The sequence below is a fragment of the Rhineura floridana genome, chromosome 4 (genome assembly GCF_030035675.1).
Source record: "Rhineura floridana isolate rRhiFlo1 chromosome 4, rRhiFlo1.hap2, whole genome shotgun sequence".
Taxonomy (NCBI): domain Eukaryota; kingdom Metazoa; phylum Chordata; class Lepidosauria; order Squamata; family Rhineuridae; genus Rhineura; species Rhineura floridana.
This window is the reverse complement of record NC_084483.1, coordinates 135358598-135430686: the sequence shown is the minus strand read 5'-3', so window position 1 is coordinate 135430686 and position 72089 is coordinate 135358598. Positions and strand designations below refer to the sequence as shown.

The 72089-nt window shown below is 42.6% G+C and overlaps 1 protein-coding gene across 1 annotated transcript; it reads right to left on the bottom strand.

Moving 5' to 3' along the window:
* Positions 1-30866: 30866 nt before the first annotated feature.
* Positions 30867-70659, bottom strand: KCNK1 (potassium two pore domain channel subfamily K member 1). Its single transcript, XM_061624513.1, has 3 exons — positions 69784-70659; positions 34499-34894; positions 30867-33072 (listed from the first exon to the last, which is right to left on the bottom strand). The coding sequence occupies exons 1-3, from the start codon at positions 70136-70138 to the stop codon at positions 32813-32815; spliced, it is 1011 nt and encodes a 336-aa protein (XP_061480497.1). The 5' UTR covers positions 70139-70659; the 3' UTR covers positions 30867-32812.
* Positions 70660-72089: the final 1430 nt, after the last annotated feature.

The window sequence follows — 72089 nt, the reverse complement described above, 5'->3', positions numbered from 1 at the left end:
TGTCTGCCCTCTGGTGTCAGTATGAACCCCAAGTACTTGACTTTCTGGGAGACCCATTGTAATTTCTTTGGGTCTACCTTATGTCCTCTGGAATGGAGATAGCTTAGAAGTGCCTTACCATCCTTCCGCAGTCCGCCATCATTCACATTGGTCAGCAGGACATCGTCTACATAAAGAATGATAGTAGAGCCTCCAGGAGTGGTGAAGTCTACCAGATCCTCTCTTAAACATTGGCTAAAGATTTGTGGACTATTTCTGAACCCTTGTGGGATTCTATCCCAGACCATACTACAGTGGTCCCATTCAAATCCGAACAAAAATTTAGATTCCGGGTGCAAAGGGATGCTTAAAAAAGCATTTTTTAAGTCTATTACTGTGAACCATTGAGCATCCCAAGGAATTTGGCTGACAATAGCGGCCGGATCTGGTACTACAGTGTGGAGGGGAACAGCATACTTATTGACCGCTCGAAGGTCCTGGCAAAATCTCCATTTAACAGGATCCCCTGGGTTTTTTGGAGGTTTCTTGATGGGCAAAATGGGAGAATTACATGGAGTACGTTGGGGGTGTATAATTCCTTCTCTGATGAACCCTTCAATGATGGGACGGATCCCTTCCCGTGCAACAACAAACTATCAATAAAAATACATTTCAAATGAACAACAATCATACTCCTGTGTTATTTCTTTAAAGCTTTTTCTCTCCCCCCACCCCTTTGTATGAACAGGTTTTCCTATTCCACTTTTTGTCATGCATGATTAGGTCTGGTAGTAAAATTAAAGCATGCCAGGGAACATTGTCTGCTCAAAATAAATGGGGTGGGGCTGTTAGAGGAGTTCTGTTGGTTTAGTTGGTGCCAAATGACCAGTGTAAAAACTAACCCTGAAAGGTAGAACCCTGCTAAAAAGGTAAAGGTGTCCCCGCACTTGTAGTGCGAGTTGTTTCCGACTCTTAGGGTGACGTCTTGCGATGTTTACTAGGCAGACCATATATATGGGGTGGGATTGCCAGTTCCATCCCCGGCCTTTGTTTTACCCCCAGCAAATGCCGGGTACTCATCTTACCGACCACGGATGGATGGAAGGCTGAGTGGACCCCTTTTACCGGAGATTCGACTTCCACCTTTCGTTGGAATCGAACTCCGGCCGTGAGCAGAGCTTCAGCTGCTTTACCGCTGCTTGCCACTCTGCGCCACAGAGGATCTGTAATACATGGTATGCCTTCATATTATTAACTGGTGAGTGCATTATCTTGCTAGTAGTTTATATCCTTAATAAATATATATATTGAACTATTTACCCCATAGAGCACATTTCAATATGCCAGATGTGCTGAAGCTATTATAGTACAGTAATCACATACTGTGTGCTTGTAGACTTCTGCCATAAAATTTCCCTAGTTTGTCAACCAGCTTAGAGGCTAATATGTGGCCTCTATTTTAAACACACACAGCTGCAAAAGCTGTCTTAAAGACCTCTGCCATATTTAAGCCCCAAAGCCTTCTATTTGTTGTTTTTGTTATCCTGATCAGGTGCAGTTTAAAACTTGTCCCCTGTACTTTTGTGTAATTCCTCTGACAGGGGTTTTATGGGTCTTTGTATACTGTGTTAACGACTGAATACAAATTAGGCCAAGTTTATGTTTACACTGCTGAATAAATACACAGGACTGAAAAGCATGACAGCTGTGTATCTGGTCTGTAATACCAATCAAATCGAAATGAGGGAGGAATATAACGAAGGGACCTTGTAACACTGTGTGCTTCAAGTGCAGCACATTGGAAGTACATATTGACATTTGTCCCCTATTCCTTGATTATGTTGAAGATCACCAAGAATATAGCCTCTTTTTGCCAGACCCCACTCTTTTTTGGCTCTTTTTCTTCTTGCAAGAAAGGGCTATATAAGATACAAGCCTTTTTCAGACATTGTAATAAGGGCAATGGGGATAAGTGTGCTAGCTCTGCCCTCCCTATTGCTATTTTTGTCACCTTCCTGCTATTGGAAGGGCCAAGTTCAAGGTTCTTTTTTTAATAAACAACTTGGGCCTAAAGTACCATAAGGACTGCCTGATTTCTTGTGTTCCACCTTGATTGCTGAAGTCTTCTGATGTGGCACTTCTGGTGATCCCACATGCCTCTGAGGGTTGGCTGGACTTTACCAGGGATCACGCCTTTAGTGTAGTGGGCCCTGCCCTGTGTAGAACTCCTTGCCAATAGAGGCTCACCTGGAGACATCTCTTCTCACTTTTCGACATCATCTGAAAATTGTATTGTTCCAACAGGCCTTTAAAACCTTTTTGCCAATCAGCTTTTATTGAGGTGTCTGATGTTCTTACTATTGTGTTTTAAAGTTTTATAGTGTCTTGCAATATTTTAAATAGCTATTTGAATAAATAAAATAAGGTAAAATTCTGCAGAGGAGAGCCTTTTGTATCTATGGAAGCTTGCTACACATTTTAAACCTTGGTAAACCTCATACAGCTTCGGTTCACCTTCAGCTTTTAGTGGAGCAAATTACACACACTTGGAGTTTTCCACGGTTCTGTAACGGCCCTGTTGTGTGGGTACCTGCCATATCTGGGTCAGAACACAAACACACAACTTGGTAGACTATACACCAGCCTTCCCAAATGTGGCTCCAGATATTTTGGACTATAACTTCTATCATCTCTGACGGTCTGACCATTGTCTGTACTGGCTAGGGCTGATGGGAGATCTGGTCCAAAACACCCAGAGGATATGAGGTTGGGGGAGGCTGCTGTTCACAATGGCTTAGAGTTCCCATGAGCTGAATTCTGTTCACATGACAGAACAGAATTCCCTATAGAAAGTGGAGGCTTTTTCTTTGCTAATTGCTCCTTCCCCCTGCAGCCCACTGGGCCCCTGAAAAGCTGCTCTGGAGGTTTGAGGAACTTTCTGGAACAGTATGGGAGGTGGTACAGGGGCTGCTGAGGAAAGGCAGAATCAGCAACATTGCCTTTGGTGGGAACCTGAGATCCTTCCATGAACAGAAGGAGCCCTTCCATTTGTGAAAGGGCAACTCTAGATCTAACCCAGTGTGTAGGCATGAGGGCTAATGAACGTTTTGCAAAAGAGGGAAGAGGGCTGAAGTGGAATTTTCCACTTTACTGTCATGATGGGAGTGTGTACTAGCACGTAGAGATAAGAGTGGTGTGTGGGAAGAGTTATGAACTGTTTCAAATGTCCCGCCTATATCTAACTGTCTGCAGGGAATTACTGCACATCCTTTGCAGAGCACGTCGCAGCTAAGAATTCTCCTGTTTGCTGTATGGGATCACATGTCATTAAAAGTCACTAGGGTATATAAGACTGTGCTGATGTCTGTTCTGGCAGACGTGCTTGTGTGATCGCTGTCTCCTTACGTAAGTAATAAAAGCTAACTTTCTGTCTGGAAGTCTCATGTGTACTAATTTCCTGGGAAAGAATCATCTTAAAGGTGGTGTCACAAATTTCCACCACAGGGCCAGGATAGAATACATACCACAACAGCAGGCTCACAGTAAGCAACATGTGACCTGTCTGGTAGATCACTGAAGAAAGAGTAAATGCCCTCTGAAATGAGGGGGTGTTATCACCTAACCCAGTGATGACTTTCATTTGTTGCAGCCTGAAGATGTGGACAAGGTTCTTGATGGGATGCAGCCTACTATCTGTTTGCTTGACATTTGCCCTTCTTGGATTATTAACTCTAGTACCTGGATGGGGAACCTGTGGTCCTCCAGATGTTGTTGGACTACAACTCCCATTGCCCTAATCATTGGCAATGCTGGCTAGGGCTGTTGGGATTTGGTGTCCCTCAACATGTAGAGGGCCACAGGTTCCTCTTCCCTGATCTAACATAATGTGCAGTGTTGTATACAAAGCCCTTGCCCCTCGCTGGATCGTCACCTTGTAGTGGTGACTGGGCTTGCGTGTTCCAATGAACCCTGTGAGCAATGCCGTCGGGAGTCATGTAAGGTCAAGGGAGAGGAACCAGACAAAGAACAATCCAAGAAAGTCCTCAACAGCAGAACAGGTGGAGGATAACAATGTGTACGTTACAACGGCTGTGAAGGCGGATGAAGGCTGCAGCAGATAAAAGACTTCCAATCGTCATGGTATCCATGCCATTGGATCAAAGCCTTTTTCTGTCAAGATTGTGTGTTGATCGTGGTGCACCGATCTCCCCACATAAACCAAATTCACACACAGGCGTCTTCCAAGCAAAGACATTATCTTGGAAGATAATCTTACTCGGCCATGAGTGATCGCCAATGAATGACAAAGCCCTTGATGGGATGCAGGCTGCTGTCTGTTTGCTTGACACTTGCTCTTCTTTGCTTATAACATTTAGTGCAGTATGCTGAGTTGGATAATTGAGTTTGATTGGGGGGGCATGTAACATGAGAAGTGAGGGACAATTGAGGGAACAATTGAGAAAACCCAAGGAGCGAAGAAGAGCAGTTAAGAAGAGGGACTAAAAACAGCAGAACAGAAAAGATAAGTAGGAAGAGAAAGAGGTATAAACATCACTGGAGACTGTGGTGTCTTTAGGATATATGGTTTTTACACTTGTCTACAACCTGAGCAAAAGATGGAAGGGCTCACAGCATTAATACTACAACATATTTTGCGTCCCTCATTAGGTTTTCAGGGAGGCCTCCAAAACTATCGCTTTGGTTTTAATGCAGAGAGCAGGCCAAGCCTTGGTGTCTTCCCAACTTAGCTCCAGACTAGACAAGACAAAAGCTGGCCCCTTGGTCTATTGTCCTACCCTAGCATGATGTGGGGTCCAGCCAGGTGAGGTGGGGGGAGGCCTATCCCCTCCTTCTGGAGGCATCACTAGCTAGTTGTTTCTGTGATAATGCATCTATATTTGACCAACTCTTTAGACAGGCTCAGCTAGGGCACTTAACAAAGTGACTGGTTTGACCGCTTCAGCAGTTCCTCCTACTGCAGATTCCCACCTTACAGATACAAAACCACAAGCCTGGAGGAGACCCAAAGATATCATCAAAGCCAACCCCACAATCCCATAACCTTATAATTATATACCTTTTATATGATATTATGTGAAGCAATTACATAATTACAAACAGTAATGGTTTGCACATTGAAAATATATTTTAAATATATTCTTAAATATATTTTATAGTTCCCTGAAAACCTAGAGCAACTCAAAGTGTCAGCTCTTCACTGAGACAGCAGTGTCAGTGGGGGTGCAGGCAGGGCTGGAGATTCCTTGGTAATTGCCAGGCCGTAAGTCCTCAGCCGGCAGCTTGGCTATAAATCTGCCAGGCTAGCAAGGAAGAAGCAAGATAAGGGCAGAGGCCGGTCAAAGCTTACGTGCCAAGCCAGAAATCCAGAAGAGACATCAGTGAAGATCTGGGTCTAGTTTGCCGAGAGATCAGTCCAAGTCAAGGTTCAGGGGATAGGAAGACACACAGTGGTCACGCCTGACATTGTAGTCAGCAACAAGCTGAACCCAAGGTTTGACTTTGAAGGAGCAGGTTTGTCAGCATAAGAACATAAGAACATAAGAAGAGCCTGCTGGATCAGGCCAGTGGCCCATCTAGTCCAGCATCCTGTTCTCACAGTGGCCAACCAGGTGCCTCAAGCAGGTGTGAGCCATCAGCATTTTGGCCTTAAGTGGACAGGCCTGCCCCTCTTCTGCCTGACCTTCTGTTGTCTACGTTCTGCAGGTGAGGGGGGAGTATCCTGTTCACTGCCTGCGTCTGGCTGAAGGGCTTCAGCTGTGTCTGGGGTGCTCTGCAGCTGAGGGGGAGAAGGAGCTGGGTTCTCAGGAGTTTCCTCCGTTTCTCCTTCTGGGTCTGCTGCTTCTGGGTCTGCTGCTGTTACTCCCGAGTCATCCTCGTCATATGAGTCCTCTGACGGGGCCATGACAGAAAGCATGTTTGAACGATTTCTAAGCTGCTTTGGCTTAGGGATGGGGGAGAAATTTGGTTTGTCCCAATTTGCACTTCCTGAAACAATTCAAAAACCAAAATGCAATTAGCCTTCAAAATTCACACTTCTCTGAACTTTGTGATACATTTCCTAACAAAACAATGTCTGTATTGGAGAAAATGTGCATTACAATGCATATGTTAATGAAAATAGCATACAAAATACATGATATTAGGGGGAAATGCTTGCAAAATGTGTATATTAGGTAAAATTGTATACAAAATATGTATATCAGGAGCAAGGAACACTAACATGCTGATGAATTTTCATGATCTTTTTTTAAAATGCAAAGTGAACTGAACATCCTCAGTTTGGATTTTGCTCTAGAAGGAAGAAGTGGTCTGGATATGGATGGTGATGGATGTCACCCTGTTGCCATGGTCAGATCACTTCCAGATGAAGTATGGATTTACAGCCCTGATCATCCCCTGTGGGGGTGCTGGACAGATTAAGATAGGTCCACCCCTGGAGGCTAATGGAATCCAATGGATTCCTGAATGCCTTGGGGGAATTTCCTGTAGATAGAGAAGGTGACCCTGTTGAAGCCCTTGTCCCTCTGTGGAACAATGAGGCCCATGGGCTCTTGTCACGGTAGCTCCTAAGCACCCTCTGTGGCATTGCAGAGCCCATTTTGCACCTTGGTGCACCAGTGGACTAAGGGCAATGAAACAGGGTGGATGACAGCTAGACTGCAAGTGATGAAAGCTGACTAGCCATGAGTGAAATAACATCTCTGTGCCTACTGTGCAGCAGTGAGGGTGGTGAAGAAGGCCATCTTTTATTCCCCAATTATATTCTCAAGAGCAGCTTTTTTAATTTGTCCAGAGTCTGTTAACGTCTACTCCAGGGAATGGAGTTTTAGACCCTTTGGAAGCCCACTATGAATTGTTTGCAAGGTACTTTTAAGGTAAAGTAACTTGCCTTCATAGCAATCTTGATGCCACATCCACATTCGTTGCAATCTCCAGTGACGTGTCCAGTGCAATATCTGCAGCAACTTCTTGGGATCAGTTTCAGTTGATGAGGCCTGATGATGTGGACAAGGTGGTTGGGATGATGCAACCAGCAACGGGTCTTCTCAACCCTTGCCCCTCTTAGCTTATTAAAGCTTGTCAAGAGGGTATGGATCCAGGGTGTGGTGAATGCATTCTTGGGAGAGGGAGTGGTTCCAGCCGCCCTGAAATAGGTGAGGATCCAACAACTCCTGAAAAAGCCCACCCTGGACCTAGTGGTTTGTAACAACTACTGCATGGTCACAAATACCCCCCTTTTAGGGAAGGTGATTGAGAGGTTGTGGCACAACAGTTGCAACTACTCTTGGGTGACCAGATTTATCTCAGTCCATTTCAGTCTGGGTTCAGGCTTGGCTGTGGGACTGAATCAGCCTGATGGATAACCTTTATTGGGTGAAGGACAGTGGAAGTGTGACCTTATTGTTCTTACTTGATCTCTCAGTGGCTTTTGATACCATTGACCATGGTATCCTTCTGGGCTGATTTGGTGAGATGGGTATCAGATGCACTGGTTTTACAGGGTTGTTTTCAGCGAATGGCATTGGGTGATTGTCTTTTGGGCCACTGGCAGTTGTGCTGTGGGGTACTGCAGGGTACCATCTTGTCCCTGGTATTGTTTAACATGAAGTCCTTCAGAGCAGTCATCAGGAGATTTGGGGCAAGGTGTCAGCAGTACGCTGATGCTATCCAGCTTATTTCTCTGTAACATCCAAATCAGGAGAGGCCGTTCAAGTCCTGGACTGGTGCCTGGAGTTGGTGGTGGGCTGGATAAGGGCCAATAAACTGAGTCTGAATCCTAGCAAGACAGAGGCACTGTGGGTTGGTGGTTCCTGAGTTCAGATTATTGGTCAGTTGCCTGCCTTGGATGGGGTCGTACTCCCTCTGAAATAGCAGGTCTGTAGTCTGGGGGTGCTTGTGGATTCATCTTTGTTGCTAGAGCCCCAAGTGACCTCAGTGGCTAGGAGTGCCTTTTACCCGCGTCAGGTGGTAAGAAAAATGTGGCCGTTTCTGGACCAGGATAGCCTGACCACTGTTGTCCATGCACTGGTAACCTCCATTACTGTAATGAGCTCTAGGTGGGGCTGCACTTGAGGTTGGTCCAGAAGCTGCAGCTGGTGCAAAATGCAGTAGCATGACTGCTCACTGGGGCAGGGTATCGCCAACATGTCACCCTGCTGCTGAAAGAATTACACTGGCTACCTATTAGCTACTGGGCTAAGTTGAAGGTTCTGGTTTTGGTGAACCAAAGCCCTATACAACTTGGGACCAGAATACCTGAAAGACCGCCTTATCCCTTATATACTATGCTCACTGCACTCAGTCACTACGCTGTGCTGGTGAGGACCTCCAGCAGATACTATCTTATCAGGAGGTCTGTTCCATTTGGAATTTCCTCCCCTTAAATATTAGATAGGCGCCATCTCTGTTATCTTTTCAGCACCTACTGAAGACCTTCCTCTTTCAACAAGCCTTTTAAGTAGAGACCTTATCCCAGTCTGCGTCTCTGTTCTCATTACTTTTCAATATGTTTTTAAAGCTTTTTAAAAAAGATGTTTTTAAGGATGTTTTGTTGTGATATATTTTAAAGTCTGTTTTTATGATGTTTCAGGGTGTTTTTAGTGCTTTTGTTTACTGCCCTGGGCTCCTACTGGGAGGAAGGGTGGGATATAAATCTAATAAATAAACAAGTGTTGCAATTAATATTAAGTACAAATTCAATGCATATTTTGAAAAGGTGCATTTGATTATTCTTACCCCATTTTTCCTTCTAGACTGCACCCAGCATTTTATAAATGGTAGACCAGACTTTTATCTGGATCTGAGCATGCCTGATTTATTGTCTTGATGTGCACTGAAGATGAGGTGTCCACTCCGATCTGCCCTGCAAGTAGGCCCCAAGCTACTCCACCAAACAATTTTTCCTGTCCCTCCTCCCCATCAGGTTGGGAACAAAGCTCTCTTGCCAAAGGAGACAGGGAATTGTCTGTACTCGCATTAACAATGACCTATTGCATATTTGGGGACTGATAGGGTTATTTCCTTTTTTTTTTTTCCAATTAATTTTTATTCTAATTTTCAAAACCAAAATAATACAAAAAGAAAACAACACAAATCAATAACTAATACAATACAAAAAAAATACATATATATAAAAATATTGACTTCCGATTTGTCATAGTTCAGCTATAAATCTATAATATATAACAAACCTATCTCTTAATAGATTATAAAATCACCTTCCTCCAGCAGTTATCTTAGTTGGTTTCAAATCTCATTAACATCATATCATTTTAATCTTCCACCAAAAGTCAAAGAGAAGTTTCCAATCCTTGAGACATATGTCAATCAATTTTTTTTTCTAAATAAACATGTCAATTAATCCAACTCATCAAATCTACTGAGTCCAGTAGTTTCAAATCGCTCTTCTGTCATTATCCATATTGGGTCCATCTTCCATCTTTACGCACCCAAAAATCTTGCTGTCATAGTCATATAATAAAAGTCTGATAGGAATTTCCTCTATCACAGATATTTTCTTACCATCAAATCCAAACGTAACACTGAAGTATTGTTTCAAAGCCGCATCTCTGCTCCTCTTTTCCACATGATACACTAGTACATTTCTTGAAGGTTTTTCCATTGACACAAAACAGGGATTAATTCTATTAACTTTCTCCATTTCAAGCTCCATGAAATCCTTCCAGTCCAGGAATTTTTTTGAACCAATAATATCTTTATCTCCAATCTCTTCAATTCCTTCAGAGACAGCGCTGTATTCCAAACTGTAATATTTATCTCCAGGATCCATCACAACCAGGAAATCCAAATCTTTTTTCATGTCCATATTTAAGCCAATCTCCATAGATTGAACCTTGCCTTTAATTTCTCTTTGATCCTTTTTTTGTTTTCCAGATCTATCTTTATTCTCCTTTCTCATAGAATCCTGAGTTTCTTTCAGCTCCTGTCTCATTTCATGACATTCAGTTCTCCACGCTTGTCTATTATTTCTCAGTTCATGTTTTATTGAGTTAATCCCATCCATTATTTTCTGAAGCATGTCTAGAAATAAAGTCCCTTCTTGTACATCCATGATCTTCTTAATTGCCATTCTTAAAACCAAAAGAACAAAACTCCTTCAATTTTCAATGTCCCAAGCAAAGAGCAGTTTATTTCTTTATCCAGTTACAAAGGAGTTAATCTTTCCAACCAACGTCACACGCTAGACAGTCCTTATCTCTTAAATGTCCAGAAGTGCAAAAACAGCTTTTAGTTCACAGCGTTCAAATAACTAGTAGCAGAGAGAATGAGCAGATTCGTCAACAACAACAACAAAAAAGTAGATCAGAAAAAATAGTCCCTTATATATATTACACAAAAGTCTTGTAAATCAAAAAGATTTCTTATCTGTCCCAATCAGAAAGCTCTCATCCGTTGTAATCTTTAAAACGCAATTTTCCATGTCAGCTTTTTGCAATAAAAAAAAAGATAAGCTATTTATATTTTCTTCCCCCTTAGTTCCGTAAATAAAGAAGGAAAGTCTTACCTCATCTAGGTTATCTTAATTGCTGTTACTTTGACAAATCTCTTTAGCTATATAGATAAGAAAATGATAAATGTAGACAGGAGGTTTGCCTGCTAGTCCGTTAAAAAAAAACGGGTCACTTATCCAGCTGAGCTAGCATAAAATCCTCGCTCTGTCTGAACTGCTGGAAGACAGACAATTCTGACGAATTCCAGGCTCCAACCATCAAAACAAAACTATGTGGCAGATCTCACGCTTCTTCCTTATCCGGAAGAAATCATCCCCAGTCAGAAAAAACCCTTCTGACTGAATTTAAAACTGGATAAGTTTCATCCAAGACGGCAGCCCGTCTCAGAGGCAGCACAGGTGGAGGGATCCTCCTGGGAAGTCCGGGACTGATAGGGTTATTTCCAACTAAGTTCTACGCAGAGGAGACCTACTGAAATTAATAGACCTAAGTTAGTCTACCCTGACTATGACTAATGTTGGATACAACTCATAGTATTTTTCCATTCTTATCTCATTTATTCTCATGACAGAACCCTCAGGTCCGCTGATTCCTTCCTCTTGGCTGTTTAAAGTCTTCCATAGACAGTGTGTCACTGGCAAGGCAACTGCTATCAGCATGTTTACTTTTTGATATGGAGCAAACATCTTGTTCCTGCCTCAGGCACTCACTAAGTCTAGGGAGTGTAGAGAAGATAAAAGAAGCTTTATTGTTACTGTCAAAAGTTACTGATCTGAAATAGATTCTGCCTTTTGGCAGGCTTGTCTGTGTTCTTTCTCTGTGCCGACAATTTTGAAAATGTTAATAGAAACCTTGCTACAAATATATTCTGCTAAGCAGATGTCACCTAAAGAATTTACAACTTACACCACAAACTTTCTTTTCTCACTTCAGCAGAATCATCTTGCAGCCGTGGCTCAGATCACTTGCAAATGCTTAAACAAAATGTCAGCAAGTTTTTGCTGTGACATTCATTATCATCCTGACTTACAGTTTCATCCCAGGAAGCCTTCACATTGTGCCGCTCAGCCAGATTGACTGTCAACTTTCCCCCATGTTTTCATCCATACTTCCCTTCTTCATTATTGAATCTGTCACTTCACCAACATCCACATGGCGCAAGGTAGTTTAATTTTGTCACTCATGCAAAGGCTCTAGTGCATCTGTCTGATGAACTGAAAAATGATACTATAAAACAGTTGCAGAATTTCAACTCTGTGGGCACAAACACTGGTACATCAGGGTCTACACGAGCTTTCTTCACCATGCACAGTGCAGTAGTGCCATACAAAGTCACTGATGTAACCCAAACAGCTGCAGTATGCAGAAGGAAAGGGTGAGGGGGAATGGAAACTATGCATAGCTACAGTAAGCATTGCACGGCAAAGTAACAGACTACCATATGTGGTTGACTCTCACCTGTTGCCCATCATAGCTTATAAAAACTAGCTGAAGGGATACGGCTGAGTGCATCCAGAGTGGTGAATGTCTTGTTGCAGGTGATGGCCCTTAAGGAGGTAGTATCCCCTTCTCAAGAGGATATCCCTGGATTCCAAAGTACTAAACAACTCGTCCAATTGTCAATATCCCCTTCTTGGGCAAGGTGCCCAAGAGTGGTGGCAATCCAGTTACAGGCAAAAGGAATTATTTCCACCCATTTAAATTTGACTTCAGGCCCAGATATGGAAACAAAAACTGCCTTGGTCCACCGGGTTGATTACCTTTGTTGGGAGAGGAACAGAGAGATTACAACCTTGTTATTGTGCTACCGGGTTTCACTCCTACCTTCAAGGCCGACTTCAGAGAGTAGATATGGAAGACTATTGCTCAGCGCCTTGGGAGCTAAGTTGTGGGATACCCCAAGGGTCGGCTGTGTCCTCATGCTTTTTAACATCTATATGAAGCCACTGGGAGATGTTGTCAGAGAATTTGGACTGAGGTGCCATCAGTATGCTGATGAAACCCAGCTCTCTCTCTCCTTTCCATCTGAATTTTGAGCACTTCACGTGCTTGACTGGTTCACGGAGGCAGTAACAGGCTGGTTATAGAATCATAGAATAGTAGAGTTGGAAGGGGCCTATAAGGCCATCAAGTCCAACCCCCTGAGCAATGTAGGAATCCAAATCAAAGCATTCCCGACAGATGGCTGTCCAGCTGCCTCTTGAATGCCTCCAGTGTTGGAGAGCCCACTACCTGTCTAGTAATTGGTTCCATTGTCATATGGCTCTAATAGTTAGGAAGATTTTCCTGATGTCCAGTCAAAATCTGGCTTCCTGCAACTTGAGCCCATTACTCCGTGTCCTGCACTCTGGGACAATTGAAAAGAGATCCCGGCCCTCCTCTATGTGACAACTTTTCATGTACTTGAAGAGTGCTATCATAGCTGCCCTCAGTCTCCTCTTCTCCAGGCTAAACATGCCCAGTTCTTTCAGTCTCTCCTCATAGGGCTTTGTTTCCAGTCCCCTGATCATTCTTGTTGCCCTCCTCTGAACCTGTTCCAGTTTGTCTGCATCCTTCTTGAAGTGCAGAGACCAGAACTGGACACAGTACTCAAGATGAGGCCTAACCAGTGCTGAATAGAGAACTAATACTTCACGCGATTTGAAAACTATACTTCTGTTAATGCAGTCTAATATAGCATTTGCCTTTTTTGCAACCACATCACACTTTTGGCTCATATTCAGCTTGTGATCAATGACAATTCCAAGATCCTTCTCACATGTCGTATTGCTGAGCCAAGTATTCCCCATCTTATAACTGTGCATTTGGTTTCTTTTTCTTAAGTGTAGAACTTTGCATTTATCCCTGTTGAATTTCATTCTGTTGTTTTCAGCCCAATGTTCCAACCCATCAAGGTCCCTTTGAATTTTGTTTCTGTCTTCCATGGTATTAGTTATGCCCCCCAATTTTGTATCATCTGCAAATTTGATAAGCATGCTCTGTACCTCCTCATCCAAGTCGTTAATAAAAATGTTGAAGAGCACTGGTCCCAGGACCGAGCCCTGTGGTACTCCACTCGTTACTTCCTCCCAGTTTGAGAAGGAACCATTGATAAGCACTCTTTGAGTATGATTCTGGAGCCAACTGTGGATCCACCTGATAGTTCTTCCATCCAGCCCACATTTAGCTAGCTTGCTAATCAGAATATCATGGGGCACTTTGTCAAAAGCTTTCCTGAAGTCAAGGTATATTATGTCCACAACATTCCCACAGTCTACAAGGGAGGTTACCCGATCAAAAAATGAGATAAGATTAGTTTGGCAGGATTTGTTCTTCATAAATTCGTGTTGGCTCCTAGTAATCACTGCATTGCTTTCAAGGTGATTACAGACTGACTGCTTTATAATCTGCTCCAGAGTTTTTCTAGGGATTGATGTTAGGCTGACTGGTCTGTAGTTTCCCAGTTCCTCCTTTCTGCCCTTTTTGAAGATAGGGACAACATTAGCTCTTCTCCAGTCAACCGGCACATCACCAGTCCTCCACGATTTCGCAAAGATAATAGACAGCGGTTCTGAGAGTTCTTCAGCCAGTTCCTTCAATACTCTAGGATGCAGTTTATCGGGCCCTGCTGATTTGAACTCATTCAAAGTGATTAGGTATTCCTTGACCATTTTTCTGTCAAGCTCAAGATCCAATCCTGACCCTTCTACTTCATGTGTTCCAGGAGGGTCATAGACCCTTTTTTGGGAGAAGACTGGGCCAAAGTAGGAATTGAGGACTTCTGCCTTTTCTTTGTCATCTGTTATCATTTTGCCATCCTCATTGAGTAGCTGTGCCACCATTTCTTTTCTCTGTCTTTTACTATGGACATACCTGAAGAAAGCTTTTTTGTTGCTTTTAGCATCCCTCACTAACCTCAACTCATTCTCAGCTTTAGCCTTCCTGACACCATCCCTGCAATTCCGTGATACCTGCCTGTACTCTTCCTTTGTGGCCTGGCCTTTTTTCCACTTTCTGTATGTGTCCTTTTTTGTTTTCAGGTCCTCTCTAAGCTTTTTGTGAAGCCACATGGGCTTCTTCTGTTGTTTCCCCACATTTTTCCTTGTTGGAATTGCTTGCCATTGTGTTTTTAGAATTTCCTTTTTTAGAAACTCCCACCCATCTTGGACTCCTTTTCTCATTAGGGTGGCTTGCCATGGAACCATACTTACAATTGTTCTGAGTTTATTAAAATCAGCTTTCCTGAAGTCCAGGGTGCACGTATGGCTACTTTCAACTTTTGGTTCTGTTAAAATCAAGAATTCAAGTATGGTGTGGTCACTTTCACCTAGAGTCTGCCACTTCATCCACCAAATCATCTCTATTGGTTAGAATCAAGTCAAGGATAGTTGATCCTCTGGTTGCTTCCTCCACTTTCTGTAGGAGAAGGTTATCTCCAACACAAGTCAGAAATTTCTTGGAGTGGCCATGTTTGGCAGAATTTGTCTCCCAACAGATATCGGGATAATTGAAATCCCCCATTACTACTACATCATGCCTCCTCGAAACGTTGACAATTTGCTTTTCAAAAGTTACATTCTCGTCTTCTCCTTGATTGGGTGGTCGGTAGTAGACTGCAAGCACCACATTCCATTTATTACTTGCCCCATTAATTTTAATCCAGATACTCTCGGTGGAACTACCAAGCTCATCTTCCTGTATTTCTGTGCAGGCATATATATTTTTAACATATAGCGCGACTCCACCTCCCTTTTTATTCCTTCTGTTCTTTTTGAACAAGTTGTATCCTTCAATTGCTGTATTCCAGTCATGGGAGTCATCCCACCAAGTTTCAGTTATACCTATCAAGTCGTAATTGCCCTCCTGTATTAAGAGTTCGAGTTTGTCCTGCTTGTTTCCCCTGCTCTGCGCATTAGTATACAGGCATCGAAGACCATGTGATTTATGGACTGGCTTCCTTACTACATTTTTCTGAGGACTGTCACTGGTCCCTATTACAGCCGATCTCTCTGTTCCCGTTACTGTGCACAAGCCTTCATCAGTCGTTACCACCAAGTTGTCGACCAATACATTGAAACTAAATGATAAGAACATAAGAAAAGCCTGCTGGATCAGGCTAATGGCCAATGTAGTCCAGCGTCCTGTTCTCACAGTGGCCAACCAGTTGTGGGAAAACCGCAAACAGGAACTGAGAGCAAGGAACACTTTCCCCTCCTATGTGTCATGGCCCTGTCAGAGGACTCATCAGACAAGGATGACTCAGGAGTAACAGCAGCAGACCCAGAAGGAGAAATGGAGGAAACTCCTGAGAACCCAGCTCCTTCTCCCCCTCAGCTGCAGAGCACCCCAGACACAGCTGAAGCCCTTCAGCCAGACGCAGGCAGTGAACAGGACACTCCTCCCTCACCTGCAGAATGTAGACAACAGAAGGTCAGGCAGAAGAGGGGCAGGCCTGTCCACTTAAGGCCAAAACGCTGATGGCTCACACCTGCTGACAAACCTGCTCCTTCAAAGTCAAACCTTGGCTTCAGCTTGTTGCTGACTACAACGTCAGGCGTGACCACTGTGTGTCTTCCTATCCCCTGAACCTTGACTTGGACTGATCTCTCGGCAAACTAGACCTGGACCTTCACTGACGTCTCTTCTGGATTTCTGGCTTGGCACGTAAGCTTTGACCGGCCTCTGCCCTTATCTTGCTTCCTCCTTGCTAGCCTGGCAGATTTATAGCCAAGCTGCCGGCTGAGGACTTACGGCCTGGCAATTACCAAGGAATCTCCAGCCCTGCCTGCACCCCCACCGACACTGCTGTCTCAGTGAAGAGCTGACACTATGGCTTCCAGCAACTGGTATTTGGAAGCATCCTGCTTCCGCCTATGGAGGCAGAGCATAGCCATCATAGCTAGTAGCCACTGATAGCCTTTTCCTCCATGAAATCCAGATTAGATGGAGGTACTTTGTGTAACTAATTCTTCAGTTCAAGAAGTAGGGGAAGACTAGTTTGGAACAGGATTGCACTCTTCTGAAAGAAAGATCCATCTATGTTGCTTTAGGCCTTACATGACCTGGGCCACAAATATCAGCAGGGGAGGCTCTGTTGGTAGTACCACCACCTTCTGTGGTTGGAGGGGCAGCAATGCATGAAGGGTCTTCTTTGTGATGGGATGATCTCCCCTTTGAGGTGCATCTTGCACCATCATTGAAAGGTTTTTTTTAAACTTTAGTCAAGACACACCTTTTACTCACATCTTTGCTTAAGTGGATATCTTACATTGCTGTATTGCTATGCACTGCTGTTCTATGGTTTTGATATTGCTGTTTGGTGGTTTGATTTTATGATTTTAATATAAACTATTATTTGTTTTTAATTGTGATTTTTTTTGTAACCATTTGATGAAGGGTGGGCTATTAGTACAAATAATAAACAAACAAATCACTAGGTGGCACCGGATTTAACTGTAATTTGTTATAGTTGGGAGTTTCCTGTGTCTTTTCTGTTCTTCTTTGAGAAAGACACATTTAAATTTTTGTTTGGCTTCATGTGTCCTCTAATCCTCCCAAGACACTGGGTCACATATCATGTTCTGCAGGGAAATTCATTCAAACTATGTCTATGATTGAAAACCATAAACTATTAACAATAATTCTGAAAAGTAAAGATAGTGGGATACATTGAAGAGCTTTAGAGAATGTATGCAAAGTCCTGTTGATTAAACCAGTTTGTACCCCCAAGGCATTCTGGGATTATTCCAGTGCTATAGGTGTCAAACAGTTTTCTGTAAAAGGCGCTTTTTCAGCTTGGATGCTTAGGTATTGATTGGAGCAAAAATTTGATTGAATGCACGTTATCATTTTCAAAACCAGTCTGGGGGAGGTTGGTAGTGGGGAGGGCGTATGGCTCATGTGTAGTTCCTGCGAGGGTGAGAGCATGTGCCGTGAACTGAATGATAGGAAAAGTTGCCAGATGCTTTCAGAGTGAGAGTCTGTAACTGGCAGAAGGCCGGCCCTCCCTGGGTATGAGACAGAGGGGGAGTAGATGTGCACTGTGTGATAAATATTGAGCAGGTCTGACTGTTCCTAATTCTCGCAGAGGCCTACTGGGATAATTGGCTCAGATAGGTTTTTTTGGTGGGCTCTTGTTGGGTCCATATCAGATATTTAGTAGTAGTAGTAGTAGTAGTAGTAGTAGTAGTAGTAGTAGTAGTAGTAGTAGTAGTAGTAGTAGTAGTAGTAGTAGTAATAAACTTTATTTCTACCCCACCCTTTTTCCAATAGGACTCAGAGCAGCTTACAACTAAAAACAACACCATTAAAACATACAGAAATATACAATTAAAATAGAATTAAACTATGAGAAAAATTAAAAACCATAAAACATACGTTAAAAACAGCGGACAATTTAAAATAATAAAATCATATACTGTAGACACCAATCCTATGACATTTAATCTTGGTCGTTCTCTATCCCAAATGCCCATTGAAATAAAACAGTCTTGTCGCCGGAAAGACGGCAAGGAGGGAGCTAATCGCACTTCACTCGGAAGGGAGTTCCATAGCCTAGGGGCGGCCACCGAAAAGGCCCTATCTCATGTCCACGTCATATGTACTTGCGAAGGTGTGGGGAGCACAAGAAGGGCCTCACCTGAAGATCTCAAATCCCAGACAGGTTCATGTAGGGAGATACGATCTGTCAAATAGCCTGGACCTGAGCCGTATAGGGCTTTGTAGGTCAAAACCAGCACTTTGAATTGTGACCGGAAACAAATTGGCAGCCAGTGGAGCTGTTGTAACAGGGGAGTTGTATGGTCCCTGTAAGCAGCCCTGGTTAGCACTCTGGCTGCAGCTCTTTGTACCAATTTAAGTTTCCAAACAGTCTTCAAAGGCAGCCCCATGTAGAGTGCATTACAGTAGTCTAAGCGGGATGTAACCAAGGCATGCATCACCCTAGTCAGATCAGGCAGCTCCAGGAACAGGCGCAGCTGGTGCACCAGTTTTAATTGGGCAAAGGCACTCCTGGATACAGCAGTAATCTGGGCCTCCAAATTCAAAGCTGAGTCCAAGAGTACACCCAAACTGCGAACCTGAGACTTCAGGGGGAGTGCAACCCCATCCAGCACTGGTTGAATCCCTATTCCCTGATCTGCCCTCCGACTGACCAGGAGTACCTCTGTTAATCTCAACTTGTTTGCCCTCATCGGGTCCATCACTGATGCCAGACACTGATTTAGGACCTGTACGGCTTCCTTGGCTTCAGGTGGAAAAGAGAAATAGAGTTGAGTGTCATCAGCATACTGATGACACCGAACCCCAAAACCCCGGACAACCTCTCCCAGCGGTTTCATGTAGATGTTAAATAACATGGGGGACAAAACTGAACCCTGAGGGACCCCATAGGTCAATGGCCAGGGGGTTGAGCAGGAGTCCCCCAGTACCACCTTCTGGGTTCGGTCCTCCAGGAAGGACTGGAGCCACTGTAACACAGTGCCCCCAAGTCCCATCTCAGCAAGGCGGCCCAGAAGGATACCATGATTGATGGTATTGAAAGCCGCTGAGAGGTCCAGTAGAACCAACAGAGACACACTCCCCCTGTCCAGTTCTCTGTGTAGGTCATCCACCAAGGCGACCAAAGCTGTCTCTGTCCCATAGTCAGGCCTGAAACCAGATTGAAATGGATCCAGATAATCTGTATCATCCAGGAATCTCTGGAGTTGGGCGACCACCGCACGCTCTATTATCTTGCTTAAAAATGGAATATTGGAGACTGGCCGGTAGTTGCCTAGTAAAGAGGGATCCAGGGAGGGCTTTTTCGGCAGTGGTCTTATAACTGCCTCCTTTAAGCATGATGGAATTCTGCCTTGTTGTAGAGAGGCATTAACTACTCCCCTGACCCAATCGACCAGTCCCCCTCTGGTACTTCTAATGAGCCAGGAAGGGCAAGGGTCCAGTACATAAGTGGTGGCACACGCCGCTCCAAGGATCTTGTCCACATCCTCGGGCAGGACAAGTTGAAAAGAATCCATTTTAATTGGACAAACAGGCACCAAAGTTACATCCTCAGAGACTGTATCAATTTTAGCATCCAAATCAGAGCGAATCTGAACGACTTTGTCTGCAAAGTGCCGTGCAAATTCTTGACAGCAGTCTGCTGAGTGGTCAGAATTACCCTCACGGGGGCTGGAACTTAAAAGCCCCCTAACCACTCGAAACAGTTCCGCTGGACGGCTCCCAGCAGACGCAATGGAGGCCGAGAAGAAAGATTTCTTCTTAGCCCGTACTGCCTCGGAGTAGGCCTTCAAATAGGCTCTAGCCCGAGATCGATCAGCTTCGCTCCGAGTCTTCCGCCAATGTCGCTCTAGTCCCCATCGCACACGTTTCATCACCACCAGCTCCTTGGAAAACCATGGGGCCGGTTTGGCTCCACTCTGAAAGAGGGGACGCTCGGGAGCTATCGTGTCCACCGCCCTGGCCATTTCTCTATTCCAGAGGTCAACCAGGGTTTTGACAGGATCGCCTGCCAAGGTGACAGGAAAATCTCCAAGAGCCGTCAGAAAACCATCCGGATCCATCAGCCTCCTGGGACGGACCATTCTAATCGGTCCCCCACCCCTGCAGAGGTTCTGAGTCCCAGTGAGTCTAAACCCGACCGGGTAGTGATCTGTCCATGACAACAGAACCACCGTGAGTTCTTCCACACCAAGATCACCGTCATCCCGACCAACACAGAAAACAAGGTCGAGGGTGTGACCAGCAACATGAGTGGGGCCAGATACTACTTGGGACAGACCCATGGTTGTCATGGAGGCCATGAAGTCCTGAGCCACTCCCAACACAGCAGTCTCAGCATGGATGTTGAAGTCACCCAGTACCGCAAGCCGAGGCGACTCCAACACCAACCCCGAGACTACCCTGGCTAGCTCAGGTAGGGAGACTGTGGAGCAGCAGGGTGGGCGGTACACCAACAGAATCCCTATTCTGTCCTGGCCACCTAACTTCAAGTACACACACTCGAACCCTGAGAACTGTGGGAGAGGACACCTGGTCAGGGGGATGGTGTCACGATAGACCACTGCAACCCCACCTCCTCCTTAGTAAGGAGGTACATGGGTGATGCCACCCCAATTTCAGTGATCACGGATAGAGGAAAGTATAGCCATGAGGGGATGATGAATTACCACAGAAGACAAGGGCAATACTATCTATGTCTTGTTCCTCCCTCCCACTCCTGTCATGGATGAGTTCCTCATTGCGCATCTGCTGTGCCTGTGTGTGTTGTTGTTTAACTCCAGATCTGTACATAATAAGACCATACTCATCCATGATTTGATTGTGGATTAAGGTGCCAATTTGGTGTGCATTACCAAGACCTGGGTGGGTGAGGTGGGAGGTGTTGATTTGTCCCAGCTTTGCCCATCTGGATACTCGGTGCAACACCAGCACAGGCTGCAGGGACAGGGGGAGGAGTTGCTGTGGTCTACAGAACTTCCATCTCTGTCACCAGGAAACCACTCTGTCTTGGAGCTGGCTGTGAGGGCCTCCACCTGATGTCGGGCCAAGGATATAGTAAACTAGGGTTGCTGCTGGTGTACCATCCACACTGCTGCCCGGTCGCTTCTCTGACTGAGCTGGAGGAGGGCATCTCGGCTGTGGTATTGGAGGAGCCCAGAATGATAGTCCTGGGTGATTTCAATGTCCATGCTGAGGCTGCTTCTAGTGTTCCGGCTTGGGACTTCATGGCCTCCACGACAACCATGAGGCTATTTCAAGTTGTCACTGGCCCAACGCATAGGGCAGGCACACCCTTGACTTGGGTTTTATTCCAGATGGAGAAAGGGCTGGTCTGAAAATGGGGGGGGGTGAATGTCACCCCATTGTCATGGTCAAACCACTTCCTGGTGAAGTTCAGACTTGTAGCTCTGATCCTTCCCTGCAGAGGTGGTGGACAGATTAAGATGGTCCGCCCCTGGAGACTAATGGAATCCACTGGATTCCTGAATGCCCTGGGGGAGTTCCCAGTAGATAGAGCAGGTGGAACAGCGAGGTGCATCGGGCTCTTGCCATGGTTGCCACCAAGCACCCTCTCTGGCATTGTGGAGCCCAGTTTGCACCTGGGTACACCAGTGAGCTAAGGGCAATAAAACAAGCTGGATGATGACTAGTGGTGAAAGATGTACTGCGAGGCTGATTGGACACAAGTAAAACATCATAACTGTGCCTACTGTGTAGTGGTGAGTGCGGTGAAGAAGGCCCACTTCTCTGCCTCCATCACATTCTCAAGTAGCCATCCAGTGGAGCTTTTCCATATTGTCAGGGATCTTTTGACATCAACTCCAGGAAATGGAGTCTTAGACCATTTGGAGGCCCACTGTGAATTGTTTGCAGGGCCAGTTCCAAAGGGCAGCCAGGTTGGGCAGCCAGGTTGGGCACTGACCTGAGGGCCCCGCAGCTACAGGAGCCCCTGAGGGGCCCTCCGCTCCCCTTCCATGATCCATGGCATGAGCCATGCCGCGGATAGCAAGACAAAAGCTTCCAAGCCACCCGCTTCCGCCACCGCTGTTGTTACAGAAACCTTGGCCGCCATGTTGATTGATGGCAGCCCTGCGCGTGCAGTGTGCGCAGCCGCAAAGAACAGCAAAGAAAGGTAGGTGAAGCGGGGGGGATGGTGGTGGGCAGCGGCAGCAGCGGCTCGGAAGCTCTTGTCTTGCGATTCGTGGTGCAGCTCGTGCCACGGATCATGGAAGGGGAGCGGAGGGGCCCGGGGCAGGCTGATGCCCAAGGGCCCCGGCATTCCTGGAGCCGGCTCTGATTGTTTCCAAGGCACTTTGAAGGTAAAGTTGCTCGCCTCTGTAGCAGTCTTGATACCCCATCCACATCTACTGTAGTCCCTAGTGAGGTGTCCAGTGCAACATCTGCTGCAACTTCTTGGGAATGGTTTCAGTTGATGCGGACTGATGATATAGACAAGGTGCTTGTGATGATGTGGTCAGCAACATGTCCTCTAGACCCTTGCCCTTCTTGGCTTATTAAAGCTTGCAGAGGGGGTTTGACTGAATGGATCCAGGGTGTGGTCAATGCATCATTGCAGGAGGGAGTAGTTTCAGCTGCCTTGAAAGAGGCGGTGATCCGACAGCTCCTGAAAAAGCACACCCTGGACCCATTGGTCTGCGACAATTACCGACCGGTGACAAATACCCTTTAAGGAAGGTGATTGAGAGAGTTGTGGTGCAGCAATTGCTACTCTTGGATGAAACAGACTATCTTGACATGTTCTGGGTTAAAGCCTGGTTATGGGACTGAATCGGCCTTGATCACCCTGATGGATGACCTTTTGGTACCATGGTATCCTTCTGGGCTGACTTGGTGAGATGGGTATTGGAGTCACTGTTTACAGTGGTTCCAATCCTATCTCCAGAGTCTTTTTCAGAGAATAGCATTGGATGATTGTCTTTTGGCCCACTGGCAGTTATGCTGTGGGGTGCTGCAGGGTACCATCTTGTCCCCCATGCTGTTTAACATCTATATGAAGCCCTTGGGAGTGGTTATCAGGAGATTTGGGGTGAGGTGTCAACTCTATTTCTCTGTAAAATCTGAATCAGGAGAGGCCGTGCAAGCCCTGGACCGCTGCCTGGACTCAGTGGTGGACTGGATGAGGACCAATAAACTGAGTGTGAATCCTAGCAAGAGGGAGGCGGTGTGGGTTGGTGGTTCAGATAATTAGTCAGTTGCCTGCTTTGGATGGGGTCATACTCCCTCTGAAAAAGTAAGTCCGTAGTCTGGACGTGCTCCTAGATCCATCTTTGTCGCCAGGTGACCTCAGTGGCTATGAGTGCCCTTTACCAGCTTCAGCTGACAAGACAGCTGTGGCCGTTTCTGGACCGGGATAGCCTGACTACTGTCGTCAATGCACTGGTCAATGATAGCCTGACTACTTTTGTCAATCCAGGCTGGATTACTGTAATGTGCTCTATGTGGGGCTGCCCTTGAGGTTGGTCCAGAAGCTGCAGCTGGTGCAAAATGTGGCAGCGAGACTGTTCACTGTCCCTCACTGGGGCAGGGTATTGCCAACATGTCACCCTGCTGCTGAAAGAATTGCACTCACTGCCCATTTGCTACTGGGCCAAGTTCAAGGTTCTAGTTTTGGTGTACAAAGCCCTATACTGCTTGGGACCAGGATACCTGAAAGATCATCTTATCCCTTATATACCCATTCGATCATTGAGCTCTGCAGGTGAGCTTCCTACAGATACCATTTTATCAGGAGGTCCGTTCTGCACAACATAGGAAATGGACCTTTAGTTTGGTGGCACCTACCCTGTGGAACTCCCTCCCCTTAAATATTAGACAGGTGCCATCTGTGTTATCTTTTCGGCACCTAATGAAGACCTTCCTCTTTCAACAAGCCTTTTAAGGTGAGACCATATCCCAGTCTGCTTTTGTGTTGGAATTTGTAATATGCTTTTAAACCTTTTTTAAAAAACAATATTTTTAAACCTTTTAAAAAATGTTTTTAAAGTTGTTTTGTTTTAATGTATTTTAATGTATGTTTTTATGATGTTGTAAAGTGTTTTTAGTGCTTTTGTTTGCTGCCCCGGGCTCCTGCTGGGAGGAAAGGTGGGATATAAATCAAATAATAAATAATAAATAAAATAGAAATCCATTTAAGAATACATCTCAGAATAACTTGTTAAAAAGAATAAAGGATACAAAATGCTAAAAGATTGATGACAAAGCAAAATGAAGCCACAATGAATGAAAGGTTGGGAACAAGTGATTTCAAAAAGAATCAAATGTAAATGTAACGAAAATAAAGAGTAGGGTAACAGAGTCCAATTGAAAACATACAATATTTCTTTTTTGTTTTCAAAGCAATTGGAAGGAAGATCATATCAAGTTAGAATATTTCCATTTGGAAAAGTACCACCCATTAGGTGGCAGAAATTGCTGAGCTTTGCAAGAAGATCTGCTTGTATTATAAACTGATAAATAATATTTTCTTTAAAAAAATGCAAGAAATGCCCCAAATAATTCACTAATAGGCAAAAAACCTTGTGGTTTGAGAACGTACCTATAGCCCACAGATATTTCTATCAAACTTTAAAAAGCAGGGAAATTGGGCAGCTATAGTGAATGCACCAGGGGAGCAGGAGACTTGACCTCCTCCCCTACACATTTGTCAAAATGCAAACACAATTTGGGTTGGTCTTTCACAGTCCAATCCACTTCCTGTGTAGCTTGGAAGAATTTGGTACCATGTGCCTCTGAGCATATCGTGAGTAGGGGCAACTCCTGCAATCGGGGGGAAGGAGGGGATTAGAAGGGGAGGTAGATGGAGAGGCAGGGGCAAAGGAAGGGTGAGGGAAGGGACAAAAGGGAGGAGGGAGGCAAAGGTGGATCTGATCATTTGCATACTTTTTGAGTTCTTTGGGATTTATTTCTGTGCAATCATGTTTAGGACAGGTGAAACTGACCTGGGGGAGAGGCAGGGAGGGGAGGGGGGAGGAGGAGGGGAGGAGATTGGGTGAGTGGGCACAGGGCAGAGGAGAAGCCCCTTTTCTTTCCAAAAAGAAAACATTGTGAACAGTATCATTGCTTTTCAGTGTTTTCCCCACCTTTTTATTCTACAGCAGACACATGTAGCCTCTCACCCAAATTTAAAATGAAGCTGTCACTGGCCACATCCACACCAGACCTTTATTTCACTTTAGACAGTCATGGCTTCTCCCAAAGAATCCTGGGAAGTGTAGTTAGTGAAGGGTGCTGAGGATTGCTAGGAGATGTCCTGTTTCCCTCACAGAACTTCAGTCAGAGTGGCTGACTGTTAAACCCCACTGGCTACTGGATCTTTGTCAGAGGAATAGGAGTCTCTTCTCAGCACCCTTCACAAACTACACTTCCCAGGATTCTTTGGGGGAAGCCATGATTGTCTCAGTGAAATAAAGGTCTGGTGTGGGTGTGGCCCCGATTAGGCAAGCCAGGCAGCTGTGAGTCTGGTTTTTAGAACACTGACAGTTGGTTCTTACTGAGCATGCCTGATGTTATCATTGAGTTGCAGGTAAAATTTCTTAAATTAATTAAAAATCAGCCAGGCATTTTTTAAAAAAACTTTTAAACTGCAGAAGATGAAGGTCAGAGTATGGGGCAAGGTCAGTAATAGGATTACAGGTACTCAGTGAACACAGCTGATTTTTAATGAATTTCAACAGATTATGAGAACTCTGACAGAAAAAAGTCCAAAAGGGGTCTGTGTTTTTTCTCTTTCTTTTTACACTTTGAACTCTCGATTCTCTCTGACTGTGTCATATATCACCATGAAAATTTAGAGGGTTGTTAAGCAAGCGTTTCTGAGTTCAGGACTATAAGTTTTGTAACATTTTGTTTTGAAATGAGTTTATGGGAAGGATCAGAACGGCATGGGGGGTATTTTCAATCCAACATTGCGGAATGCAAAAAATCATCTCACTTCCAGTGAACAAATCACACTTAGCTTACAATGTCCCAAATAAATAAGTGATTTACTAGTTGCCTGGATTCTTTCATGGTAGGGTCAGATACCCATTACTAACCACATCCCTACTTGATTTTTTCATGTACCCATCTGGACTCCAAAGCATCAGCATTTTGCAGAGCATTTGAATTCTTAGTTTAGAAATCTTCTCATATGAATAGCTGTAGGGGGGGAAAGTGACTAAGTCAAATTATTACTAATAATACGGTAGCCACAATCCAACCAAGGTTGGGTGCACTTGAGCCCATTGATATTTCCATGACAATCTCTGGGCAGGACAGAAAATATTTTGTGATCTCTATGTAATGTTAACCATTTTGAGAAAAGCAAGGATCCAAAGTACATGGATTCTCTCCCTAAAATGACCCCTGCTGCCCATAGCAGGTTAGGCTAAAAATTAAGGTAAGCTCCTTAACTTTTAGCTTGGCCGGGTAACAAATAGTTTAAGAATACAAGGGCATTTCCTTATTTGGAAATTTTAAAAGAAATGGGGCAGCTATCAGACAAAGATGCAATATTGTTTTAGGACAAGCTGGATAACTTATTGGGTCCCTTCAAACTACACCAAGAAATACTGTACTCCACCCCCACAAAGCTGTGTAAAGATATCATTTGTGGTTCTCTGTCAAATGCCTGAACTGACAGAACTCATTTTTTTCCACCTCCCTTTGGCCTCCATTTCATTTTACACTTGTCAGCTTGGCTTCTGATTAGTTTTAGCAACCCACAATACAATCCCCATTTATACAGGTAGTTTTTCTGCAGAGTAATTTCCTTTTTCTTTTAATCTTGAGACTAACATAAACATGTTGATGCCATGTGTTATTGCACCTTTGGCTTCCAAAGTGGATTTTTACACTGGCAGAAACTAGAATTTATCATAAGCTGCAATGATGCTTGAAAATAAGGATTTCAGTATTATCCTCTCTAGCTCTGTTCTGATGAAACAAACTGCATGTTATTTCACTGCCTTGCTGTTATTACTTGCATCTCAAACATTTATTTTTGCCAGAAAACCGTGAACATTTAAACAAGATGAACTAATAAGTTTGAATTGAATAATCCTTATCTAAATAATTTGTAGCACAACCCTAAACCCTGGCTCTGAGCAGTGAGGCAGAGTAGCCACTACATCCAAAGCCCTGCTGGCTTGAGCTGACTAGAATAGAAGGTTGGCAAAGTGGCTTTCGCCCATTTTTTGCTGCACCAGTGCTAAGTTGGATTGAATTCCTCTCCCAGACATGAACTGATTTAGGATCCAGCAGATCAAAAGCTAGCTAGATAGGAAGTATCTAGGGCTGCTTCACCCCTGTAAGGTGCCATTTTAGGGCCCTACACTCAGCAGGAACAACACCAGTGGTATCCTTGAACCTCCACATTTTCCATATCTGTAACAGGGACCTCCATGGAGTCCAGCTGATGGGTACATCCACTACATCCGCACCACCACCACCCCCAGCAGCAAGCGGGTTAGGGCTGCAGCTCTAGATACTTCCTGCTGAATTTGTGTAAGTGTTCACCATTATATTCTAGATTATATGATTGGTTGGTTCTTACTGAGCATACCCCAGCTTATCATTGACGTCAATGCTAAATTTCTTTAATTAAAAATCAGCTAGGTATTTTTTTAACTTTTAAACTGCAGAAGATGAAGGTCAGAGTATGGGGCAAGGTCAGTAATAGGATTACAGGTACTCTGTCAACATTCCAGGTTTTTAATTAATTTCAACAAATTATGAGAACTCACAGAAAAAAGTCCAAAAGGGATGTTTCCCCCCCCTCTTTTTGCACTTTGAATTCTTGATTCTCTCTGTTTTGTGTATTGCCATGAAAATTTAGAGGTTGTTAAGCAAGCATTTCTGAGTTCAGGACTATATGTTTTGTAAGGTTTTGTTTTGAAATGAGCTTATGGGAAGCATCAAAATGGCATGGGGGGTATTTTCAATTTAACATTGCAGGATGTGAAAAATCCATGCCGACTATAGTATATAGCCACTCTCGTGCGTGTATAATGGTGAAGAAAATAATGTAACTACATAACATACACTGCATGATCATAAAGCTAGCTTGCAAAACCATGTGAAACAGTGTAGCCACAGATGCCAAGTTGAAGATGGGTGTAGTAAAACCATCCCACCTTTATTATGTGTAGACAAGGGGGAGGGGACATTAACAGGTCAAAGAAATGTCACCAATCCTTCATGTGGGCAGGTGATGTCCAATTTACCCTTGCCAACACAGGAAACAAAGAACAGGTACAAATTTTCAGGAGATACTTCCCTTTTTTGTTGCTGTTAGAGAACATGGAAAGGGCCCCTCCTTGGGGATTTAGGTGGAGAGGCTGGCAGAAATGAGTCACTTGGTTTAGGGGAGTTTTAAAAGGTCCACATTGTCTATTGAGTACATCACAACAAGCATCTTAGGGGCAGTTCACACATTGTGAATTTCCTACACGGGTATCACTGAATCTGTTAAGAATGGAGAAAGCATTTATGTCCTTTCCTCAGTATTACATACCACAGAAATTCACTACCAATTGCAGCATCCATCTACAAGTGCATGCAGAGAGCAGGTGTATATTAGCAGCACAAGACAATGTATAAGTGTTGCACATGCTCTGAAGGGATACTGGTGTGGAAAATTCAGGTTTGAAGCTGCACTTTGAAAACTGTTGGCAAGTAGGGAAAGCTGTTACAACAATGTGATAGCCTCAGGTGTTATTGTCTATCATTTCTATATCACTTAACGTCAGTGGCACAATTCTGGGATTGCGTGCACGTGGATCCCTGAATGTATCTCTCAGTGCAGCACAGCCATTGCAGTTAAAATGTTTTAGGCTAGCATTGTCTTTCACACTGCAATGGTGTCTATTGCACTGTAGGTTCTCATTAATATCATCACCATATGCTTCTGCTTTACGGTAGAATTCACTCTTCTGGAAGAAAAAAAGTTTGGGGAACCATATTTCAGATATCACAATAGAAAACAGAACCCTTAGGCCAAGGGTGGGGAAGCTGTGGCCTTCCAAATGTTATTGTAATCCCATTTACATCAGCCTCAGCCAGCACAGCCAATGGTCAAGGACTGTGGGAGTTGTAGTCCCTGTCTGGAGGACAACAGGTTCCCCATCCCTGCCTTAGACGAAACAACAGGCAGAATGAAGCTGAGACATATTGGCAATTTATAACAGGTCTCGCTCAAGTCCCGATAGCTTTCACGGGAATTCTGCAGCAGTTAAATTGTTGATCAACTATCAACAGATTGGAGCAGGTAGCACTTTGCAAATCCAATGATAGTGGTTCATGAGGTAATTTTTATAAGTGAATAAAAATTGCATATGCTTTTCCACAGTGAAGAGTACCCTACAGAAAGTTTTTGAAACACCTGTACGCTGCCCATAGGTTTTGCTTTCATTGGCAAAGTTTCTAGCCCTCATGGCTGCAGCTGTAAATGTTAAATTGCAATAGTATGGGGCCAGTGAACAATCTAAGAGCATATGTTACTGCAGCACTTATCAGAAACTCAGAATACTTTTTTTAAAATTACCAAAAAGCATGCAAAAATAGTGTTACTAAAGCAATAAATAAAACTTAAGCTGCATTAAATATGATTCCTCTGAATGTAAACTGAATAGACACTGACTTGGTATGAAAGGGGTCCTGGACAAGTGGAAAGATACTTCCACTTGTGCAAGACAAATCTGCTACATGCTTCCATTTCCCCATCCTGCTGCAGTACCACAGAGTATCTTGAACCTCAGGAACAGCTGGGGGGGGGGGGCACAGCAGGGCTATGATAGTGGTGGGAAGAGTGCCACCCTGGGTTCATACTGGGAGGAATGGCAGGATATAAAACAAATAAGAGTGAGGGTAGAGTTCTACCTGTTTTTTTTTTTTTTTGGATCCAAATCAGAATCCACGATGATAAAAAGATTGTGTTTCAAATATGATTTTTCATCCTTTTTCTTGGTAACAGATGTTGCTCTAAGGTTTTCAGTACATGAGTACTAACAGTTTAAATACTCCTGGTTGTAACACGAGATATAACCTGAACATATAAATGACCTGAGTATAATTTATTCTAACTATATGCACAACTGTTTGCTTTTTCTCTCCGTGGATGATATATACAGTATTTGCACTGCAGACTTATTGATGACTGGCTAAGGCATCCAACCCCCCCCCTTGTGCCAGGCTGGGGGGAGGGCAGTTTGGATGGAGATGGCCCTCTACCTAACTCTGCTGGCCTCCTGTCAGCTGCTACCAGCAGAGTGACACAAGTGTCACTCCACCAATGTGGAACATCCCCTCTGCCCTGTGATTGTGCAGATAGGCAGGAGTGCTGCCGGCAGGATCCCTACCAACAGCAGCAGTGGAAGGCCGGGACTTGGGATCTGTTGATTTCTGAGTTACGCTCACTGCCATCATGTGGCAGCATTTGGCCCCCCACCTTATTCTCTGGCCTCTGTGTGTGGCAGAGCTATGGATGCAGTAGTGGTTCCACCACTTTGTAAAGTCTCACTGGTTGGTGGCTGGGAGTTGGAGTGCCCCCTAAATCAGTATCCGAAGCAAAGAACTGATCATGGCCTGAGTCTTGACCAGAAACTGTCTTAACCATCAAATTTTGCTGCAATTCAACACAGAGATGCCAATAGTATTAAGCATATGGGAACTTTGCACTGAATTGCAATTTTTCAATAGCTACTTTTCCCTAAACGTTTTATTAATTTTTATTATAATTTTTGTCCACAATGCAATGAGAATGAATTGTGAACAGAAACTGATGGTCCTGCACAATCAAAGAAGGTGGTCATTCAGCTCTGCCAGTTCTGGGTAAAGGAATTCTTGAGCATAGCAAAAAGTATGCTGCCATTTGCTGCTCTTAAGATACATCTGGACAATTATGAACACAAGCAATTAAGACATCACACAAAAAGGCAACTGGAGCCACACTTTATTCAACTTTGAACATTTGAAATAGCTAATAGCTAATATGTAACATAATATGGTATTTCAGCTTGTCTGCGACGTTCTGTGCTTTAGTATTAATCATCATTGCAACTGAGCACACTCTTTAAAAAAAGCAAACACCTGCAATCAATGCAACTTGTACCTGTTTCCTGGCACCAAGTACCATTAGACTTTCACTGCAAAACAGAATTCCATGGTACAGTATACTATGAAGGCCACAGCACTCAACCTACTTGTGAGCAGCCTCACTGAGATGGGTGGGCTGGGCCTATTAAAAAATAAGCACTTTAAAATTGCAATCCTACAGACTTACCCTTCCAAATTCATGTGGTCAGGAGTTAAGCCATTGTTTTCAGTGCCAGAGTTCTAGATTTTTCTTCTCCATAAAGAAAAATCTGTGGGTGAAGTTATCTTTTAACATTTCAAAGCTGAGTCAGTTAAATTCTGGTGATTTACAACATATGTACAATGTATAAATATATGTATATATTTATGTACACAAAGAAAGGTTAAACATTATAAACAGAACCAACTTAAGCTGTTCAAAAATAGCCACTTTGATGAGAACATGCAAATACACTATGCTTCAAATCAAGTTTAAAAAGCATCTCCGAGTTGTGTTTTCTTAAATATAAATTTCAGCTCACATAGATTTCAAAGCAGATTTATCAAGAGAGTCAACTTCCCTAGTAAAGGTATAAAATCTATTAATAAACACTAGGTATTAACTAAACCCATATACAGTGCTTTAGGTGATAGACTTTCAAGTATTTTTCTTTTCTCATAAAATTATATATATTTCTGTATTCGGCTATACTACTACTACTTTGAACAGATAGCACAATAACTCTGAAACCACTTGGCAATAAATGGTTTGAGAATCGCAGCCTGTGGGGTAAAATCAGAGCCAAAGGGGTGTTTGAGAATGCTAAGGAAGATGGCTTTCCCCTATGCTGTCCCTCCAAGTGTTGTATATGCTGGTGCTCATGGGTCCCTGATCCTATATCCACTGACATCAGTTGCAAAAGCACTCTTTTTGCTGTTTTTTTTTAAGGCCAGAAGGAAAGCACCCAGTTTGATTTCCTACAGGAAGTAGGATATAAAATTCTTGCTCAGTAACGAGGACTGGAATATATTTAAGGGTGAATCAGATACATTTAAAGTGTGCTTGGCATACAACAAAGAAGAGTTTAAATCACTTTTCATGACACTTTAGAATGTCTGTTTTTATCCTTACTGAGCCAGGCTTTGAAGGTGTGCAGCTGAGCTTTAAAATCACAGTAAAGTAGGCCACCCAGAACTGATATAATGTACTTGGCTCTGGATCTTTAGGCTCTGTGGGGGTGCAAGCAGAGACATAACCCACCATGCACTAACCCATACATCAGGGAATCTCACTGAAAGATCTGGCAGAGACTTTTTCCCATTTTCCAGGATACAGCAATATACCCCTCCAACTCTACGCTACTTGGAAACCTTTTCCAAACAGTTCTTCCAAACACTTCAGTACATCATTCATGTTTCAAAGCCGGAACTTGCAAATGGCATCAGAAACTTCCTATTTTGTTAGTAAGACACGAAAGTTTTTTTTTTGGAGGGGAGGAGGGGACTCAAATAGGCTGGGGAAATGAGAACTGAACTGTTCAAATCTAGTGAATGTTCCATGCATACAACATCGAGGGGTTCCCAGCTGCATGGTTTTTTTCAGCCAACATTCCCAGAATGTTGATTTAGCTGAAGAAAGCTTTATTTGGCCCATACATTTTAAAATGTCCCCAACAATGAATACTTGTAATATAGCATAGCTTTCTGCATCTCTAGTTTCATTAACGGTACTAGTTCTAACTGCAAGGATGTAAGTGCACAATTGATATTGAAATGGAAGCCCTTGGTTAATTGTTTATACAGCCGTCACAGTTAACTGCAGGTTGAGGAGTCACAAAAGGCTCATTTACTTTCTGATCTTCCTTCAAAGAAGCTGCCTGGTCTGAAATTGAAGAGAAGGACAGCTGGTCATGTTCTATTATATGCACTTGGTCCTCTTCCTTGTCCTTCTTCACAAAGAACATTTTCCTAAATTTTTTGAGCTCATGAAGCTCACAGAAAGTCTCTAGAACCACCAGCATTGCAATGAGGCCCAGCAGCAGATAACCTAGAAGGAAATTACAACAGTGTTTGAAACTGGTGTATTGGCAAACAGTGTGCTACAATACAAGGCTCTAAGTTGGAGATGTCTCCAAAATGGAAAGGGCTTTATTTATTTATTATATTTTATACTGCCTTTCAAGACACACACACCCTCAGTGCAGTTTATAAATAAAACCATAAAACAATAAAAATATACAATTAAGTGAATAGCAACATAAAACATTTCATCCAATAAATATATAAATCATAAAAATACTATCACCAACAGCTAAAACTACAGCTTAAAATATATAAATCATCATTTAGGTGTTTAAGGGTCTTTTGAAAACAAGAAGTCATTCTATATCAGCTGAAGCTTTTAAATAATCTTTCCCATGTGGATGTAATCAGGTATGAAGAACTGTGCTTTGAGCCACATGCCATAGAGAGGCATGCCTTTGATATAAATATATAGGATAGACATTGTGTAGCCACATCTACCCCTTTATTTTATTTATTAAATTTATATCTCACCCTTCCTCCCAAAAGAGCCCAGGTTGTTTGCATTTATTTATAATGCAGCATATCTGCCTTCTGTTCTTTCTCCAAAGAATTCAGTATGGTATTTTGGGAAAGATGAAGGGCCTCTCACATAGTGGGGAAAGGCTATAGCTCCATGGTAGAGTATCTGCTTGCATAGGGTTGCCAGGTCACAAGCATCCCAAACTCTGAGATTTCAAGGGCGGGGCCCTAGTGGTGACACTCCTCCATGCACCTTCCTATCCCCCCTCCCACTCACCACATTCTTTTGTCTGCATCCCATGTTGGTTGCTTACAGGTCTCCCTCCTGCTCAACCTTTGTGAAGGCCTGGGCTTGCTAGCTCCTGCCACTGCAATCCTGTGCATGACCTCTCAACCCCTCGCCTGCATTGAGGTGAATCCCCGGAGTCCCGGGGAGAACTCCCCAAACCTGGAGTCTCTAGGTCAAAGCTGGAGAGCTAGCAACACTTGCCTTGCATACAGAAGGTTTCAATCTTCAGGTAAGTCTGGGAGAGATTCCCGCCTGAAACCCTGGAGAGCTGCTGCCAGTCATTGCAGACAATACTGAGCTAGATGGTCCAATGGTTTGACTCAGTATATGGCAGCTTCCTATGAGAGCTACGCTGCGACTAGGAAATACCTAATTCCACAATTTTAAAAAACACTTTATGAGGAGTTGATACAAATTTCAAAAATCCATTTTGGACTTTTCTTTTACTGCTGCTATTTGAATAGCTGGACTAACACTACATTCTACACATAATTTAACCAGGGAATAAGCTACACTGGGCTCAATAGGCCTTACTTCTGAGTAGACATGTATAGGATTGCTCTACAAAAGAAGAAACATCACAAAAACACAGTTATGAAAACTATTCACCTCTTATTTATACCAACAATTCACTACTCACATGTAATTCCTATTTTATACAGCTCTCTGAATTTTTGGTTATAACCTTCTCCTGGAACATAGTCACCAAGGCCAATGGTACTCAGAGAAATGAAGCAAAAGTAAAATGATTCCAGGAAGTTCCAATCATCTTCAAGGACAGAAAATATTGCTGCTGGGATGAAGAAAAAGCACGAGACGGTAACAAAGCCCAGAATCACTGCATGGATGATGGCAACTATCTGCTTTGAGAAACCCCATCGAATGTGGAAATACAGCACAGGCCGCCTGGTAACATAGACTATAATGCGCTGCACTACTGCAGTCAGGAAAAGCAGTGTAAAGGGGATTCCAATGACAGAATAGATTATGCAGAAGGCTTTTCCTCCATCTGATAAAGGCACAGTGTGTCCATAACCTGTAATATAACAAGAAAAAATGGAAAAACAGACAAATCAGTGTTAGGTCCAAACCCAACACGCAAGTCGCCCTGTCAACCCCAACTCGCTTATTACACCCGGGAAGAGTGCGGAGTTGAGTGCAAATGAACCCACTATCAGAGATCAAGTAACATGAGACAAAAACCTTTGCAAAGGGGACCCAATACTTACAAGCCGAAGCAGGCCAGCATGGGGACCTTGTTTATTGGTGTTCAAGGGTTTATATAGGCTTACCCCGAAGTTTACAATATCGGGTTCACGTCATAAAATACAAAAGAAGCAATTGCTAACTGTCATAGCTTTGGGGCATATGTAAGGAGGTAAAGGGGTACAGGGGGAAGGACAAAGTGGAAACATCAAGACTATCTCTTAGACTCTATGTCTGCATATTTCGCATGTCCTTGAGATAAGCACTATGCAGGAGCAGACAAAGGCAACTATTGAGGGGAGGCCCAGCTGCAACCGGGCGCCCCCTAAACTGGAGACAGACATGATATTACTTTGCTTACATATCAAAGGAGTTTTACAAGTCAAGGTTTGTGGGACATTGGAACAGCGTTTGACATTCCTATGCAAGGCACATTAGTAACAATAAGCAAGGTTATAAGCATAAATGTGATACAGAAATGCATAGTAGGGAAGTTTCCAGCTTAAACCGGCTTTTATTATGCGAGCCACTGGAATGTAGGTAAGGGTCAGGTCACCAGGAAATAAACCGACATTTTATATCAAGAGTCAAATAAAGGCCACTTTGGTTCTATTTCCCATGATGCTCAAGCTGGTTTGGGTAGGACAAGTGAACTATAGTTTTACAAGCACTGGGGTTTCAATTTAACCCTAACATCAGTGAACAGCTAGTTTTTTAGGGCAGGACTGAGTAGAAGGAAGAGAATGATTTGCACCTGGAGCTCCTGATTGAGTCTGCTTTGTTCTTGCCCCACTCAGGTACCATAAAGCTGGTGCCCTGATAGCTATGAGCCCTTGGCTCAAGGTAAGAGCTCTTAGCCTGTGAAATTATTGTAGAGACAGACTGACAAGTCCTACTAACTTTGCTTGCTGGTTGAGAACTGAACTGCAAGAATTCCTGCCAAAAGAATCAAACTGTTTTGGTGCATCCTATAACCTCTAACAGTGCTTGGCCTTTGGTTTTAACACACTTTTGGAAAACTTTTGGAACCTGGGTCAAATGTAGACATTTTTCTGTTGTATGTGGGTATTGTTTAATGTATTGGTATGCTGTTGTGCTTTGCCTTCTAGATTATAGTTTTGCTTTGTAATAGTGGACATCAGCTCATTTTGCATATCTTCTCCTAGAAATATGGCCAATTCCATGAAATTGTAGTTTAATACATGGAATACTTTACCACACAGCAACCAATCACATTTTGCATCACTGTCTATACTTGGTTACAGATCATTTCTGTCTGTCATAGAATGCAAAATAAATGACAAAAAGTACATCTTGAAATCAGAAGAGCCATTTCTTAATATTTCCTCCAAACTCTTTTCTCCTGTAAGGACAGCTGAGGAAAATCTATGCCCATAACCAGAGGATTTTTTGAAGTTTCTAAAGCATGGTACTCACACTGGCAAAGAGCAAGCCATATCTGAAAATGACCAGATTTTGTCCCCTCAGCAGTGGGAGAAGCGATTGAAATCCATATAGGCTCACTGTACTGCAGCCACTATTTCCAATGTAACTGTTCATGTGATTCAAACTCATGTATTAGTTCATGCATGTGCAAGCATCTATGATGGGAAAATAACAGATGAGTATCTAAAACCCCTGTAAAAAAAAAAAGCTTATGGACAAAATCTAGTCATTTCAATGTGGCTTGTGGGTGGTTCTTTTTCTTTCACTCACCCCTTCCCCATTCAGTGTTAATTACCAATCAAAAATGTGAATGACTTTTTGCCCAATCCCCAAGAAAATGCAGGTTGTCCCTTCTTATAACAGTATCTTTCAAGAGAGCCAGTCCAAGACATCTAGCTACCTGAGATGGACAAGGACAAGATGGGCCCCCCCATTCCACTTATAAAAGCTGACCAGACAGGCAACAAGTTAGCTATACAGGTAAAGTGGCAGGTTGCATGGCACACCCAGTTCTATCAACTAACACCCTGCTGCTGCTCCATGCACCCAAGCATCTGCTGCCAAAGGCAGCTACCTCACTTTACCTAATGACAGAGCAGGCCCTTGTGACTGCCATCAACCCTAATTTTCTTCTCCTCAGTCTTCCTTTACTTTTCACCTTCTTTCCCTTTTCCTTACACTATTATTTTACAGATCTGACAAAATATTTAAAATTCTTATGCACCAGCATCAAATTGTTCCTGTGTGTTTTCGGTCTCAGGATGAGATTTCTACCCAATATATCTTTGCACAGGCATTAATATTTGGAGCATTAAGTTGCAAGACATTTAAGTCATATACAAAATCTCACCCACAATCTCTTGGTTATCTGAAATATGAAAGATCATGCATTTGGCAAAGCAAGTCTCCACATCATGTTCTGGGTGCTAAGGCCAAAACATTTGATCAGTCTATACATTCAGCAGAATAGCACCAATATAACTGCACTGCAATTCATGTTACATTTAAGTGACTTACATTTTTTTTAAGCAAGTTGTAAAACGTTATTACAGTGATTGGTGATCTCTGGCTTTGAAGTTCAGAATGAACTGTAGCTTTAATTCTCTTATAGCAATGAAATATCAAGGACTTGAAGTTGAATAAAGACTGAAAAGTTGGAACAAAATTGGTTACCCCTGTATTGTCATGTATCCCTCTGGTATCCTAGGCCCCAGGCAGCACCGGAAAGATCATTCCTACTCTCACCTGAGTGTCAAGACTTTGAAGGATCAAGTTACTTTAGGATTTAATCTGTTCTTCGCTCTTGTTAGATTAGATCTTTCTAACAAAATCGCCCCTTGAATGCGACTCATTTCCACACTCATTTGAAGTTTGCTTTTCAGTCAAGTTTCTAGTCTACTCATAAGTATGCTAAACCTAATTGAGGGCATGACTCCTTGGACAGCCAAATTAACAGTCATAACAAAATTATATAGTTCTGCTTTTTGTTGGAATTTAGACAATCTATTACTCAGAATAATTTAACATTATAAAGGACTGATACGTTTCCTTTTCAGCTTCTTTGATTATTGTCTTTTGGCAAATATTACAAATAACAAATAAAGTTCTTCATATTTTCCCCTGCAACACTAAGTCATGAAGCTTGAAAAGGACTTGCACTTGTTGTCCCTTATTCTAGGCCTGTCTCTCATTTGAGAAAATGTTCCATGGATGAAATCAATTGCTTAGACACCATCCCTCCCTTCTTCCCTCCCACAATACGGTCCAGAGACTAATACAGATGCTGTTTTGGTGCATTGTATGGAATTACAAGATCGTCTCTGCAATTTATTATGCAACAGTAAAAACTGCAATAAGGTGAGCACTCATGAGCTACATAGAATCAAAGTGGGGAAAATATGTGTCATCTATGATTAACATAAGAAAAACCCTGCTGCATCAGACCAAAGGTCCACCTAGTCCAGGGAACCTTTGGCCCTCCAGATGTTGCTGACCATTGCCCATGCTTGCTGGGGTTGATGGGAGTTGTCCCTCAGCAGCATTTGGACTCCCAAAGGTTTCCCAGCCCTGACCTAGTCCATCTATTTCCAGTGTTGGCCAGAAGGATACCCCTGAGAAAATTAGATACATGCCATGAAGGCGACAGTGCTCCCCCAATGTATGCCCCTGGCATTTCATATTCAGAGATGGGATGGATGGATCGATTGATTTCTGGTTTGCATCATTTCTGCATGTGTTAATTCATAAATCCATTCTATTTCCATTTCAATCTGCATTATTTTTATATGTATTTTTCACAAAATATGCATTTTTGTATGATTTTACCCTAGAATACATTTTATATGCATTTTGGTATGTTTCTTGAGTCAACAGCTGCATCACAAAATTTGAAGAAGTGTGAAAATCAAACCATACCTGCATTCCAATCTGTGCATTAGTTCTGGAAAAGTGAATCAGGTTGATTTGCCTACAAATGCAGAATGAACAAAGTTCTTGAGCATCCTTAATTCAGAGATATACTGCCTCTGAACCTGGAAAATCCACTTGTATCCTTCATAAATTTGTCTGTTGTATTTTTAAAGCAACCTTAGCTAGTGCCCTTCACCAGTTAGCAATGGCAACAAATTCCATATGTTAAGCAGGGTGGCAAACAAAAGCACTAAAAACACTTTAAAACATCATAAAAACAGACTTCAAAATATATTAAAACAACCACCATTGAAAACATATTAAAACAAAACATCTTTAAAAACATTGTTTAAAAAGTGTTAAAAACAAAAGGAGGTTTGAAAATATATTAAAAAGCAATTCCAACACAGATGCAGACTGGGATAAGGTCTCTATTTAAAAGACATATATACTCAAGAGGAAGGTTCTACTTGGGAGCTGGCCAGAAGCTGGCAGTCACTATGCATTTTTCCCAATCTCCTCTGGTCCATCTGTACCTATACTCACCACAAAGATTAACCACCCAGCAGTATGTCACAGAAAGGGGGCAGGACAATACCAGCTTAAACCTGACAAATATCAGAAAGACTAAAACGAAATGTTTAAAATACTTCTGGATGCATACAGAAAGGAATTTCTGCCAACTACCAAGAATATCTCTCAGTGTCCACCTGCTAGATGTGCTTTAATTACCAGTTGTATATGAAGAGCTCCTGATCATTCTTAAGGAGTGCAATGGAAATTAAAAATTAATAGCCAAATCTATTTAGGATTGAATTATATGCTTCAGTTTAGATACTGCACAGCAAGGAAACTAAGTGTGCTGAGTTTGCAGAATTGCAGAGTGCTCTCTCTGTGCTATCCCATTACTTACTCTCCGTCCACATTGGCTGCTTCTGAACCCCTCCCCTTCCCATTAACAACATAAAAGGATGGGTTAGAACATTATAGGCAACACCAAATCATTCAGGCTTGTGAAACACAAAAAATCATGAAGGACTATGAAATAATTTCTCCATAGTGGGTGAATTGGAAACAAATGGCAAATAAGATTCAATGGAGGCGATTCAATTCAATTATCTTTTTTCATTTGAGTGATCTATTCTGATCATTTGCAGATTGCTGCTCCTTCAATCACTCTATCTGTTTAAATCACATCAATTTCTGAGTTTCTTTGCCCTCCTGCTATCTGGGCTCCCCCCCCCCCGTGGTTCAATGCAAAGCTTTTTCCAAGGCTCACTGTGTAGAGCTATCTCTTCATCTTCCTATGAACATGACCTGTGGAAGACAAAGTGGGTCTACAGTATCTGAAGGAGTACATGATATTAGGCCACCCACCACATATTTAAAATAATAACTTTGATAAATGCACTGTTGAGCATGCTTCCGGTACATACACAGACAAATACCAGCTACACCAACAGAGAGAAATATGTTTTCTTTTGTCCAATGCAGATAAAATGACTAAGTGAGAGAGGGGAATACCAGCTGAATCCTAACAGAATATGGTCCAAGCTTCCTTATCCTGCTCATCTTGTACTATATACAAGCTCAACATGCAATGTCAACTCAAGCTGAACCATTACCGTTGCAATGTGGGTGTAATTTACAAGTTCATGGGAAAACATGCAGTCCACTCAATTTCAATAAGAAATTGAGGAAGAAGCCAGAGTCACTGCAATTGCAGTGATTTTTTAAAGCATGTTAAATAAAAGGCCCAAATTTTGAATTCTGTATCAACAAATGGTGCTTTCTGCTTTCTATTTGTGTAGAGATAGCAAGCATACTGATTTTTCAAACCTCATCTATAATGCTCAGTGTTTTATCCTATTGTTCATGAACAGGATGGTTTATAACAGATGCTACTGGAGGTCGCTGATTCATAGGGTTGCCGTAAGTCGTTATATGCCTTCAAGTCGATTACAAGTCACTGTTCACTTTTGCAATTGTTCATTCTGACCTCAACACATATTGCAAAGGCTTTCTCCAGACTGATTCTTGCATCTATAACCATTTCTGAAGACGTCAATAAGAATGTTCTTTCAAGTGTAAGGTCTGAAGGATAAAACTGTGTAGTTTTACAAATGCCAATTTCAGAGTTACTGTTACTATCCTGGAATACTATTTTGACTCTCTTAAGCCTTTCCCACCTCAACATTTGCAAAGTTGCAACTTTGTATTATATTTGCTCCTAAGTCTCTACAGTAGCCTAAAATACAGTCATGAAAGTAGACAAAAGTATTTTGAGCATTTCATCTCTATGCCAAGAAAAGTCTCACCTGCTTAATTTTTGCATTTTTAGCACTTATGAAAATAAATTGATACCCATAAACTCCAGATTTGGTCTTCTGAAAGCACAACAAAAGGCAGGGCAATCCGAAATGGGATTGTGTGGAGGGGGAAATGGAGTGATGGATCCACAACCACACCCCAAACCCTGCAGGCTCATCATAATGACAGCAAAAGGTAGAGACAGTAGTTCTTTTGTACTATGTTAGGCAGGTTTAGATAAGGGGCTCAAGAATCAGATCCTCAGGGGATGTGTAGGGCTTTGGATCCAATGGTGCCAAAGCCACCAATGTTTTCCCCATTTGGGGGCTTTCTACCTGCTGCTATAGGAGAACTGCTAGTGGTAGCAATCACCTGGGCATGGTGGGGCATCTGTGACACTTTCTCACCGCCAGTGGTGCATCTTTCCACTGGGGGGCTGAACATCCATTCTAGGTTCTTCCTGAATTATGAAGTGAATAAGGATGGTTCAGGTGAGATTTAAACATTCCCAAATTGGATTGCCCAGTTAACAATCTTGAGTCAGATTGGAGATTTCCTTAAGTCCCAAACTGATCTGTGGATTCAGGTGCCCTCAAAAGCTGCATTTTTAAAGTGACTGCTGGATTTTTAAAAGATGTCTCCCAGGGAGAAGAGGCAGTATTCCCAAAAATCTGTGGTGGCAGGTATAACTCCACCCCCTCCCACCAATGACCCTTGGGATAATATTCCCCACTCCAGTCTTTCCTATGGATCCATGGTCTTTTCTCCCACACCCCCTCCATCCCCTTATGATTCTTATTGTACCCACCCCAAATAGTAAAGTCTGCCCTTATAGGGCAACCACTGTAGCTATCATTCTGAAATTTGGCAAGCTGTCTCCCCTCAGAAGAGGTGACCATGCCTGCAAATTGCATCTAAGCAAGGCAAATTCAGAGTTGCCCTGCATGAAAACCGGACTTAATCCACTCTATGAGAGTTCCCATGACTGCAAATTTCATCCACTTCTGTGAAAAGGAAAACAGTGAAAGCAGTTTTTAGATTCCCCATTATACTGAAGAGGGATAAACCAGCTTCACTTTAAACAGATCTAATTTGGTCCCAAGTAACAAGATAAACTGGAAAAACAGTGTCTCCAAAACCCTTTGGACTGCTTCGTGAAGCTACAGATACAAGTTGAACCTTGTGGCCAGTGCACAATCTTAATACCAATAATACATGCTAATCTCCAGCCATTAAAATCTGGTAGTGAGGATTGCATTCAGAGGTGTATATTAAATCCTCTATTTATAAGCTGCAACTAATAGTTTCAGAATTTATACTTTCCAAAAACAGGAATACAGAAGGAGGAGGAAAACATCAAAAGATGCTAAAATTTCATAATCTTGTTTCCAAGCAACAGGCTTTCAAATAACAAAATTGCACCAAGGTAAATTAATATAACAGTGGCAAATATACCATTCTTTCCCAGAAAGTAAATTTAGCAGGGAAGCAATTGTAATTTCATGGCAGAATTAGTGAAAAGAATGTGTGTTTGGTTTTATCTGACCAGAAATTACAAGTAGGAACATAATTTCCATGGTGTAACTCTACAGTGTGTGGTGTATAGTTTTGATGACATAATCAAGATGGTGACATCAAAATGCACAAAATCATGAATATGTCTGTAAATAGTGCATGGAGTTTAATGTATAAGGTCTCATTTTGTAGGCATTTCACAGAGCTATAAATATGATCCTTAGAACTTTAATTCAAAAGTCAATAATTCTTATATATATTTGCATATTTATAATATCAACCGTATCTCTATATTAGTTTTGGGTGTTACACAGGTAATAAAGACAGAACAAAAATATTCCTACTGAAATTTATTTTGTGTGTGTGGTTAAATTGCATATTTAATACCTAATAGGTAAGTATTTTAATAGGTAATACGTTTAATAAGTGACAGTTTTATGAGCTCCTTCTGGAAGGATGATAATGATTAATAACAACAATGTAATATAATTGCAGTGTTAACAGCTGTATACAGTCGTTCACTATTGTTTACTAGAACTATTAGTCGTTACTGTAACATAACATAATTGTTCACACATTGCATATCCTAATAAGCTTTAGTCAACATGGTCAACATCACCACCACCATAATCAGGTCCAATGTGAGAATCAATTATCACACAGATAATCATTTTCTCCACACTCACATGTCTGCATACGGTAGGTTGTTGGCTAAGCATTTGCAGGGTTGACTGCATCTGTTCTTTACGCATAAACATTTGATCAACTGCAGGACTGAATCTGAAGTGCATGGCATGCCACAGAGAATGAGAGATATCTGTCCATCTGCCATGCTCCATCCATGTTCAACAGGAGATGGAATTGTGAGAGTCTTGGTCACCTTGGTTCCAGATCATAGCTTGGTAGTTAACCCTCTTCATTACAGGTATAAAACACATGATTTTTCTGCATATGCTCCTGAACTAACTTGACCTTCTACCATTACAAACCAAATCTAGGGAAAGTAGTGCATTTCTACCCAATAGCCAGGATGGAAGAAGCAAAATCAGGCTTTTGGAGTTCCCTTTGAGAAGTCTAGCTAGAATGCTATCAATTTACTCATTTATTGGTTTACTTACTTGCTAGGCAACAATCAATCAAGAGCTGTTATCAGGGTGAGCATCCAGCTAGCTAGCTCTGGAAGTTGCCAGACACAGCTAAATCAATAAATAGCACTCAACCACCAGCATATCTACAAGGAGTAGTATCCAGTGGTGTTTGTCCACTAATGGAAGGAATCCATCAGAGGAACAGGACAGTGAAGCAGTTTTGGGTATACTCACTCACCCTGCAGCTCCTGTGCTCTGGAGCAAATTTAGGAAGATGTACGAGCTGCGGGGGAGTAAGAATTGCCAAAAGTTGCCTCTTTGCCTTGTGACTCTGGCAAATTCCTTCCAGCAGCACATGTAGGACACGACCCAAGGTGTATAAAAATGGTCTGATATTTTATGATGGGCAGTATTTTCACTCAACTTCAAAATTTTGAGATGAACTATTCATTTCAATTTGCAGTCTACTTACCCTGAGGACTCTGATGTGCAACAATATTGTAACATAAAAATATTACAAGACATATTAATATTCACTAATAGGCAAAAAACCTTGTGGTGTAAGAACGTTCCCACAGCCCATAGATATTTCTATCCAACTTTAAAAAGCAGGAAAATTGGGCAGCTATAGCGAACGCACCGTGGAGCAGGAGACCTGACTTCCTCTCTGAGATATTGTACTGCCCGACAAAGTTGTCAAAATGCAAACACAATTTTTGGGTTGGTCTTTCATAGTCCAATCCACTTGCTGTGTAGCTTGGAAGAATTTGGTAACATGTGCCTCTGAGCATATGGTGAGTGGTGGCAACACCTGTCATCTCCAAAGATGGAGAATTAAAATTTTGTATGTTTGTTGGTGTTCTTACTTTGCTTCTTTCCTGTGTTACTGTTTCTACAGAGAATCTAAACCAGAAAATTTCATTTTCCTCATTATTCATTCTAGAAATCTGTGTCAAATTTATTTTTATTAATTTCAAAGCCTTTTTATCACTCAATGTCATATGATGGTGAAAGCAGCCTTTTGTGTTTCAAATTGGAGGTTATGTCCTATTTCTATTTTGGGTGCATTAACAGTGGAATCTGAAACTGCAGTTTGATGTAAAATCAGACTGATTACAATATGTTGCTACTTCAGCAATGACTCTAGCTGTTGGAAAAAAAAGGATGCATGTTTTCAGCCTGCTATGTTTAAACCACTTCATTTAAGGCAAGATGGGCATGGTCAGTTAAAAACATAGAGCACACTTAGAATTTTGCTAGAATATATTTATAATAATAATAATAAAATTTTATTTATGAGTCGCCTATCTGGCCGAATTAACGGCCACTCTAGGCGACGTACATTAATACAATAAAATACAATATACAATCAATAAGACCATCAATCGTCTAAGCACCACTCTACCAATTAATAACAACATTAATAACTAACCCGCCCCAGAGATCCCATAGGCCTGCCTGAATAGCCAGGTTTTCAAGGCCCGGCAGAAACCTATTAGGGAGGGGGCATGGCGAAGATCGATCACCTCCCACTGTTTTATCTTGTGCAAACTGAGACACTCCTGATGTCCACTGGAGACTATTCTGCAGAATAGTTAGTGCCATCATTCCACAATTGTTTTTGTAGTTTTTTTTAGTGCAAATTTTGCAAAGTGTTGCTGTACTTCACATATTCACAGAAATAAAAGCAAACGAAAATGATTTCCTATAGGAAACTTCACTAAAATTGCAAAGTAAATCAGACATATTTAAAGTGACTATCTGAACTATGTCAACTGTGTTAATAATGTTGCTTCCTCCCTGCTAAAACAAGATCAGTACAGCACATGTCTTGTTACTATTATTTGGGGTGACTGCAGGTGTTGCCACCACTCACCATATGCTCAGAGGCACATTACCAAATTATTCCAAGCTACACAGCAAGTGGATTGGACTGTGAAAGACCAACCCAAATGGTGTTTGCATTTTGACAAATTTGTAGGGCAATCCAATATCTCAGAGAGGAGGTCAGGTCCCCTGCTCCCCTGGTGCATTCACTATAGCTGCCCAATTTGCCTGCTTTTTAAAGTTTGATAGAAATATCTGTGGGCTATAGGTACATTATTAAGCTGCAAGGTTTTTTGCCTATTAGTGAATTTCCCTGCTTTTTAATCCGGGAGATAAGAAATGGGATCCTGTGCAAGTTTGCTGAGAATAGATTGATCATTTGCATGCTTATTGAGTTCAGTGGGATTTACTCCCCTGCAATCATGCTTAGGATAGGTAAAACTGACCACAAGGGATGGGGAGGAGAGGAGGAGGAGGAGGGAGGGGAGGAAAGGCAGAGAGGAGGACTGGGATGGGAGCAGGCAGGAGGCGGAGGGAAGGAGAAGGACAGGTTTGATCATTTGCATGTTTATTGAATTCAGTGCGATTTACTCCCATGCAATCATGCTTAGGATAGGTAAAACTGACCGGGGGGAGGGATGGAGGGCTGAAGTGGGCAGGGGAGGAGGAAGAAGGAAGAGGAGAGGGAAGGAGGAAGGGAAAGGGGAAGGAAGAAAAAGGCAGGTCTGATCATTTGCATGATTATTGAGTTCAATCAGATTTACTCATATGCAGTCATGATTAGGATAGGTAAAACTGACCATGGGAAGGAGGGAATTGGAAGGGGAGGGGGGCAAAGGAAGGGGGAAGGAAGGGGCAAGAGGGAGGGGATAGGAGGGAGGAGAAAGGAGGGTGGGTTTGGTCATTTGCATACTTTTTGAGTTCAATGGGATTTATTTCTGTGCAATCATGTTTGAAAATGGAAATGGACTGCCTCCAAGTCAACCGGACTTATAGCGACCGTTTGGATAGGGTTTTCATGGTAAATAGTATTCAGATGTGGTTTGACCATTGCCTTCCTCTGAGGCTGAGAGGCAGTGACTAGCCCAAAGTCACCCAGTGAGCTTCATGGCTGTGTGGGGATTTGAACCCTGGTCTCCCAGGTCATAGTCCAACACTGACCTGGGGGAGTGGCAGGGAGAGGGGAGGGGGAGGAGATTAGGTGGGTGGGCACTGGGCAGAAGGAAAGCCCCTTTCCTTTGCAAAAGGAAAACATTGTGAACAGTATCATTGCTTTTCAGCGTTTCCCCCACCTTTTTATTCTACAGAAGGCACATGTAGCCTCCTAGGGTTGCCAGGTACAGGGCCTGAGACTGATCCTGTATCATTAGGAGAAGAGGATGTCAGCCAAGTGCAGGTGTTCTTGCAACAATGTAATGGGATAAACCACAAGGTGGAATTCTCCCTCCCCCCTGCACAACTTTTAAAAATACAGAAGACCTCTCGGAGACTGGGCCTGGCAACCAAGTGGTCTTCTCTATCTTTAAAACTTGTGCAGGGGGAAGGGAGAATTCCACCTTGTAGTTTTTCCCATTAGAATGTTGCAAGAACACCTGCACTTGGCTGATTTTCTCTTCTCCTAAAGATATAGGATCAATCTCAGGCCCTTAACCTGGCAACCCTACCTCCCACCCAAACGTAAAACAAAGCTGTCCCTGGCCACATCCACACCAGGCCTCTATTACACTTTGGACAATCATGGCTTCTCTCAAAGAATCCAGGGAAGTGTAGTTAGTGAAGGGTGCTGAGAGTTGCTAGGAGACACCCAGTTCCCCTCGCAGACTTCAATCAGAGTGGCTGACTGTTAAATCATTCTCTCAGGGAAATAGGAGTCCCCTCTCAGCACCTTTCACAAACTATACTTCCCAGGATTCTCTGAGGGAACCTGTGACTGTCTCAAGTGAAATTAAGTCTGGTGTGGGTGTGGCCCCCTGATTAGCCAAGCCCAGCAGCTGTGAGGCTTTTAGAATACTGACAGTTGGTCCTTACTGAGCATGCCCCATTTTATCATAGGGTTCCAGCCAAAATTTCTTAAATTAATTAAAATTCAGCCAGGCATTTTTTTAACTTTTAAACTGCAGAAGATGAAGGTCAAAGTATGGGGCAAGGTCAGTATTAGGATTACATGGCTAATTTTTAATGAATTTCAACAGATTATGAGAACTCTCAGAGAAAAAAGTCCAAAAGGGCTCTGGGTTTTTTCACTCCCTTTTTAGACTTTGAACTCTCTATCCTCTCTGACTGTTTTGTGTATCGCCATGAAAATTGAGAGGGTTGTTAAGCAAGCGTTTCTGAGTTCAGGACTGTAAGTTTGGTAAGGTTTTATTTTGAAATGAGCTTATGGGAAGCATCAGAATGGCATGGGGGGTATTTTCAATTTAACATTGCAGAATGTGAAAAATCCACGCTGGCTATAGTATAGAGCCACTCTCGTGGCTGTATAATAAAATACTAAAATGAACACCAAGCCAGATTAAAAAAAGAAAATCCTGCATATGGTTCTAGAAGATGTTCCTGCACTGTGACTCATTAAATCTTAGTTGTGCTTCCTACAGGCTACAAAAACAAGAATGTGTTAATATGAAGCTATTAATTAGCGGCACTTATCTTGTCTAGAGCCGAACATAAAAGGAATACGGTGAGTTGAGTGTTTCTCTGAGGCAGTAAGATGAGTTTAATACTATGCTTTTTCATCTTCTGTAGCAGCATTTACAAACATACATCAATTTTTAATGCTCATCCTAATTAACCCAAGCTCTTGAAAAACATTGTTTATTCCAAGTGCACTGTGGCTATTGCCAGCTGGGCAGATAGCTACTGCTGAGTAAAGCACCTGTGCAGAATGGTGACTCAGCCTGGAAACAACACGTCAGGGGTAATTAATCTGGAACAGGCTTCTAACATTGGTGTATGGCATCTGTCACTAACCTATAAGCAGTATGATTTGGTCAACAGCAATACATTGCCATCTACTGATATCTTTAATAAATTAAGCATCTAACAAGTCAGAAATAGCTTACGTAGCTTGGGCAAGACATTTCTTCCTGTGAGTCCAGCAGCCAAACTCCTACAAAACAGGAGTATAGGAAGTTGGCTTATATCAAGTCAGACCATTTATCCATCTAGCTCAGTATTATCAGCACTGACTGTCAGCGACTTTCTAGGGTTTCAGGCAGAACTCTTTCCCAGCCTAGCTGGAGAGACTAGGAACTGTACCTGGGCCATTGTGCATGCAAAGCATGTGTTTTCCACTGAGCTATTACCCTTCCCTATGATCTGTAGAAAATAAGCCACAAGAAAAGGGGGGATGAAACACAAACTGTGTTATATGCGTTCTTCACTAAACAGAATACTTTGCCTTTCATGTCAAGAAAGCTGCCTTACAAGCAATTTAAATGACAAGTGAAAGGGCAGAATCCTATTTCTCCCCATTGGAAGTTGATATGTTGAAGCTACTATTGAGCCAGGTGTGCCATAATAAACCAGGCCTTTGTACATTCCTCTGCTTGGGACATCCAGCACTATAGATACATGCAGGCGGGTAGGGTCCTCAATACCTAATGGGAGGAGCGGAGGCACAGGAATAAGGATCCTAGCAAGTGAGGTGAGGAGAAGAGTAAGCTAGTTCAGCCTACCCTATGCTTCTTGCCCTGGGGGGGGGGAGGCAATCTCAATTAAGGTGGCACATTTTAATCGGCAGGTCTGAGAATTGATGGCACCTTTATTGTTGTTTTTAAGGTAATTTTGGTTCTGATATGTTGTTGTAAAACTGAATGAAACACAAAATGAGATCTAACCATAAAAGGGAACTTTTATACATACATATTGTTGTTATAAGCCTTCAAGTTGATTACAACTTATGGCAACCCTATCAATCAGCAACCTCCAACAGCATCTGTTGTAAACCACCCTGTTCAGATCTGGTAAGTTCAGGTCTGTGGCTTCCTTTATGGAATCAATCCATCTCTTCTTTGGACTTCCTCTTTTTCTACTCCCTTCTGTTTTTCCCAGCATTAGTCTTTTCTAGTGAATCATGTCTTCTCATGATGTGTCTAAAGTATGATAACCTCAGTTACATTTTAGCTTCTAGTGATAGTTCTGGTTTAATTTGTTCTAACACCCAATTATGTGTCTTTTTCGTGGTCCATGGTATGTGCAAAGCTCTCCTCCAACACCATATTTCAAATGAGTTGATTTTTCTCTTACCCACTTTTTTCACTGTCCAACTTTCACATCTATACATAGAGATCAGGAATACCATGGTCTGAATGATCCTGACTTTAGTATTCAGTGATACATCTTTGCATTTGAGGACCTTTTCTAGTTCTCTCATACCTGCCCTCCCCAGTCCTAGCCTTCTTCTGATTTCTTGGCTATTGTCTCTATTTTGGTTAATGACTGTGCCAAGGTATTGATAATCCTTGAGAAATTCAATGTCCTCGTTGTCAACTTTAAAGTTACATAAAGCTTCTGTTGTCATTACTTTAGTCTTCTTGATAAAATATACACCCGTCTCACACCCTTTCCGATTGGGAACCCATCTGTTTCTCCATGTTCTGTCCTTACAGTAGCCTCTTCTCCAGAGTATAATTTGCGCATCAGGACAATCAGATGCTATAGCACCCCCATTTCTTTTAAAGCATTCCATAGTTTTTCATGATCTACACAGTCAAAGGCTTTGCTGTAATTTATAAAGCACAGGGTGATTTCCTTCTGAAATTCCTTGATCCGTTCCATTACTAACATATGTTTGCAATATGATCTCTGGTACCTCTTCCCTTTCTAAATCCACCTTGGACGTCTGGCATTTCTCATTCCATATATGGTAAGAGCCTTTCTGGAAGAATCTTGAGCATTACTTTACTTGCAAGGGATATTAAGTCAATAGTTTGATAATTACTGCATTCCCTGGGTTCCCCTTTCTTTGGAATTGGGATATATATTGAACGCTTCCAGTCCATGGGCCATTATTTAGTTTTCCATATTTAACAAATTTTTGTCAAAATTTGGACAGATTTAGTCTCAGTAGCTTGTAACAACTCTACTGGTATGCCATCTGTTCCTAGTGATTTGTTTCTTCCAAGTAGTTTAAGAGCAGCTTTCACCTCACATTCTAATATTTCTGGTTCTTCATCATACGGTTCCTCTATGAATGAATCTGTCATCCTTGCATCTCTTTTATATAGTTCTTCAATGTATTGCTTTCATCTTCCTTTTATCTCGGTCACTCAGTGTGTTCCCCTGTTGATTATTCAATACCCCTACTCTTGGTTTAAATTTCCCTTTAATTTTTCTCTAATCTTTTAGAATAGGGCTCTTGTTCTTCCTTTTTTGTTGTTCTCTTCTATTTCTATGCAATAACGGTTGTAATAGTTCTCTTTGTCCCTACGTACTAGTTGCTGCATAGTTGCATTTAGGGTTCTAACCATGTTTCTATCTCCTTTGGTTTGCTTTCCTTCTCTCTTTAACCATTTTAAGAGATTCTTCAGTCATCCATTGGGGTCTTTCTCTCTTTTTAACTAGAGATATTGTCTTTTTGCATTCTTCCCTGATAATGTCTCTGACTTAACTCCATAGTTCTTCTGGTTCTGTCAACTAAGTTTAAAATGGACTGCCTTCAAGTCGATTCCGACTTATGGTGACCCTATGAATAGGGTTTTCATGGTAAGCAGTATTCAGAGGAGGGTTACCATTGCCTTCCTCTGAGGCTGAGAGGCAGTGACTGACCCAAGGTCACCCAATGAGCTTCATGGCTATGTGGGGATTCAAATCCCAGGTTGTAGTCCAACACCTATTGCGACTCCTTCATGACAACATGACAGCGACAATTTTGGATAACAATGGCTTTCACAGCGATCCATTCAGAGTCGGATCAGCTGTAAAACAGGGATGTGTCATTGCTCCTACCTTATTTGCTATCTTCATTGCTATGATTCTACACGTTATTGAGGGGAAACCTACTGGTGTGGAAATCATATCGAACAGATGGAAAACTTTTTAATCTCAGTAGGCTGAAAGCAAAAAGTAAGGTAATGTCAACCTCTGTTGTAGAACTTCAGTATGCCGATGATAATGTAGTCTCAGCACATTCAGAGGAAGATCTTCAAACTATCCTAAATGTCTTTGCAGAAGCATATGAAAAGCTTGGGCTCTCACTTAATATTAAAAAAAACAAAGTGCTTCATCAACAGGTGCGAACTAGTCCCTCTGTAGCACCATCGATCCAGCTTAATGGTGAGACACTGGAGAACGTTGATCACTTCTTGGCAGCCATCACTCTGTAAAAGCTGTCATCGATGCTGAAATTCAACATTGTCTGAGCTCTGTGAGTGCCGCATTCTCCCAAATGAAGCGTAGAGTGCTCTAGGATCGGGATATTCGCAGGGAGACCAAAATGCTTATTTATAAAGCCATTGTACTACTGGCCTTACTGTATGCCTATGAAACATGGACCATTTATAAATGCCACTCCCAATTTCTTGAAAGATTCCACCAATGCTGCCTCCGGAAAATTCTGCAAATTACTTGGGAAGACAGACGGACTAATGTTAGCGTTTTGGAAGAAGCAAAGACTACCAGTGTTGAAACAATTATCCTTCAACATCAACTTTGCTGGACCGGCCATGTTGCTCAAATGCCTGATCACCATATTCCAAAGCAGCTACTTTACTTCCAACTTAAGGATGGAAAACGGAATATCGGTGGACAGCAAAAGAGGTTTATATATGTTCTTAAAGCAAATCTAAAAAAATGTAACATGAGCATCGAGAACTGGGAAGTCTTGGCCCATGAACGTCCGAAATGGAGGTCAGCTATTATTAAAGGTGCTATGGACTTCAAAGAAGCACAAATACAGGACAAAAGGGACAAACGAGCTAAGAGGAAGGCACGTCAAATAAAATCCTCATCGCAACCATCTTCCATCTGGAAAACTATGTCCTCACTTTGGGAGGCTGTGTGGATACAGAATTGGCCTCCACAGTCACTTACGGACCCACTGTTAAAGACCTTGTCTTGGAAGACAGTCTTACTCGGCCATGAGTGATCACCAATGAATGAATGAAAGTTTAAAGCCTCAAATCTGTCCCTTATTTGATCTTTATATTCTTCTGGGATGTTATTTAAATTGTATTTTGACATTATGATTGCTTTGTTCTTCTTTATCTGTATTCTGCTTTTTGATACGACCAGTTCATGATCTGTACCACAGTCTGCTCCTGGTCTTGTTTTTGCAGAAAGTATGGAACTTCTCCATCTTCTGCTACCAATTATATAATCAACTTGATTCCTATAGTGACCATTTGGTGATGTCCATGTGTACAGTAATCTTTTGGGTTTCTCAAAAAATGTATTTGCAAGAAACAAAGTATTGGCTTCACATAATTCAGTAAGTCTTTCTCCTGCTTCATTTCTATCCCCATTTCCCCACAATTCCTAGTTCTTCTCTGTTCCCTACTTTTGGATTCCACTCTCCCATAATTATCAGAACATCTTGTTTTGGTGTGTTATCAATTTCTTCCTGTACTCCTGCTTAAAATCTCTCCAATTCCTCCTCTTCTGCGTTTGTCATTGGAGCATAGACTTGGATGATGTTTATGTTAATAGGCTTCCCATTTAATCTCAGTGATATAATTCACAGACCTTGCATTATAGCTCCTAATTGCTTTTGCTACATCACTTCTCACTATTAAAGCAACCCCGTTTCTTCTTAATTTCTCATTTCCTGCATAAAATATTTCATAGTTGTCTAACTGAAAATGTCCCATTCACATCCATTTTGATTTACTCACGGCAAGTATTGTAATGTTAATGTGTTCCATTTCTTGCTTGACAATTTCTAACTTTCCCTGGTTCATGCTTCTCACATCCCACGTCCCATGTACGTCATACAACTCCAGACTCTCCTTTCGCATCTGTGTGCATCAGCCTCTGGGCTTCCTTTCGGTTTTGACCCAGCTGCATCATTAGTCACTGCATCATTAGTCACAACAGTCTGTTGTTCTTCCCCAGTAGCTCATTGAGTGCCTTCTGACCCTAGGGTCTCATCTTCCAGCACTATCTTGTGTTGCATTTTGGATAGTCTTATTCATAGGGTTTTCATGGTAAGAGGCATTGAGGTGCTTTACCTTTGCCTTCCTCTGAGTTTGGATGCATCTTAGTCTGGTGTTTCAGCTTTGACCATTCCACCCTGGGTACCCCTGCTAGGAGTCTAGCCTCTTGGTCTAGACTCCCGACAGCATTGCTCTCAGCTTCTTCGACACTCTCAAACCCCCTCACCACGTTAAGGTGTGCATCCTAAAGGGGGATACATACATATACATATACATAAAATGTTCAATTTTCACTACATTTCCTTCAGCATCTGAAAAAGAAACCAGTATTGAGTAATTTGTACAGCTTTCAGAATTGTGGTTCTAGAAACAGACAGGTGATTGAGAAACTATTTCCTTCAGACTGTCTCAGTTAATGATTGATGATTGATTAATGATTGATGATTAAACATATCAATTTCAATACAAATACATATATGATGCCTTTGTACAAAACTCCTTTGGCAGGCACCATCAGCATCAAATATTCAGATGTCACAAAGAACCATCAAGCCCTGTTGTCTTTATATTTTTACATTTATTTGCACAATGATCTGGACTATAAATCTGCTTTTTTTATAAACCTTTACTTAGATTCTGAAGCTGAAAGTTAGTTTCTAATTGGGTCACAATAGTAGTCAGACCCATTACTAGATACTCTGAATAGACTGCAATTTGAATTGTAGATTTATTTTATGCTTACATGAGGAATATCTGTGGCTACAAACATGGATCCCTAATACATAAAAAATTATGATACAATAAATTGTGATCCCAGAATTTGTGGGAGAGAAAATCAGCGAGGTATCCGTGGCTGAAAAATCTCCAAATGATAAGAATGCACCATGGCAGAGAAAGGGAGATTTGGTAACTTGACACCTTAGATTTCAGAATAAACAAGATGGCTCAGCATTTTGCAAACCTCAAGTACATCCTTTCAGAGATGCTGTTTCATTTGAGAAGTCAAAACCCCAAAATCTGATTACAGAAATCCTTGTGTAATGACTGTAGTTTTTGGCATCTGACACCTAGCCAGCTATGAGATAGCAAAATTTTAAGTGCATTAATAGGTTATACGTATTGACTCCAAAGGCTCATGAAATGTTTAAACTGTCGGCTTAAAATTATTTATGCAGCTTTTGAAAAATAAAATTACTACATTTCTGGCAACCTATATACAACACAGTATGTTTTAGGAAAACATTTCTATTGGATATAATTCAGGTGCAGTATCACAATAAGAATGCTTTAGAATTTTGGCTTCTTATCTGCTCATCTGTGTTTATAGAGTAGGGATGTAAGCAACTAGAAGCCCAGAGACCTCATCCAAACGCACAGATCTTCCCATCTTATCCGAAAGTCCTCATCCCACTATATTATACACCACCACTCTTTTTGTCCTTTGCCTGTGTCTTAGGATGTTTCCAGATGAGGAGTATATTCAGTAGTTACCACTCTTTGTTTGCTCACTTTTTAGGGGGCAGCCTCATGATATCAATTTACCCTCCTGTGTTCCCCCCCCTTTTTAGATCACAGAAAATCCATCTTTTTTCAAAAAAATGAAACTGCAGTGGAATCTCTCTGATGTGTGGTCGAGAAATGTGTAGCTGCATGACAAGGCATGATCTATTGATAAGATGGTTGCTGATAGCCCACGGTTTCCCGTTTGCAAGGCACTCTGCCATGATCCTTCCTCCATTAGTTTTCTATAAGCGTTTTGGCAACTCTAAGGTGCTACTAAGAGAAAGAGCAGCTCTCTCTAAGTGTTTTACAATTCTTATCTGTCAACAGTGAAGATACACTGAAGCAGCAACCCCATCTGTCTGTCTGTCTCCCACACATACACATGTACCTCAAAATGATGGATGATTATGCATTTTCACAGCTTGGGCTGGTTAGAGCCTGGAAACTGCAGCAAGCAGCCTTACAGTGGAGTCTCAGCATAGGATATCCTCCCTGAGATTTCCTCCTCTGCTCACTGCTGCCTCTAGACCTTACTCTGCTTCCTTCCCTCACAAGTTAGTCTAGCCTGCTCTGAGCCATCCGCTGGCACAGAAATTTGTGCTTTCCTTTCAAATAAAAGTTTCAGGTACACTTTCACTTAGACACCCCTCGCCAACTGTACCGATAGTGCTTCTCTGCTTCAAGAGGGGGAAGAGCAGGTGCAGGCTCCTGAAAATCAATGAGCAGTTTCAACAATGTTGCAGTGAAACAGGGACAGGGAAAACCTTTGCTGACTGAACACTGCAACTGAGAATGGGGGACTTGCTTCTGAGTAAGCATACTGAAGAAATGTAAAGCTGTGTTGTTAATCCAAGCTGAGGTAATGCCTGTCCACTTTATCTAGCTGACTTCCCACTGTAAGCGTGAGGTTGTCATTGGGGGAAGGGGGGCACCAATGCCAATGAGTGTAAACTCTCTAATTTCATATGCCAAGCCTTCCACAACAGCCATTTTGTGACTGGTGCCAAATTTCAAAATTTGAAATATGTCCACTGGTCCAAAAAGGTTGGCAACCTCTAGCTTAGTGTAACATCCAAGCCAGGGCTCATAGCTTGTCTCACTCCAAACAAGCCACAAGCTATAGCCAAAGTTGGTTCTTGGATTGTGCTGCATGAGTTCCAGAAGGATGTCATCAGCTTATTTTTAGAACAGAAAAAGTGAATTATAGAAGGTTTGAAAAGATGACAAGTCAAATGCCTCAAAATATCTCTGAGTAAAAAGCTGACATACATTTTAACTTACAGAAATATTACAAAATGTTCATAAATCAGAACTCCATACTGGCAGTGATTATACAAACAGAAAAGAAAGATACCCTAAATTGCATATAAGTTATAATGCATGTAGTGTGTATGTGTGTGTGTATTTAACAATCAGGGAAGGGTCATTTTCATAAGCCACACTGAATCTTGGGTTCACACAATTCCCACTCCCCTTTATATCTCTCATGTGGCTGAGATGAGGACTTCAGAAGCTGTTGCTTTCAGTTTTAGTAAACCACAGCTTTCATTTCACCTGAACTGAAGATCATGGTCTACATCAGAGATCATCAACCTTTTCGGACTCATTTTTAATTTTGAGAGTTATGGAGTCACCGGTGTGGTCTTTCCCTGCTATGCTATATAGGATCAGAGAGCACAGGTTTGAGGCAGACTGCCAGCCCCATAACTAAGCCTTTTAAGAGTTACGTAGCTGGGGACAGGATTTCAGAAGAGTAGGGAAAGAAAGCACTCCTGTATAGTGCAGGAGAGGAGATGCATTCCCCCAGTGTTAATACTGTTAAGCTGTAAGGTTCTTGAACTGACCAATTTCCTCTACACACACACACATTTTCTCCACCCCTCAACAGGCACTCTGTAAATGCTAGAAGTTCACAGGTCCTTGTCAAGGCATTTTTAGGGTTTTTAAAAAGTTTTAAAATTTAATAATGTATATATCTGCACCTAGTAAGATGCCCCGCCAAATATGTAAACATTAATACATGAAGAAGTACATACAAACTAATACATGAAGCTAGAATACAACTGGCCACCTTAACAACCTTAAACACTTTGGACTAAACACTGAGTTAGCAGAGCGTAAGTTAGCATTCAGAGTTGATTTCCATGTTGGTAGTGCAAAAAGATTCTTTGTTCTGACACCAGCAAAATAATCCTACATCTTAGCATTGTTGCTGCTGCCCTAGAACTGGAAAACAGCTTTTATTTTAAGCAGAATAGCAGTGCCCACCTGAAAGGTGTTTTCAGGTTGGACAGGTTTGTGCAACCACTTCTGTGCTGGATCCTTGCCCTTCTTGGCTAATAAAAGCTAGCAGGGATGGAACAGCTGGCTGGGCCAGGGAAGTGATTAATGCCTCTCTGCAAGAGGCGGTGGCCCCTGGCTGCCTGAAAGAGGCGGTTGTGAGACCTCTCCTGAAGAGACCCTCCCTGGACCCAGAAAATCTTAATAACTATAGGCTGGTAGCAAATGTTCCATTCCCGGGCAAGGTCCTTGAACGAGTGGTGGCAGGCCAGCTCCAGGCACTCGTGGATGAGACTGATTATCTGGATCCATTTCAGTAGGGTTTCAGGCCTGGTTTTGGCACGGAAATAGCCTCGGTTGCCCTGTCGGAAGAGAGACAGGGGGAGTGTGACTCTGCTGATTCTCCTTGATCTCTCAGCAGCTTTCGATACCATCGACCATGGTATCCTTCTGAGAAGACTGGCTGAGTTGAGAGTGGGAGGAACTGCATGGCAGTGGTTCCGCTCCTACTTGGCGGGTCGGTTCCAGAAGGTGGTGCTTGGGGAACATTGCTTGGCACCCTGGAATCTCCAGTATGAGGTTCCACAGGGGTCAGTTCTGTCCCCCATGCTGTTCAACATCTACATGAAACTGTTGGGTGCGGTCATCCGGAGCTTTGGAGTGCGTTGCCATCAGTATACTGATGACACGCAGCTCTATTTCTCCGTTTCATCCTCTTCAGGTGAGGCTGTCAATGTGCTGAACCGGTGCCTGGCTGCGACAATGGACTGGATGAGGGCTAATAAACTGAGGCCCAATCCAGACAAGACTGAGATGCTGCTAGTGGGTGGCTATTCTGACTGGATGGTGGATGTCCAACCTGTCCTGGATGGGGTTGCACTCCCCCTGAAGGAGCAGGTTCATAGCTTGGGGGTTTTCTTAGAACCATCTCTGTCACTTGAGGCTCAGGTAGCCTCGGTTGCATGGAGTGCCTTTTACCAACTTTGGTTGGTGGCCCAGCTATGCCCCTATCTGGACAGGGATAACCTGGCTTCAGTTGTCCATGCTCTGGTAACCTCCAAGCTAGATTACTGCAATGCGCTCTACGTGCGGCTGCCTTTGAAGATGGTTCAGAAGCTGCAGCTTGTGCAAAATGCAGTGGCCAGATTGGTAACAGGGACCAGACGGTTTGAACATATAAAACCGATTCTGGACCGCTTGCATTGGCTGCCTGCCTTCCCAGTGGTGGCCCCCAAATTATGGAACGATGTCTTTAACGAGATGTGCCTGGCGCCAACACTTATCTTTTTGGTGCTATGTCAAGACTTTCCTCTTCTCCCAGGTATTTTAGCATGTGTTTTTAAATTCTTTAAAAAAAAATGTGTTTTTAAATATTTTTGTCTTTTAAAATTTGTATATTTGTCTTTATTGTTTTTAATTGCTATAAACCCCCCGAGAGCTTCGGCTATGGGGCGGTATATAAATGTAATAAATAAATAAATACAGGATGGGGGAGTCCTTAACCATTCAAAGGGCTAAGAGAAGGAGAGAGACAGAATGGATCAGGGTACAGGAATTCAGTTTTATGCCATAAGATCAAATTCCCATGAAACGAGGAATTAAAGGAGTTTATTATAGGCAAGCTGTGGAAAGGATGAATGCTTTACCCCATTTAGCCTCACATGGGATGCTGCTTTAGCTATAGCTGCCTGGGTATCTGTTGTTGTTATGTGCCTTCAAGTCAATTACGACTTATGGCAACCCTATGAATCAGTGACCTCCAATAGCATGTAATGAACCACCCTGTTCAGATCTGGTAAGTTCAGGTCTGTGGCTTCCTTTATGGAATCAATACATCTCTTGTTTGGCCTTCCTCTTTTTCTACCCCCTTCTGTTTTTCCCAGCATTATTGTCTTTTCTAGTGAATCATGTCTTCTCATGATGTGTCCAAAGTATGATAACCTCAGTTCCATTATTTTAGCTTCTAGTGATAGTTCTGGTTTAATTTGTTCTAACACCCAATTATTTGTCTTTTTTGCAGTCCATGATATCTGCAAAGCTCTCCTCGAACACATTTCAAATGAGTTGATTTTTCTCTTATCCACTTTTTTCACTGTCCAACTTTCACATCCATACATAGAGATCAGGAACGCCATGGTCTGAATGATCCTGACTTTAGTATTCAGTGATACATCTTTGCATTTGAGGACCTTTTCTAGTTCTCTCATACCTGCCCTCCCCAGTCCTAGCCTTCTTCCGATTTCTTGACTATTGTCTCTATTTTGGTTAATGACTGTGCCAAGGTACTAATAATACTTGACAAGTTCAACATCCTCGTTGTCAGGTTTAAAGTCACATAAAGCTTCTGTTGTCATTACTTTAGTCTTCTTGACGTTCAGCCGTAGTCCTGCTTTTGTGCTTTCCTCTTTGACTTTCATCAGCATTCATTTCAAATCATTACTGGTTTCTGCTAAGAGTACCTCCCTCATTTTGGTCCAATCCTGCTTTCGTATGGAATGTTATAGGCTGGTAATTTCTCAGCCTTTTCCCCTTTTTTCCATTTATCTGATTAATATGTGTTGCCAAAGTTTATAATAGTAAAGGAAAAGGTTGAAATAAATAAAATAACTATCATTAGAGTAATAAAAAGATCAGCAACTTTACCAGTTTTCTTTTTAAATAACCTTTTGTATAAACTACAGCTGGTATAGCACAGTGGGAAGGAGAGCCTGGCTGGGAGTCCAGAGTCTGTGAGTTCAAATCCCCTCTCGTGGCTCCTGGGTGTCAAGGGCCAGCTAAAGATCACCCCCACAGTGAGTGGCTCAGGGGTTACGTGCCCTGCCACCTGTGCAGCCGTGGGCAAGCTGCATAATCCTAAGGAGCCCAGTTGCCCCCCAGCTGGCAGTTGTGGACAAGGAAGGGGCTGGCTTGTGCAGCTGTGGTAAGCTGAGCAGGCCCTAGCCAGCTGGGGAGGACTAGCCTCAGAGGGAGGCAATGGTAACCCCCCTCTGAATACTGCTTACCATGAAAACCCTATTCATAGGGTAGCCCTAAGTTGGGATCGACTTGAAGGCAGTCCATTTCCATTTTGTATAAACTAAGAGTGTTGACATAAATGCTTTAAAGGAAAGTGGGGAAAGCAGCTAGGCATGCGTGGAATTTGAGAGATAATTAAATGTGCAGGAAAGTTAGTCATTGAAATACTTTAACAAGGTTTCTTTTAATAAACATGAGATACTTTTTAAAAAACTGACTCCTGAATCACAGTGCCCCAAGGGAAATGTTGACTTTCTCCAGTGATACTTGGTAAGCCTCTGTGAAGGTGAAGGGACACATCCTTAGAAAGCATTTGACACTAGTCAACAGAATCCTCGGGACGATACAGATAAAGACTCGGGTTGCAGCCATTACAGGGTGACCGAGTCCCCAAAGACTCTTTCGTGGTCACAAATGAGACACTTGTACCCTGAAGAACTGGGTTCTCTGGCTAACTCTTCCCTGCAGTCTTCTCCTAGCTGCTCTCTCTTTGGCCCCTCTTTCTTAAATGCCGGCAAATTAACTTCGGCTTCATGTGAACTATCAGTCAGGGGTCACCCAACGAATTGACAGAGTAATGCAAAAGTATTTTCCACTGCTTTACCCTCCCTCTCTCACCCGGCAATTCCCCAATCCACAGGAGGTCCAAAAAATTCCCTGACTAAACATTGCACCAAAACCCATCTAGCGGACATTGCTTGTCTCTCATGAAACATCGCAGGTTGGAACAATAAGTTAAATGACTTGGATTTTACAACCTTTATCCAATCATTTGACATCTTGTGTCTCCAGGAAACTTGGCTTTGCGACACCCAGCAAATTGATCTTCATGGCTTCAAATCGTGGGTCTGTCCAGCTACGAAGACCGCCACAAGGGGCCGCGCCAGTGGAGGTCTAGCAACATTAATAGCCACTTCACTAGATGTCGTGATTTCTCTTCCTTCAGAACCGCCCCCGGATTTTTGTCTAGTGTTAATTATCTCCTTTTCTGCTAAATATTCTATTATATGCTTAAATGTATATTTTCCACCATCGCCTAATTACATCTCATCATCAAGATGGGCACAATTAGATAATTATCTAGATAAGCTTTCCAATGCCCACCAGTCACATTCACTACTAATCTGTGGCAACTTTAACGCGAGATTGGGCCAAACTTTTCCAACACTGAGCGACTTTTCAGAGGGTGCGCTTGAAGAGCAGTTAATTCTTCCTCGCACTTCAAGAGATACCTCTGTAAATCAAAGTGGCAGAGCCCTTTTTAGATTATTGATTAAATTCCAGTTAGTTTGTATTAATGGGACGTATATAGATTCTTCACGGGGTTTTTTTACATTTATTTCAGGGAGAGGGGCAAGTGTTGTAGATTATTTTTTAGGATCTCCGTCTTTAGTTTCTTTGATTAAAAAATTTACAGTCATACCTAGACCAGACAGCGACCATCTCCCAATCTGCCTCATCCTGTGCTGCCCCTTATCACAGACCTCATTAGGCATTCCAATCCCAACTCTAGATCTTTTATGTGGATCTAGACGCCTCAAGTGGTCAGTGAATGTAGACACGTCAGTTAAGAGTGCTTTAGCGTCACCACCTTTGTTAAACCTTTACCATCAGCTTAGTGCTCAGCCAGCGGATATTATTGAAATTTACGAGAAGATCACTAAAACTCTTAAGTCCGTGGTGTCAACTGACATTTCCCTTAAACAGAAAGACATTCAAGCCCAAAAAACTTGGTTCGATAGGGATTGTCGAGCAAAAAAGAAAGAGCTTACCGCCCAAATTAAAACCACACGTCGGAATTATTCAGAGTCTGCCTTTTCTCATATGCTCTCGCTCAAAAGGGCATATAAGAAATTGTTGAAAGATAAAAAGCAGATTTTTTATCTGAATAACTGGAAAGATTTGGGACAGGCACACCTTCAAGGTAATGACTTGGAATTTTGGAAACTGGTGCATGGGGGTCTTGCCCAAAGTTACTTCGTTTCTATCCCACCTATTCTTCCTGAAACTTGGGTTTCCCATTTTAATACAATCTTTGGGTCCCCATTGCTAACACTGTCCAATTCCCTTGTTGAGATAGCTGATTTTCCTGCATGGCCCCCTGTCTCCGTTTCTGAAATAGGAGATTTGATTATGACATTACGGACAAATAAAGCCCCAGGTGAGGACATGTTACCCCCGGAGATCTTTTTGTCGGAAATTCCCTAGTGGGCTCCTCTACTCGCTATTCTTTTCACCCATATTAATAACTCTGGTGAGTTCCCCTCGGGATGGCGAACCAGTATAATAGTTCCCATTTTTAAAAAAGGAGATCCTTCCCTTCCTAAAAACTATAGACCTATAAGTCTATTAGATATTACAGCTAAGTTATATGCCCGATTCCTTCTTAATAAACTTACCGAATGGGACTCTAGGTTCTCGGTCATACATCAAGAACAGGCGGGCTTTAAGAAAGGGAAAAGTACAATGGACCAGGCCTTTATTTTAAATCACTTAATATATAAAGCTTTAAAAGGTTCACACTCATCACTCTATGTGGCGTTTATTGATTTCGCTGCAGCCTTTGATTCGGTAGATAGGGAACTGCTGTGGCTTAAGTTGGCCCAATCAAATGCCGACAGGAGACTAGTCTGGCTAATAAAATCTCTTCACCAATCAAATTTCCTAAGAATTCGCTTAGGCAGAAATGGCGCACTTTCGAGTGGAATTCCGGTTTTAAAAGGGGTCAAACAAGGCTGCATCTTGGCCCCTTTTCTTTTTATTTTTTTTATAAATGATTTAGTTCCAGTATTGTCAGCCCCATCCTTTTTCCCTCCCTCAGTGGGCAAAGAAAAAATTTCAACTCTCTTGTATGCCGACGACTTGGTCTTGTTCTCTATTAATAAAATAGGACTTAGAAGATTGTTAACTCGGCTAGAAGTGTATTGTCAATCCAACAGGTTACAGATAAATCTCTCCAAATCCAAAATCATGGTTTGCGGGAAACACAGTAAATCTAAATCTGTTTGGAAGCTAAATGGAATTCCCCTAGAACAAGTCCAAAATTTCAAATATTTAGGGATTATTTTTAATAACAAACTCTCATGGAAACCTCACGTTAAAGAACTTAAACTGACGTTGTCTAGATTAGTTGGCCAGTTGAAAAGATTTTTCTATACTCGTGGCGGTCAATTAGTCCCTCCTATGCTGAAAATCTTCACCGCTAAAGCCTTATCCAAATTACTTTATGGGTCTTTGGGGCCAATTATACAAATCTTTTCTTGAACCCATACAAAACACCTTTCTAAGACAGATCCTGGGGCTCCCTTGTGGTACCCCCGCTGCCCATGTTAGGGCAGAATTAGGCCTTCCTTCCATCTCTGCCAAAATAGATTTGGCGGCTCTAAGGCTATGGAGGAAAATCTCATTGTTGGAGGATTCCTCCTATGTTAAACTTTGCTGGCTTGAACAAATGCAGTTAGGAGGATGGGCCCATACCATCACATCTTTAATTCAATCATATAACTTCCCGAATAGCACCCTTTCATTATGGTCGCCTTTAGAGTTACGCAATTGGATTTACAATTTCAAAGTGGCACAAGATAGGTCTGTTATTGTGGCCTCTCCCTTTTCAAGATGGTTTCCTCTTTTTAAGTCTGATCATGTTATTTCACCTTATTTAACAAACCTATCGTGTCCTCTATTGCGTAGACTTTATACACAAATTAGATTTCAGACGATGCCCACCGCTTATTTGGAGGGTAGATATAAGGGGATCCCTCACGCCGATCGTCACTGTGTTTGTGGTGATCTAGCAGTCAAGGACTTAGATCATTATCTGCTACGATGTTCGTTGTATTCCAATCCGAGACACAAATTTTTAGATCCCCTTTTTAGGCCCAGATTGGGCCTTCATCCTGATTTTTTAATTGTTGAATTATTGGCGGATCTGAATCCTTCTACCACCTTAGCAGTGGCCAATTTTGCTCTCGCAGCTAAAAACATTAGAGCAAATTTTATTAAAGTTCAATAGTTTTAAATTGTATTGTATTTCGCCTAGTCTGATGTGATTGTATTTTATCTTTACCCCTTCATACCGTTTTATTATTCTTTTGTATGCAATGGCCTATGGCTACAAGCAAATAAAGCTATCTATCTAGAAAGCATTTCACACTTTCATTGCGCCCCATCTGATAACAGAAATGTTTTAAAACATTGGAGTGAAAATCTGCTGTATTAAAATCTGTGGTTTTGGTTGCTTTTTATTTCCTTCAAGGAGAAGGAGCACCGACACATAATCATCTTCTTCCTCAGTGTTCATTAAAACAATCTTGCAAATCAAAGTTACTATTCTAGCTCACTTGCCTAAATGTACCTATGGCATGAATTTGTGTCCTAAATGAATAAATTCTTGTAAACTTCCCTACATGGTTTCTAGGAGACAATTCTTACAAATATTTATTAATATATTCGGTAACACTGTGATAAATCATGCTGCTTAATAAAAATAAGAAGTATGTAGCATCATTATGCTGTGTTTGTCATAGACATAATGAATATGTCTCTGGCAAAAGGTTTTAACTCAACTTCTGCTTAGATAGAATGAAAGCTTCCATTTTTGTTGTGGCTAACAAAGATTCTGAGTTAGGCTGTGGGTTTCTTTTCCTCACTGAACATTTATAAAACAATATGCCTCTTAACGGAGGCTAACAGTAAACTATTTCATATGTAAGCAATTTATGTTTATTTCTGTAAAATGTTAGTTATAGGTACTGCTGGTTTTTTATAGTGCAATTCTATATATGTCTACTCAGAAGTTTACTCACTGAGTTTAATTAGCCTTAGGCTCTAATCCAATACACTCTTACCTTGCTTGAGTTGAGAATGATAACCTTGTTAATGCTTTGTCCCACAACAACAGACCTCCCTAGGAGCCAGTAAGCATGAGTGTAAGCTACTGAGAAGAGTCTTCTCAGGCTTCTCAGACACACACACCATTGGCTTCTAGAATAGTGGAGACATAGGGACCCTACTGGGACCCTTCTCCCAAAATATTTAAGGGGTGTAAGATTTTCCCCCCCCGAGAGCCAGTGTGGAGTAGTGGTTAGAGTGTTGGACTACGACCTGCGAGACCAGGGTTCGAATCCCCACACAGCCATGAAGCTCACTGGGTGACCTTGGGTCAGTCACTGCCTCTCAGCCTCACAGGGAGGCAATGGTAAACCCCCTCTGAATACTGCTTACCATGAAAACCCTATTCATAGCGTCACCATAAGTTGGAATCAACTTGAAGGCAGTCCATTTCCATTTTCCAAGATTCCCCCCGAGACCCCGGACAACTACATCCCTGCTTATACTATATTAAGCTGATTTCAATGGAACTGCTAAGTGACTAACGGACCATATCCTATCTCTGAACAGAAACTGTACTTGGAACAGAGGAAAAATACAGCTACAGAATAAGGGGATCCAAACTTAACTGGACTGCTTGGGATTCAGGACAAAACAATAACATATACTTTAAACACTGAGAGCCACAGTGCACTGTAAAGTAGGTGCAGAGATACAAGCCAACCAGATTGCAAGCGCATGATGAATTAGTTATGGGTGTGCTTTTCTCCCTCAACCACACATGATGAGCAATCGGTTTTTCCATTTTAAAAGGAAATATAATACCCACTTGTCCCACCAGGTCACCTTATTCAGCAAGCAAGAGAAACACTGTAGCAGACTTGCATTTTCTCAGCTATCTCATTAGCACAGTGATCTTTCAGGAGACTTGCAAAAGTTGTGTCCTCATTCTGTGGAAACCAGGCTTCTGAATTTTCCAGTTCTGCCAGTTAAGAAGACTGAAAACATTTAAACTGAACAGACTAGATCAGTTTTTCTTCTGTTGAAAAACATTTACTCTGGATGCTTTGCCAGGCTTCTCTATGCAGAACATAATGAATGGCAAACCTGATTCCAAGACTATAATCTGATTTCAGAGTGTCTTACAATTTAAAGAGAAATCAGAGGCCCAAGGAATAAGGGAAAATGTTTGTGATCTTAAGACATCATATTTTTTGGGGGGGGGGAGTTCTGCAACACTATGAAATAAAGAGAGAAAGAGAACTGTTGGCCCATACTTTTTAAATCATTCAAGTGGGACCTCTAAAAATAGATTCACAGCCCATTGACTGCCCTGGAATAAATAAGAGAAAATCCTTTTATAGTACAACTGTGATTCTCACATTTTTGTACAGTGAAGCCCTCACTGCTAATTTCTACCAAGATAAATAACCATGAAAAAGTATCCATCAGGTTGTCACAACAGAATGATACCTGTACTGCAGTTCTTTCTAGCATGTATTTGTATTTATTCCTGAATTCAATATACAGCTTGCATCCAAACATCTTTAGAATAAATGCTTAGAGTTGTAGCCCTATGCACACTTATCTGTGAGTAAGCCCCAATGAACACAACAGGACTTACTTCTAAGTAAACACACATAGGGCAGCACGCACGTTTCAATATATGGTACATCCAGTCTTTCCTAATGCTGTTTAATGCCACAGTAATAAACGTCTTATGTTAGTGGGAATAAGTTTCACCAAAACAGATTGGACTGTACATCTTTTGTACAGTATTTCAAGATTTAAGCCTGTAGCTTTAGTTTCTCATCAATTTGTTTATATTACCTCACAGAAGCAAATAGTGAAGGTCTAGACAGGGTGGCCACTCCATGGCTCTCCAGATGCTGCTGAACTACAGCTCCCATCAGTCTCAGCCAACACAGCTCACGGTCAGGGATGATGGGAGCTGTAGTCCAGCAGCATCTGGAGACCCACGGAGTATCATGGTTGCCAGACTTTTTATCAAGAAGGCCCTTTGTTCAAAATCTAGCTCCTCATTTAGAGTAACCCAAGAACACACAGGTGCTATAAGATACTAGACCCAAGTGTGTACCAATCAAGTAGCTCTTGGTTTTCTTGATGACCAGAATGATGCAATTATCACCTAACTCTTTAATCCTTGAAAGCTGTAGAAACATTGACCTTGTCACTGTAATATACTTATTTTTCTGGCTGAACAGCATATGCAGCTCAAAAAATTAATTAAAAATGTTCAACTCAAGTTAATTAAAAACATATATCCTGCTGGGAGGAAGGGCGGGATATAAATAAAACGAATAAATAAAAATAAATTAAAAATATCCTACATCTTGCTTTATAGTTTTTCTATCTATATGGGGACCAACAAACTCCATAAGGACATTTTCAAAAGTGGGGCACATTTTACTCTGGAATAGATCATTTGTGAATTCATGTGGCCCAAAAAGCAGAAAAGATTAAATTTTAAAATTGAATATACATTCTCACCAATGTAACTTTTACACTTGAATTACAGATGCAGGACCTGTACAGATCTTTGCATCAAACATCTTTTGTGAAATGTTCTAATGGCATTTTCACCAAATGATGCCAGCATGTTAACTTAGTGCAACAGTGCAAGCATATTTATTTATAAGTAAGGCCCTGAGTTCACTTTGCCTTACTTCCTAGCATGTTTAGGACTGCAGCCAAAAAGCACCTTTGAGTGTCTCTATGTACATTTTAGGCAATGTAAACATTACATCCCTATTACTGCAGGCCAATTTAAACAAAAGCCCATTTAAAGGTGAAGAAGCTTTTTGAATGTTTCTCATACCATCTGTTAGGGATAAATTGAAACCCCCCAGTGCTTGCAAAACTATAATTCACTTGTCCTACCTAAACCAGCTTGGGCTTCACGGGAAATAGAACCAAAGTGGCCTTTATTTGACTTTTGATATAAAATGTCGGTTTATTTCCTGGTGACCTGACCCTTACCTACATTCCAGTGGCTCGCATAATAAAAGCCGGTTTAAGCTGGAAACTTCCCTACTATGCATTTCTGTATCACATTTATGCTTATGGCCTTGCTTATAGTTACTAATGTGCCTTGCATAGGAATGTCAAACGCTATTCCAATGCCCCTCATATCCTTGACTTGTAATACTCCTTTGATATGTAAGCAAAGTAATATCATGTCTGTCTCCAGTTTAGGGGGCGCCCGGTTGCAGCTGGGCCTCCCCTCAATAGTTGCCTTTGTCTGTTCCTGCATAGTGCTTATCTCAAGGACATGCGAAATATGCAGACATAGAGTCTAAGAGATAGTCTTGATGTTTCCACTTTGTCCTTCCCCCTATACCCCTTTACCTCCTTACATATGCCCCAAAGCTATGACAGTTAGCAATTGCTTCTTTTGTATCTTATGACATGAACCCGATATTGTAAACTTCGGGGTAAGCCTATATAAACTCTTGAACACCAATAAACGAGGTCCCCATGCCGGCCTGCTTCGGCTTGTAAGTATTGGGTCCCCTTTGCAAAGGTTTTTGTCTCGTGTTACTTGATCTCTGATAGTGGGTTCATTTGCACTCAACTCCGCACTCTTCCCGGGTGTATACATCTGTATGCATTGTCAGTGCTGGACCAAAGGTGGGAGAGAGCCATTTCAACACTTAATGGCCATTCTGGCCAACTGGAGGTTTCACACTCCAATGTACATAAATATCTAATTGAAACATCAGGTAAGGATCCACCCTAAGTCTCTGCCCTGTGCCGTGTTTCTTTTCTTTTGTAAACAAAGAGGTGCTGGAGCCTGGCATGGCCATTTACAAAGCCATGGATGCCTGCTCTGTTTAACCAAAGTGGGCTAGGGATGGGCAGCCTGCGGTTACTTGGCGATGAAGGAAAGGTGCGTTTTCCGTATCTTATTATTGCTTCACACCTTTGACGAATCAGGTCCTGAAATCTGATTCAGGAGCGTTGGCGCAGATGACACCTTGCTCTGTTCTGCAGTGTCCTGGGCCCGGATAGAGTACGTGCGAGAGTCCTGCACGGAAAGCGCGAAGGGCTAGCGGTGGCGAGATGGAAGCGAGAGCCCGGGTGACAAGAGCCGCTATGTGTGGAGAAGACGCGCGGGGGAGGGGCCGGGACGGGAGGCCCTCTTTGCCAAGCGAGAGGTGCCTGGCTGGAAATCCCCGTCGGCCTCTGACCGGGAAGGAAGCCTCATGAACCCTTCAGGCAAGAGAAAGGCATTCTCCAGCTGCTCAAAGGGCTCGCTCGCTCACAAGGTTTCAGGGCTTAGGCTGGAACCTGTGAGGGAGAAGGAGCCGGCTAGGAAAAAAGCTGGCGGCGGCAACACGCGGCGAGGCCTGGGCCGAGGCCCGCCTGCCGCCTCGCGTCCTTACCCGTGGTGGAGAGCACGGTGCTGGCGAAGAACAGGGCCGAGGTGAAGTCCCAGTTCCAGTTGCCGGAGGCGTTGCTCAGCACCGACACGCCGTAATTGCTGGCCTCCAGGACGCGCGCCAAGAAGCTCTCGAGCTGCTGCTCCGACAGGCACTCGTGCTCCTCCACGAAGCGCCGCTTAAGCGTGCGCAGCTCCTGGCGCAGCAGGTCCTCGTAAGGCAGCTCCACCGACGAGAAGACTACGGCGCCGAAGACCAGGTAGAGCAGGTAGCCCAGCACCAGCAAGCCGAAGCACCAGGCGGAGCGGTGCCTCTCCACCAGCCGCACGCACGAGCTGCCTGCCAGCGACTGCAGCATCTTCCCCGGCCAGCGCCGGCCCGCCGCCGCCCGGCTCCTGCCCTGAGGCTTCTGAAGTCTCTGGCCCCGAAGGAAACCAGAGAATCGCGCGCGGGAACCTCGGCACTCCTTTGATGCGCGGGAACCTCGGCACTCCTTTGATGCGCGGGAACCTCGGCACTCCTTTGGTGCGCGCGAAGCAGAAACAGGAGGCGGGACGGCAAGCGCTGCTCGGTTGGGCTGCCTCCCTAGGCAATGCCGGGTTTCGGGGAGCCTCTCCTGGACCGCTGGCTCGGCCTCGGCGCGCGTCCCCTGCCGAGGCTCAAGCTCCGCCGCAAATTCAAACGATCCCTTCTCCGGGTGTCTAGGAATGGGGTTTTGCTTCGGTCTTTTTCCTGTTTCCTCTTTTCTGTGACTTTCAGTATCAAAAGCCCAGATGATGTGGCGCTCACGTGGTTTCCCAGCTCAGGTAACCGGCAATGGGTCGCGCGTCAGCAGGAGCTGCTGAACTGGTTCCAGCTGGGGAGCTTACCAAAGTGAGTGGTTAAAAGGAAACACACATACATACGTATATATTCTCTCTCTGAAAATAAAAGACACACATATATTCTCTCTCTGAAAATAAAAGACACAGCTGGAATGACCATGGGGGGGAATGGGAAAATTAAATTTCATTGTAATTCCATTTTTCATTGTAATTCCATTTACAATTTACATTTTTCTGTCTCTTGGTCCCGGATCACTCCGTTCCATCCTTTTTCTGTTCCAAGTCTGAACCTTGCCACTGTACTCTGCTCAGCACCATTATTTTTCAGGACTGGTACAGGCAGTCACTTCTCAAGTTCTTAGTAACAGGAAGGCAGGGCTGTAGGAAAAGGAACAGAAAGATACCCTTGGGTTGACTGCAGGTAGACAGCTATGTGGGTATTATGCTGTTGGTGTGCCATAGGGATGGGGAACCTGTGGCCCTCCAGACACTGTTGGACTCCAGCTCCCATCAGCCCCAGTCAGCATGGCCAGCAGTCAGAGATTATGGGAGTTGTAGTCCAGCAATATCATGAGAGCCACAGGTTGTCCCCCTTGGCTTATTCCCATGAAAATTTCTCATGTATGTCTGCTGGGCACCTCATCAAGGTCCTGATCTCATAGTGGAAGAGTGAGATGGAGAAGGCTATAGACTTGTTTGCTGACAAACTACCTCTCTGGTTCCGTGGAGCTCAGAGGGCTCCCTGGCTTTCAGAGGACCTCTGGACGATGAAGCAAACCAGATGATGGCTAGAGCACAAGTGAATACTGCAGAACACAGGTAAGAGCACATGTTTGTGCCTATTGTGGGGCAGTGGTGACAGTGAAGGAAGCCTACTTCCATGCCTCTACTGTGTCTTCAAATAGCCACCCAGAAGAGCTTTTCTGGGTGGTGAAGGGATTGTTGGGATCCCCCCAGAAAGGAATGGGTCCTGAGCCTTTGAAAACCTGCTATGACAGATTTTCTAAGCATTTTGAGGACAAAGTCACTCACATCCAGACTGACCTTGAATCTGTTCTTACTAGTCATGGGGAAGTATATGAGGCCCCATTTAGACTGGTTAAATAGAATCAGATTTTGCTGTTGTAGTCTGATGTGAACAAGATGCTTGAAAGTGTTCAGCCTGCTACCTGTATCCTCAGCCCTTGCCCACTGTGGCTTCTAAGGATAACAATCCTGAAGGGGATTAACTGGGTGGGCCCAGGGTATGAGGCAGAGCTTGGAAAAGTTACTTTTTTGAACTACAACTCCCATCAGCCCAATCCAGTGGCCATGCTGGCTGGGGCTGATGGGACTTGTAGTTCAAAAAAGTAACTTTTCCAAGCTCTGGTATGAGGAATGCTCCTTTGTGGAAGAAGTTGTGCCAGTTGCTTTGAAGATGATGGTGGTGGTGGTGATACAGCCCCTCACAGAGAAGCCGTCCCTGGACCCAGAAGCATGACAACT

Excerpts from the sequence above, each read along its gene's own strand:
- KCNK1 (XM_061624513.1), bottom strand. The coding sequence starts at position 70,138 with ATGCTGCAGTCGCTGGCAGGCAGCTCGTGCGTGCGGCTGGTGGAGAGG. Across the intron at positions 34,895-69,783 it reads CACCGTGCTCTCCACCACGG|GTTATGGACACACTGTGCCT; the intron begins GTAAGGACGCGA and ends GTTATATTACAG. Across the intron at positions 33,073-34,498 it reads GTATAAAATAGGAATTACAT|GTTATCTGCTGCTGGGCCTC; the intron begins GTGAGTAGTGAA and ends ATTTCCTTCTAG.